Source organism: Leptonychotes weddellii, chromosome 5 (assembly GCF_054177405.1).
Source record: "Leptonychotes weddellii isolate Sample4059 chromosome 5, ASM5417740v2, whole genome shotgun sequence".
NCBI lineage: Eukaryota > Metazoa > Chordata > Mammalia > Carnivora > Phocidae > Leptonychotes > Leptonychotes weddellii.
Window position 1 is genome coordinate 96,884,527 of NC_138373.1, and position 72,089 is coordinate 96,956,615.

Sequence of the window (72,089 nt, forward strand, 5' to 3'; positions counted from 1 at the left end):
TTAAACATTTTAGTTCATTAAATTATATGTGCTCCCTAAACACAGTTTTAGACAATTTTGAAAGGAAAATTTCAGGTATAAATGGGAACTATATTACATGGCAAAAAGAAAATTAGACAAGACTAGGACTTTAAATAACTGATTATAGGATCTATATTTAATATAGCATGAAGTTCAGATTACACAATTTGAAGTATGACATGTCTGAATTCAGAGTCTGATTTTGCTATGCACTTGGTGTGTGACCTTCAACAAGACATTCACTTATCTCAGACTCAATCTTTCTCATCTAAAAAATACTATTTATAGTATTTAGTTCACAGGGTTATTGTGAGGGGAAATGAAATAACAGTATGATCTACTGGTACTTGGTTAGCATGTAGTTAAAAACTAATCAATTTCTATGGCTTAGTAATTTATTCAACAACAAGTACATAGTGCTTTCTTTTTGTGGAGGATGACTAGAATACACGCTTTTATTTTGAGGAATTCAGGACTGAAGGGGAGAAGATATAAATAAATAATTATAGCAAAATGTACAAAAACATGGACAAGATAAGGGGCCACATAGGACACCAACCAGCCTTGAGTCTTCAAAGCTGTTTGAGAAAGTGCCATTTATACCAGAGTCTTAAAAGAAATGAAGAGTTTGTCCAATACATAAGAAAAGATGAAGATAGTCATGGAGATCCAGGGGAGGTAGCAGGGGAAATTTCCAATCGGACAATACATGGAGGGCTTAAACTCAAGCTCTATGCAAAAGGTGAATGATTCAGAAAGATTAGAGCCTCCTGAGGTCAATCATTCCCAGGCCCTATTATTAAGTAGTATACTTCTTTTACAAAGAAGTAATGTAGGAGTCACTGTTTCATTTGTCAAGTCGGCATTTATCAAGCACCTACTATCTGGAGACTATGATCTCAGGATACAATGATGAGCAAACCGTACAATTCCTGCCCTTGGGAACCTTAAAATATAGTGGGGGAAACTGGTATTCATTTGATTCAAACAATTCTAACATCTCCAAAGAAGTGCTTGGTGCCAGAAGAATCTGACCTACATTGATTTGACCTAGTTGGAACGCTGTAGAAGGGGCCATGGACCTAAGACCTGAAGTGTGAGTCATGGTTAACTAAGAATGGAGGAGAGTCTATCTACACAGATAGACTGAGGTATAGAGGCCCTACCAAAGAAAGAGCAGGTGCTGTAGGAACTGGATGGAGTGGAAATTATGACAGAACATGTGGAAACAAACAAAGAACACCACATGAGAAAAGCAAAGGTTATTTATTCCAAGCTTGCCATAGCAAGAGAGTTAGCTACTATCATTGATGTCTTGGCAGAGGATCAAAGGCAGGCACAGGAGTGAGAAAACTTTATGGTGGAAAATCGGGAAGGCTTCAGGTGTGCCCTCATTGGGGTTTGATGACATGGGGAAGTGGAGGCAGGCTAATTAGAAATGAGGTATCCTATGTGATTGGCTAGGAATGTGTATTTGGCTTTCTCAGGTTGGTCCTAAGTTGGGAGTAGGGGAAAAATTAGGGAAATTAATTTAGTTATTTATCAAGTCTTGGCCACTTGGGGCCAATTGTTGCAGGCGTTATTGCTTGGCTTCCTGGACTAGTGGCTATAGATAGCAATCCAATATTCTATAAGTCTGACTTGTAGTTAGGCTGTTTACAGTAGATAATGGATCGGTTTCCTGGGCTGATTACTGAAGGTTGTGGGTCAGAGTTCTATTTTTATATGTGATTTGGCCATTATCTGTATATTAAGTCTCTTACATCTATGCTTTTTCACAACTATAAACAAATCAAAATGGATATCAGCTATGAACCAAATGAAGTAAATGAACATAATACAATTAATCTTGCTTGAGTATGTAACTTTACTGATATTGAGCAACTCAAAAACTCAGAACATCAGGAAATAAGGCAATCCTTTGAGTTCTACTAGTTCTATATTGACAAGGCAGATCAAAAATGTAAGAACATATGATACTTAAGACCCAGGAAGAACAAAAATGTTTAAAAAAAACAAACATTTTCTTTATTTCTTTTAATTACTCTGTTCCTCACAAATTAGTTATTAATAAAAAGTTGAGGAAAAATGTTTTTTAAATACAGTATATAAGGATTGGAGAAAAACATAATTACTGTCTCCTGCCCTAAATTTAATTCAATAATTTGTAAAGTTAATTCCCACAGAGTGATAATTTCTGAAATATTGTGTGCATATTCTAAAGCATACACCTTTGTTCCACACTCATTCTCCAGACCCAATAGCACAAAGATTTTCAGACTGTTGCTGAGTTCTAACACCTCAGGAATGAAAAAAATTAAACAGTAATTTTAGACATTTCTTTTGGGTGGATTTGTACTTTGAATTATCTCTTTTCCTGGGCGTAGGCTTTTGTAGAAATCTCTCCTTTAGCCTTCCTCTTACCTCTTCTCCTTAGGGCTTTTCCATACCTGTTTTCCAGGTTGGGGAGGGGCTCTCTAATCTCTCAGCCCCGAAGTACATTCATGAGGAACTATCTGTCCCATAAATGGCTTCTTTCAGAAACCTCTTTTCTAAAGAAAATTTGGGAGTTTCTACAAACTGAATCACTTACTTTTTAATTTTTTTTTAAAGAACTGAATGATTATGTTTGAAATTTTTAACAAGGACATTATTTGGATTTTAGCCAGCTAAAATCCAAATTCCATCTAAAAAAATTGAAATGATTAGCATGGAAATATCATTATGACGATAAAATCTTCAAATTTCAAAACTCATGCAAACATATCATTAAAGAGGAAAATAGATTTTCTAACATTCATTATGAGTTTTGTCTCTTTGGGTGGTAATTTAAGAATTCCAGAGTTTCTTGAGCATGAGCTATTTGAGGTACACATTTTCTAAAGATGTTCTTGCTGTTTCTGTGTGTGACACATCCTCACTACCATGGAAAGAATGAATTCCATGTTTGCTTTTTGGTTTCTGTGGTCACTGATTTCTAAATTGTACTAAGATTAGAAAATAAGGACTGTGTGATATTAATCTTTTAAAATTTGGTGATGCTGTCTTAATGGCTAAACATAATTTTCATAATTTCCATGTATATTTGAAAATAATGAGCACACTGGAATAAGTAAATAAATAAAGCAAATACTAATGGACATAAAGAAAGAAATTGAGGGGTGCCTGCATGGCTCCACAGTTAAGCATCCGCCTTCTGCTCAGGTCATGCTCCCAGCATCCTGGGATTGAGTCCTCCCTGCTCAGTGGGGCATCTGCTTCTCCCTCTGCTCCCCCCTACCCTGCTCATGCTCTCTCTCTCACTCACTCTCTCAAATAAATAAATAAAATCTTTTTTTTTTAAAGAAAGAAATTGAAAGTAATACAATAGTAAGGGATCAATGGATACATCAATGGATAGATCATCCAGACAGAAAATCATTAAGGAACCAATTTCTTTGAATGACACATTGGACCAGATGGATATAACAGATATATACAGAACATTCCATCGCAAAACAACAGAATACATATTTTTTTCAAGAGTGCATGGAATATTCTCTTTTTTAAAAAAGATTTTATTTATTTTTCAACAGAGAGAGAGTGAGAGAGGGAACACAAGCAGGGGGGAGTGGGAGAGGTAGAAGCAGTTTTCCCGAAGAGCAGGGAGCCCAATGTGGGACTCGATCCCAGGACCCTGGGATCATGACCTGAACCAAAGGCAGAAGCTTAATGACTGAGCCACCCAAGTGCCCTGCATGGAACATTCTTCAGAATAGATCACATATTCTGCCATTAAAAAAAGCTTCAATTAATTTAAGAAGACTGAAATCATACCATGCATCTTTTTTGATCACAACAATATGAAACTAGAAATAAGTCACAAGAAAAAAACTGGAAAAAAATACAGACATGTGGAGACTCAATAACATGACAATAACCAACCAATGGGTCAACAAAAACAATCAAAGAAGAATTTTTAAAAATATGGAGACAAATGAAAATGAAAACACAGTCGTCTAAAATCTTTGGGACACCGCAAGAACAATTCTAAGAAGGAAGGATAATGTGATACAGGCCTACTTCAAGAAATAAGAAAAAGCTTAAACAAATAATTTAACCTTACACCTAAAGGAACTAGAAAAAGAAGAACAAATAAAGCCCAAGGTGAGTAGAGGGAAGGAAATAATAAAGATCAGAACAGAAATAAATGACATGGAGACTTAAAAAAAATAGAGAAAAATCAATAAAACCAAGAGCTATTTTTTTAAATAAATAAAATTGACAAACCCTTAGACAGATTCATCAAAAGAGAGAGAGAGAGAAAGGCCCGAAATAAATAAAATAAAAAATGAAAGAGGAGTAACATTTGACACCACAGAAATACAAAGAACTATAAAAGAATACTATGAAAAATTATACGCCAACAAACTGGACAACCTAGAAAAAATGGATAAATTCCTAGAAACATACAATCTTCCAAAACTGAGCCAGGAAGAAATATAAAATCTGAACAGACTGATTACAAGTAAAGAAACTGAATCATTAATTTAAAAACTACCAAAAAATAAAAGTCCAGGACCAGATGGGTTTGCAAGGGAATTTTATCAGACATTTATAGAAGAGTTAATACCTATTCTCCTCAAAGTCTTCCAAAAAATAGGAGAAGAAAAGCTTCCAAATATATTCTACAATGCCAGTATTACCCTGATACCAAAACCAGACAAAGACACAACAACAAAAAAGAATACTACAGGCCAATATCCCTGATGAACATAGATACAAAAATCTTCAACAAGATATTAGCAAACCACAAACAACAATACATTAAAAAGATCATTTACCATAATCAAGTAGGATTTATTTCTGGGATGCAAGGATGGGTCAATATTTACAAATCAACCTTATACACCACATCAGCAAACAAAGGATAAAAATCATATGATCATCTCAGTAGATGCGAAAAGAGCATTTGACAAGATTCAACATCCATTCATGATGAAAACTCTCAACAAAATGGGGTTAGAGGGAACATACCTCAACATAATAAAGGCCATATATGAAAAACCCACAGCTAACATCATCCTCAATGGTGAAAAACAGAGCTTTCCAACTAAGTCAGGACTAAGACAAGGATGTCCACTCTTGCTACTCTTATTTAATATATTACTAGAAATCCTAGCCACAGCAATAAGAAAAACAAATAAGAGGCACCCATATTAGTACAGAAAAAGTGACACTGTCATTATTTGCAGATGACATGATACTATACACAGAAAATCCTAAAAACTCCACCAAAAAAACTACTGATAAACAAATTCAGTAAAGTGGCAAGATACAAAATTAATATCCAGAAATCAGTACCATTTCTATATACTTAATAAAAAGGTAACAGAGAAATTTAAAAACCCCACCATTTATAATTGCACCAAAAAGAATAAAATATCTAAGAATAAACCAAGCCAAAGAGGTGAAAGACCTGTACTCTGAAAACTATAAAATTCTAGTGAAATAAAGTGAAGATGACACTAACAAATGGAAAGGTATTCCATGCTCATGGATTGGAAAAATTAATATTGTCAAAATATCCATATTACCCAAAGCAATCTACAGATTCAATGCAATCCCTATCAAAATACCAACTACATTTTTTCACAGAACTAGAACAAATAATACTAAAATTTATATGAAACCACAGAAGACCCCAAATAACCAAAGCAATCCTGAGAAAGAAGAACAAAGCTAGAAGTATCACAATCCCAAATTTTAAGATATACTACAAAACTATAGTAATCAAAACAGTATGGTACTGGCACAAAAATAGACACATAGATCAAGAGAACAGAATAGAGACTCCAGAAATAATTATATGGTCAATTAATCTATGACAAAGGAGGCAAGAATATACAATGGGGAAAAGACAGACTTTTCAATAAATGGTGCCAGGAAAACTGGACCACTTTCTAACACCATGCACAAAAATAAACTCAAAATGGACTAAAGACCTAAATGTCTGAAAGACATTAAAGACCTGAGACCACAAGAATCCTAAAAGAAACGGAGGTAGTAATTTCTCTGACACTGGCCATAGGAACATTTTTCTAGATATGTTTCCTAAGGCAAGTGAAACAAAAGCAAAATTAAGTTGGGACTACATCAAAATAAAAAGCTTTTGCACAGAAAAGGAAACCATCAACAAAACAAAAAGACAACCTACTGAATGCAAGAAGATATATGCAAATGATAAGTCTGATAAGGGATTAATACCCAAAATATATAAAGAACTTATATAACTCAAATAAAAAAAAAGAACAATCTGATTTAAAAATGGACAGAGGACCTGAATAGACATTTTTCCAAAGAAGACATTCAGATGGCCTGCAGACACATGAAAAGATGCTCAATACCATCAAACATTAGAGAAATCAAAACCACAATAAGATATCATCTTACACAGTTAGAATGGTTAAAATCAAAATTACAAGAAATAACAAGTGTTGTTGAGGATGTGAAGAAGGAACCCTTGTGTACTGTTGGTGAGAAGGTAAATTTGTACAGCCACTGTGGAAAATAGTATCAAGAGTCCTCAAAAAGTTAAAAATAGAAGTACCATATGATCCAGTAAATCCACTATTGGGTATTTACCCAAAGAAAATGAAAACACAAATTCAAAAAGATATATGCACTCCTATGTTTATTGTAGTGTTATTTACGATAGCCGGGATAGAAGCAACTTAAGTGTCCATCAATAGACAAATGGATAAGGAAAATGTCACACACACACACACACACACACTACAATATTATGCAGCCATAAAAAAGGATGAGATCATGCCATTTGAGACAACATGATGGACCGAGAGGGTATTGTGCTATGTGAAATAAATCAGACTGAGAAAGATAAATACCATATGATTCCACTCATAGATAGAATCTACAAAAAAAAAAATGAACAAACAAACAAAATCCTGAATTAGACCTATAAGCACAGAGAATCAACTAATGGTTGCCAGATGGGAGGAAGTGGGTGACTGGGCAAAATGGGTGAAGAAAAGAAGGAGATACAGGCCTCCAGTTATGGAATGAATAAGTCACAGGAATGAAAGACACAGCATAGTCAATGATATTGTAATAGCGATGTAACAGGACAGAAAGTAGCTACACTTGTAGTGAACATAGCATAATGTATAAACTTGTCAAATCACTAATTCATACACCTGAAACTAATGTAACATACTGTGTCAAGTATACTCAAATAAAAAATAAAGTAGATTTAAAAAAGCAAAGAATGGGGGAATCCCAATTGTTAGCTTGTATCACCATCTTCCAAAGTTCTTCTTTCTATCCTGTTGCACGTCCATAAATTAAGCAGTAGTACTATTGTTTTATGATTTACCTACATATTTACCAATATCTTTAGATTCCTTTTTTTTTTTTTTTTGGCATTCCAATACACTAGCTGGAATTTTTTTTTTTTTATGCTTGAGCATCTCACAATTGCTTTAGTAAGAATCTGTTGGCTTTCATTGGTGTGATTAAGAAGTTGATCATCAGTATACTACCATTTTTTTAAGGATTTTATTTATCTGTTAGAGAGAGAGAGAGCACACGAGAGCACAAGCAGGGGGAGTGGCAGGCAGAGTGAAAAGCAGGCTCTCCACTGAGCAAGGAGCCCAATGCAGGACTTGATCCCAGGAGTCTGGGATCATGACCCAGGCCAAAGGCAGACACTTAACCAACTGAGCCACCCAGGCATCACATAACTACCATTCTTTTATGACCTTGCCTTTTTTGTTTCAGTTTTACTATAATTTTTTTAGGAATAAATTTATTTTTATTACCTAAGTTCCACTGGGCTTCCTGTGTCTAAGTGTTGATGACTTTCAAAATTCTGGAAAATCTTCAACCATTGTCTGTTCAAATATGGCTGCTTCTTCCTTTTATCTCATTCTGAATCTTCCATTAAATGTATGTTAGACCTTGTTATTTTATCATCTTCAACACTTAAGTTCTTTTAATTTTATATCATCATTTCTACTTGGTTTTATGAACAACTTCTTCAAGCATAACTTTTCTACATCTAAATTTAACTAGCTCTTCATTGGTTATTTTACTTTACCATTTATATTTTCTCAAATTTCTAGAATTTTTTTTCAAATTTTCTTTGCATTTTTGAGTCTTTCTGTCTTGCTTACATTTGCATACTTCTCTTTAATTTCTTTGAACAGATTAGGTAAATTTGTCTCTCATGATTTCAATATTTTATATTTGAGAGTTAGATATTCTTTGCTCTTTTTCATTCTTTCATTTAATGACTTATTTCCATGTGTTTTATGATTTTTGAGTGCAAATTGTTCATTTTCCTTAGACTTCTTAAACTTTAAAAACAGTGTTCCTCTAAATAGATTTCACCTTTGCTTTTAAAAATTGGCTTTAAACTAAACCAAAATGACTCTAAAGTGAATTTTAATCCTAACCTTTCACAGACCACATAGGTAGTATTAATTCAGGTTATAAATTCATTAGAAGGCTGCCTTCTGGGGATGAAATCTCAAGGAAACTTTTTGTTATCCTTTTTACAGAATTTAAATCTGAAAATTATTTTCCTCACTACATCTTCTGCACAATTGGTTTATTTCTGATACTGAGTGTATGGTCCTTTAAGGCCCTACTTTTATGATGAGGTCTCCAGGTAGAATCTTAATCCCAGAAGGGCCTTAATCTTTATCATTTGTCCTTTCTCCTTTTCAGCTATCAAGCTGATTTAAGATTCCTTGAACTGAAACGCTTAGGGCAAATTAATCTTTGGTATTTAGTTATCTTACTGAGTATTTGCTTTTGCTTTATTTTTGGCTTCTGAAGAATTTTCTGCATGCTAATTCAGCAACGCATTTAAAGTAAAACATTCTAAAAAATATTTTTATTCAGCATTTTTCCCATTGGGAAGTTTATTCAGATAACTTATTCTGTTATATGCTAAAAACTAAAGGTATTATTTTGATTTTTTTTCTTATTTTAGTTAGTCATAAATTTTTAAGGTCAATTCATGTTGCTATCTCTTTCTTAAATGTCTTCTTTTTTTTTTTTTTTTGTCTTCTGATTGGAATGCTTTCCACTGTGGGATGGAACATATGGGAAAAAAATTAATGTCTTTCATTATAATGTCTTTCACTATACACAAAAATTCACTAAAACATTGGTAATAGGTCTAGATGTAAAATCTAATAATATAAAACTTCAAGAAGAAAATATAGGGTATTATCTGTTACTTTGGGGTAAATAAAGATTTCTTAGGACATTAAACACAAACCATAAAATTGAAAAAAAAACCAGATGTAATCAAAAGCAAGAACTTCTGCTATTAGAAGATAGTAATAAGAAATATTAATGGCATTTTATCCTATTCTTATTCTTCCCTATGGAAATGAGCTGAGTTACTTGGGTGGTTGATGACAGCCATGGGTCAACATTTCTCCCCTAGTTGGGGCTAATTTAACTAAAGTTCTAGCACAGGGGATTTGGTCTTTTTTTCTTTCTTTCCATTATTCTCCCCAAGCAGGTCAGGTCAGAGAACTGAGCCCATTTGTCTGCTTTACAGATTCAAATTTGCCTTCAGGTGGTACAGAGAATTAGCAAGACCATTTGACCCTCACATTAGGCTTCATCTTATAACTCAGCCTTCATCAGTAATAAAGATGATATTTTGATCTTCCCTGTGCCTCATTAATTTGTTTTATTTCTTATTTGGTAGATTATTAGAGTGAGGCAGAAGGATGCTTTTTGAGGGGCTGCCTTTAAAAATGCATATAGTAGGTTCTTATACAGCAATTTAAAAACATGAACTTGAGATACACACTAAAATAAGTTTCAAAAATGCAATTTTGAAAAAAAAGGGAAAGTGTTACGAAGCATAGTATGGTACTACTTATATAAAGTTCTAAAGCATGAAAACTACTGCTATAAATTTTTAGTACATAATCATGTTGTAAAATTTTGAAATTATACATGATAATGATAAACACTTCATAGTAGTTGTTTCTTCTGGGAGAGGAAAATAGGAGTACTCAGGAACTTCCATTTCATCAACAGTGGTTTATTTTATTTTTTTTTTAAGTTCTGATATATCAAGATTTGACAAAAAGGTTGCTGCATACATAAGTGTTTGTTATATAATTTCATTTTCTTGTGTGTTTGAAATATTTCAGAGTAAAGTATGAACTAGAACAAAACATAAATAGTATCAACTAATTCCCTTGTTCAGAACTTTACAATACCTTCTCATTCTACTTCAGATGAAATCTAACACCAATGCTCAACTAGGTAGAAGTTATAATTAGACATGTCAAATAGGATGGAAATATAATATGCATTCTAGAATATTAAAGGTGAGTGACACCTTAGGAACCATCAGACTCAACATTTTCCCCATCTAAATAATTACCCAAATCAGAACCTCCAGACATAGAGCCCCAGGAAACTGTTTTTGGTTTTTGTTACTCCTAATGTTTTGTTTTGTTTGGTCTTTAATTTCTCCAGAAGTTTCTGATAACTTGCCAGGTTATAACTATTGATTTCTCCCATTTTACAGAAAAGAAAGCTGGAGCTGAGAGTAAAAAAACATGCAGAGAAGAGGAGCAAGGCAAATTCACATTTACTGAACACCTATCATGAACTGAGTGTTGTACTAGGGTCCAATATTTCATTAAACATAGAATTCCCTTAGCAACCATTAAAAGTAAAATGTTTTAGCTTTACTTTTGAAAATAATTATACAAAATTTTTAAAATATAGTGCATACTGTTTATAAAATTTTTAAAAAACTGTAGAAGAATATAAATTAGAATGGTTTGTATTGATTTTTTTATATTCCCCACCCTGGATAAACACTTAAAATTTTGAGCAAACACCTTTTGGCTATGTATTTATACATATGTTCATGTGTAAATAAACTACTTGGGATCAAACCATGAATCCAGTACTCTAACATTATTTTTATTCAAAAATGTGTCAAATATTTCAACAAATATATATCATGGAATTGAATATAAGTATCTTTACCAGTCCCTAGTGAATGGAAATTTGAAGTTTTGGTGATTTTTTTTGTTTGTTTTAATATACATGATCATCACCTTTGTGCATAATCTATAATTCAGAGGTCAACAGGTATCAAGTTTCATCTTAAGATCTAGCCATAATTGATTCAATTTATATTCCACAAATTATGGGAAGTTCAGTGCCTCTCCAAGGATTTCTATATATTCAGATGGGGTGTTACTTTCATCATTACTCGTAGGTTGAGTTCCTGCTTCCACTGACTTGGTTTACTGTTGTTTCATCACTCTGCTTATGTTCTTTCTCTTCTGTTCAAACTCATCTTCCTGAACATCCTCCCAAAATACCCTACTTACAAGTTACCATTTTTGTGAGGCATAGAAGGTTTGGGGAGATGAAAGGAACTGTATCATAACAAGGCAAACAAGTCCACATTTTATATCATGTGTTCATATTGTTAAAAATGGCTTGCCATTCTTAAACTCAGGTTTCAACTTCCCATCATGCCACTCCTTCAATTCTTCTGAGTTTTATCCCTCTCCCCCACATTACTGTTGATTCCCATTGTTGACAAATGGCTTTCTCTTTGTAACCTTGCCTCCAACCCCAACTTGAACAAATTATGGTATTTTCTATCTGACAGTTCTTCTTAAAGGATAGATTACTTTCAAAATTGGTAGGATTATGTCCTTTGGGTTACTTTCCAACCTGATATCCATTTGTTTGGCTCTTGTATGCTTAACTTCTTAGACATTTCTTACATAAATGGTATTCATCTTCTACATTTTGATACACCTTACCAAACTACCATGCTAAATTTGAACCAATCTTTATAATATTTTTCAGGTGAGCTTCAAAGAAGTAGACTCTAGTTACAAAGCTAGCGACTTAGTAGATGGGATATTCAAAATCAGCCTCTTCTTGGGGTGCCTGGGTGACTCAAATGGTGAAATGACTGCCTTCAGCTCAGGTCATGATCCCAGGGTTCTGGGATTGAGCCCCACATTGGGCTCCTGGCTCAGCGGAGATCCTGCTTCTCCCTCTCCCTCTGCCTCTCCCCCTGCTTATGCTCTCTCTCTGTATCTCTGTGTCTCAAATGAATAAATAAAATATTTTTAAAAAAAAATCAGCCTCTTCTCTTACTGTTATATCCATAAACATTATTGAAATTTATGATCATCTTAGATGTTGTAAGGATTAATTAGGATAACATGTGAATGTAGAAGATCCTCAATGTATCTAAATACTAAATAAAAAATTCTACATTTTCCACATCACTACTACAAATTGTGTGACAGCACTAGAGTATTCCTATTTCTCCACTTTGATCTTGTAAGGCCAGCGTAACTTTGGCATTCTTATACTACCTATCACATTGGAACAAAACCATTCTAGACACATGGATAAAATCTACCACATACCCTATGAGCTTGTTTTGGTCCTTTCCTAAAATCCTATACATCTTTCCTTAACATCTTGAAGATGATTCTGCAAGCAACTTACTTCAGTTCTCTACACACTGGTTCTGTATCAGTTCCTGCACAAATTTTCCTTTAGGTCAAGTTATTAGTCTCTAACGTATTAGCTGTATAATATTGTGAAAGTAACTAACTCTGAACCTGCTTCTTCATCTATAAAATAAGGTAAGGGTATCTGTAGGATTTTTGTGATGATTAGACAGGCAACAATAGGTTAAAACCAACGTGAATAACCTTGCCATTCAAAACACATCAATTTCCTCTTTTACCTTATCCTTTATGTTGACTATTAACTGCTTCTTTTTAACAATGATTAAGTCCATTAAACATGGAGGAAAAATACTTTTTTGAGAGTTGATAGAATGATAGAGTATAAATAACAAAGGATTGAAGTCAAATACGTCTAGGTTTGAATATTGACTCTGCCACTTCTTAGCTCTGTAACTTTGAATAAATTACTTAACCTTTTAGAAGTCTGCTTCTGACAGAGCTAATAAAACCTCACTCCTAGGGTTGTCATCAGACTTTAACTTAAAAATGGCCCAGAGAAGGTTATACATAGTTTCCTACTTATTCCAACTGAAAGGGTGATGTGGATTCACCTCTGTTGTGTTTAAAGTGGTTGTCAACTCAGACCTAAAAATATCAAATTAGTCTGGTCCATTAAAGCATCAAGTCTATAAAATATCTACTTTCAATCTTCATCTGATTATATATGTATCTCAGGAACAGAAAACAAAATCCCATAAATGTTCTGTTTCACAGCAAAGACATTCTTATGCAGTTACAGATGAGCCAATAAATGAGGAACTAAGCAGTGACATCAGCATTTTATTTGGGGGACCGGTCCTCTGACATATTGGTCAAAATACTATGCAGTCACTTACCTAAGATACTAAAGTAGTCAAGACAACTGATTTGCAACCTGATTAAAAACAGGAAAGAATACAGTAAAATATTTGAAAAGGAAATTGGTAATGTAAACAGTCTTCTGCTTTTTGTTGAAATAAAGCAAATTATTTCTAGTGGTGCCACATATGGAGTTCTCGTCACCATCTGCTCACTTGGGAGTCACCTTCTTATGGGACCAACAGAACTTTGCTTTTTGTTTTTGTCAAGAGAGGCATAATCTATTAAATGAGTAAGGCTAAAAATGATTAGTATATAGATAACATTCCTTCATTGCTGAGCTGTTTTAAGAGGGGATGTGTGTGTATGTGTTTCATCTTTCCCTTGAAACTATCAAACTCCACTATCAAACACCATTCACTATGAAAAACAATGTCTTCATCTCTGTCTTAGCCTTTGGGACTCTGTCCTGAATCCCCAAAGAGCCTATAAAGAGTGCCCGTTGTCTAGATGGATGGAGAACAGGTGTGCAAGTGTTATTCTCATGGGCACTTTATTCTCCAGCTGAAAAGTGCTCAATCTGTTCTTGTGTCACTGGTGCAAACCCATAAAATCTGAGACTGGGGGTCCTATATGTTCATGGAAAATGATTTAAGCCAAGAAATTAGGTCTGGAATGATGACAATAGCCTGGATCTCAAAATTGGTATGCTATCAGCTTTGAGGTCCTCACAAAGTTGATAGTCATTAATATCAACGATAGGTTTATGTTGACTACTTCCTCCCTTGCAGTGACAACAAACTAGTTCGGGCCTCAATGAAAACAACAAAGTGACCCTGAAAATAAGAGCATTAAAGCAGATGACAGGAAGAGCTACTATTTATTTCTATCTAAGCAGTAGTCAAAGAAAAATTGCCAGGAATTTTCAGAAATGAGTAGCTTGTTTTGCTTAATCTCAGACCACCTACTAAAACATTGAATGCATTTTAATTGCTAAATTGTAGAATTTATTCTTACCTTTTGTTTCTTTTTTAATGAGGACTCCAAGACTTCCAGAAACCAGAAAAAATGACTGATGATACAATATTTGTGAAATATAATTTAATAATTTTACTTTGAGTGGATTTATGTCTTATCAGATATACTAAGTAGATTCTTTGACTCCAAAATTTACATCCCTTTTTTGTGACACAGAAAAGATAAGTTGAACTATATAAAGCCCTCCCTCTCTGAAGAATTTTTACTGGGAAGTACATCAGTACAGCAAGGCAGAAAGTAAATGTTTTTGCTAGAAAACTGGAAAACAACTCAAATACATTCTCTTGTGATTTAATTTTTAGGACATAACATGTACGAAAGGATCTTTTGAGTAAAGAGTTGTTATGCTTATTAGGGTCCTAAGACAACTATCAAAAATTGATTTAGGCCTGTTAAAGCAGTAAAAACAATTTATGTAGAAAATTTTGAAAGATACTCAGAATCATGTGGAAGGTTAGAGAATGGAGCCCTCAAATCAAAGGGAGGCTGGGTGGCTAGAACTCAAGGCAAATAAGGCCACACCACTATGCCAGCAGGGTTACGAATCTGCACCACTGAGTACTGGAGGCTCAACTTGCTTCACTAGCACAACTGATGCTGAGCCTTGGACATCACTCCTGCAACTCACACTCCTGTCACTTCCTTCCTAGAAACTGAACACTGCTGTCAACACTACTGCCCCCAAAGGAATTTGCCATTGTCTCCGTACAGGGGCCTGAGAAAGTAAGTATGGAGTGGTGGGGTTTTATTTTTTATTTTTTATTTTTTTTTTTGATTCTATGGTAGGAGACAATGAACCCTTCTTTCCCCATAAAAACCAACAAATAGCCCCTTCAATTCATCTTGGCACAATATTAAGATCCCTGGTTTCTTCCTACTTTAAACCTTAAGAATGACAACTTCATAACAAAATGCAACCATTGTTCATATAAATCCAAGCACCCTTGCCCTCTCAACAAATGAAACACCTCAGTTTCTCATTAGGGGGAGCTCAATTCCATGTTCAGAATTTTGAGGGTGAGATCTATTCCTCCTCTAGTTCCATCAAGATACTGATTCAATATCATACCAGCTATGGACAAAATTCTAAAGTTGATAACTATCCCAATACGTACACTATAAACAATGACATAGGAAAAAATTATGACGGTGTATGTATGCACACACACATACATGTTGTGTATAAACTTAAGTGCTCACACAAGCACATAATATATAGATACATCTGCGCGTATATGAATGCATGTAAACATACACACACACGTATATATAAACACTTAAGGAGTAACTATAATTCTTATTTCTACAGTTTGTTGTAGGTCTTAGCTGTCTATTTGAGTTCCCTTTTCTACTTTATATTCCAAGTTCCTTTAACTCTGATATACATTTCAGTTCGTTGGGATCTAATCCTTTTGTAGTATTCTTCAACATTTTGTACCAGACATGGCAATAAAAGGAAGTATCCCCAGAGATTACCTGTGTCCCACCCACAGTCCTCTTCATCCTCACCAACTAGTAGCTATCCCATCTCTCCCTGATAGTAAGGATCAATTACCCAACCAACATCTTAAATCTGCTTTTACCTATTCAGCCAATGGTGTGAAAAATCCCCAAATGGTAGCTGGCAGTTTTATCTTCCAATAGAGACACTGTGTGTCATTTGGTTAAATATAAAACAACAGAGCCAAGAATCTTGGGAATACAAAAAAACATTTTGTGAGTGGGTTATTTGATATGAGAAATTTCCCATGTCCACCTTTTTATTCTCTGACTCCTATATCATGTCTACAGAAGAAATAGTATAATTATATTGGTCACTGGTTCAGAACCTATACCCTTGCCTGCAGGACAGCATCCCAACCTCACAAAGCATTGTTCCCAGATGGTGGAATACATGAGTCTTTTACAAAGCACTCAGCCATTTCATAAGGCCAGCTGCTTGTAGGAAATGGAGTCTTCTTAAGTATGAATGATGAATTTATGGGTTCAGCCCTAGGCTTTGAATCTTTAATTGTAAAATGGGGAGAATACATGTGGTATGAAATATGATAATGGCATATAAAGCATTAGTAAGTCCACTGATAATGGTGCTGGAAGCAAACTCATATTTACAGTAACTATCTTCCAAGGAGGACAGATTCGAATAAGTGCTTCCACCCATGAGGAAAGCATTCCATTATAATCAACCAGCCATCAGGTAACTAACTAGTTGCCCTGAGACTATGAAAACTCCTGGTAGTTGGCTATTGCTTGTAAAGTGAGAAATCAGTGATGGCTGAGTCAGCCTTAGTGAAAGCAAGTCATTTTGTGGAGTCTGTGCAAATCATTTATCCCTGAGAATATGACCCTTTCCATCAAGGCCCTCTTCTACTATGAGGCAATGATAGAGGAGTTTCTTTACATTTCGAGGCAATGGCTATTACACAGAGGTATAAATATAATACTTTATCTTTGACCTGAAAGCCTATCACTTTTGACTAGGTCCAGAGCAAGAGAAGGAGTTCTACTTAGCCCAGAGTGCAATGCATGAAGTTATTACACTCAGAACTTCTGCTACTCTGCCATGAACCCACTGGCAATGATTGAGAAACGAGGCTAAAGGACATCTACAGAACTTGTCGACAAGTGTGGGCTTTTTGGTGGGCACTCATATGGGACACATTCTACGATCATTCTAGGAATTTTATCTCCATATCTCTTCCTAAAAATTCGCAAGTCACAAACTTAAGATTTGTATGTATGCTTGATTTAGACCATCATCTCTCCTTCCACTGAAAAAGAAAAAATGATGATGGTTACCAGAGGTAGGGTGAGTGGGGGAATGAGTTAAATAGATGATGGGGAGGGGAACCCTCCTACACTGTTGGTGAGAATGCAAGCTGGTGCAGTCACTCTGGAAAACAGTATGGAGGTTCCTCAAAAAGTCGAAAATAGAGCTATCCTATGACCCAGCAATTGCACTACTGAGTATTTACCCCTAAGATACAAATGTAGTGATCCAAAGGGGCATGTGCACCCCAATGTTTATAGCGGCAATATCCAAAATAGCCAAACTGGGAAAGAGCTGAGATGTCCATCAACAGATGAATGAATAAAGAAGATGTGGTGTACACAACACACACACACGCACGCACGCACACACACAATGGAATATTATTCAGCCATCAAAAAAAAAAAAGGAAATCTTGCCATTTGCAACAATGTGGATGGAACTAGAGGGTATTATGCTAAGTGGAATAAGTCAATCAGAGAAAGACAAGTATCATATGATCTCACTGATATTGGAATTTGAGAAACAAGACAGAGGATCATAGGGGAAGGGAGGGAAAAATGAAACAAGATGAAACCAGAGAGGGAGACAAACCATGAGACTCTTAATCTCGAAAACAAACTGAGGGTTGCTGGAGTGGAGGGAGGTGGGAGGGATGGGGTGGTTGGGTGATGGACGTTGGGAAGGGTATGTGCTATGGTGAGCGCTGTGAATTGTGTAAGACTGATGAATCACAGACCTGTACCTCTGAAACAAATAATACATTTTTTGTTAATAAAAATAAATAAAATAAATAGGTGATGGGGATTAAGGAGTACACTTGTGATGAGCGCTGGGTGCTGTATGAAAGTGCTGAATCACTAAATTGTACACCTGAAACTAATATTACACTGTATTTTAACTGGATTTTAAATAAAAACTTTAAAAAAAGAAAGAAGAGAAAAATGAAATATTTTACTTAATTTTTTTTTACACTGGCCGAATATCCCTTCTTCATCATCTACTATTGTCACACTTTACTGGCCATCCACAGGCCATTTCCAGCTGGTGTCAAAATATCATAAAAATATACTTATAAAATAAGTTAAATTAATTATTCCTTCTCAGTCATCTCATCATGGGGAATACCTCCATGAAACCACAAGTGGAATAAGGACTGACAAAGCAGTAGATATGGGAAGGCAAGAAATATAAGCAGCTGGTTTATACAAGTTATTTGTTTCCACAGTACCAAGTCAGATCCAGTCCCTTTTCTCCCCCACTTCTACTTGTTGATGAAGTACTGCTTAGAATGTCTGAGTTTATGTCTATGTAGATTATAGAGCATTCATTTCATGGTAGGAACGTTAGGTTGCATGGTCACTTAGTTGTTAAATGCTTACCGGATCAACACTGTTCAAAAGTAAATAGTTGCCACAGAATTTAAGGCTGTGCTCTGAAATCCTAGGGCCCTCCACTACAATTTTGCTACTAGTTCATGCCATGTGCTTCACATGGTCTTTTAATCTGTGAGAAACACCCTGAGAACCACTGAAATTACTATGTCAGGTGAGTGGCAGAACTCCATTCATTGTTGCCTGAACCAACTGGAGCACTTTTTCCATGGGCCCAATCAAACTGGCCTTTTGGGCCAAAGATAAAAATGTTATATTTATACCTCAGTGCAATATACCTTGCTTCCAAAATGCAAAGAAACCCACTGATTTCTATTTCTTTCTTAGGAGCAACCTCTTAATTTTAAAGGGGACATCTTTACATGCTCTAGTCATATAAATTAGTGATTGGCAAATTACAGCCTACAGGTCAAATCTAGCATGCCCTTTTTTTTTCTTTTTTTTCTTTTTTTAGTATCCTGTGAGAACTGCTTGAAGGGCTAGTACTGTGAGCCACTGGAACCTACATAACACTTGGCTCTCTAGTGAATCTCTTGCAGACAGCATATAGTTGGATCGTGTGTTTTTATCCATTCTGCCAATCTCCGTGTTTTGATTGGAGAGGTTAATCCATTTACATTTAAATTAATTATGGATATGGAAAGACTTACTCCTGTTATTGTGCTTTTTATATGCTTTATAGTTTTGTCCATTTATCACATTGTTTTTTATGTTCAGTTGATTTTTTTTATAGTAAATGTTTAAATTCTTTTCTCATTTCCTTTTGTGTATATTCTAAAGCTATATTCTTTGTGGTTACCATGGGGATTTCATTGAACTTCCTAAAGGTAGGACACTCTAATTTGAATTTATACCAGCTTAACTTCAATAACATACAAGAAGTCTGCTTCTCTAGCTCCACCCCCACCTCTTTGGTTGTTGATATCACAAAATTACATCTTTATACACTGTGTGGCCCATTACATAAATAATTTTTTAAAAATGTATTGGGCTCTTAAACTAATAAAAAAAACAAGCTTTGGAGAGGCAAACCAAAGTTACAATAATGCTAGCTTTTATAATCACCAATGTATTTACCTTTATTAAGATCTTTATTTTTCCATACAGCTTTGAGTCACTGTCTCATGTCCCTTCATTTCACTTTACAGGACTCCCTTCAGTATTTCTTGCAGGGCAGGTCTAGGGATTTTGAACTCCCTCAGCTTTTGTTTACCTGGGAATGTTTTAATTTCACTTTCACTTTTGAAGGACAGTTTTACTAGATATAGGATTCTTGACTGACAACCTGTTTTGTTTTTTTTTTTAGCATTTTGAATATATTGTCCCACTATCAGTTGTTCTCCAAAGTTTCTGATGAGAAATCTGCTATTATTGAAGCTAGTTTGTATGCGATGATTCACATATCCTGATGCTTTTAAGGTTCTTTGTATTTGGCTTTTGAAAATGTGATTATGTGTCTTGATATGGGTCTCTTAGCTCCTCTTGGAGTTCATTGAACTTCTTTGATGTTTATATTCATATTTTTCATCAAATTTGGGGAGTTTTCATCCATTATTTTTTCAAATATTCTCTCTGCCCTTCTCTTTCTCTTGTCCTTCTGGGACTCCCACAATGCATATGTTGGACTATTTGATGGTGTTTCACAGGTCCCTTAGGCTCTGTTGACTTTTCTCAATCTTTTTTCTGTTTCTCAGCCTTGATAATTTCCATTGTTCTATTTTCAAGTTGATGGATTCTTTTGCCTGCTCAAATTTATCTTTGAGTCTCTTTAGTGAATTTTTTATTTCAGTTATTGTACTTTTCAGCTTTTCAGAATTTTTTTAGGTTTTCTGCCTCTTTGATATTTTTATTTTGTTCACACATTGTTTTGATTTTCTCTACATCTTTCTTTAGTTCTTTGAACATCTTTTTAAAAAATTTTAATAGTCTTTTTCTAGTATATCTGCCATTAGGTCTTTTTCAGGGACAGTTTCTGTTGATTTTTTTTCTTCTGAATGAGCCTTTGTTCCTGTTTTTTGTATGCCTTGTGATTTTTTGTTAACCATTGGATATTTGAATGTAATAACGTGATAACCCTGGAAATCAGATTCTCCCCTTCCCCTAGAGTTTGCTGGTTATTGTTTTTGTTTGTTTTTATTGTTCCTGCAGGGTGTCTGCCTGCCAAGGATCAGCCTGAAGTATAAACATAAGGTCTTTTCAAGTCTTTTCTGAGCCTTCTCCTGAGCATATATGGTCACTTTCAAATTTTCCTTATATAAGCAGTTATTTTTGAAAGTTCTAATCTTTAATGTCTGGCTCTTCAAAGGGAAAAAAATGTGAAAACTAAAGAGAGGGAAAAGGTGCTGGCCCTTTAAATTCCCTGGAAGACACTTCAGTTGGAGGGGGAGGAAGGAAGGGACTTACAAGGGGGGGGGGAGAGGGTATAACAACAATGGATGCTTCTTTGTCTATACCTCTGTGACCAGAAGCAGCAAATAGCAGTCAGAGCACAGATTCCTGCTATTTGGAGGATAGGGTCCTTTTTACCCTTCTTGGATCCCAAATGCTATGTGCTAGCTACTCTAGGACATGTGCACAGCTGCCTGCCAAGTAGCTGATGGGTAGCTGCTACTGTGCTCAGAGCGAAAATTGACCAAAATGAACTACAACTTACCATCCACATCTTCCTTTGGAAGTTGTAAGCCTTCAATAGTCTGCAAAGTTCCAAAATACTTACATTAGATAGATTCTGCCAGTGAGATTTTTGTCTAGGTGGGGGGACCAATTCCTGGTGCTTCCTATTGTCATCTTCTTCTTGTAACAGTTTTGAATTCAGGTTTTAGTCAACCAACTAAGTGAATTAGAACTACTTTTACATGTTTAAAATAGTACATGGAATTTCTGATAAGTGCTCACAATGTGTAAACTCACCCTGAACTAAATAATGCTTTGCTCTCATTTGTCTAGCACCCTTTTAATTCATTTTCACAAATATGCTCCAGATATTTACTGATACAAATTAGCATTCTTTGCCGTTCTTTTTCAGCTTGATTTGTCATTTTCCTCCTTTATTAATTGCCTCTTTTGGACAAGAGCTGTACTAGGAAGTCATGATAAAAAGTCCACACGCTCAAGGAGTCTATAGTTTGGTGGTATTGTCATTATTTAATCCACTCAAATAAAATCCACACCTAAGGACTGAAATCCATTGGTTTAAAGCTGTGGTTTTTAATTTAGGAAGATTTTGTACTAGGAGATATTTGCTAAAGCCTGGAGCTATTTTTGGTTGTCCCAATTGGAGGATGCTAATAGCATCTAGTGGGAAGAAACCAGGGATGCTGCTAAATATCCAAAAATACACAGGGTCATTATACTCGTCCCAACAACAAACACTTATCCAGCTCCCAAATCAACACTGCTGAGTGAGAGACCTTGATACTAAGATTGCAATTGGCTATCTTCACTCCCCTTATCAAGAATATTTTACTGATTGCTTTTTAATTATCATTCAAAATATATCTGAGGAAATCTGATTTATCTGACTCTTAATGACAAAGTACAAATAAAGACACTTTCTTAAACTATACTTTATGTAAGTCCCTCAGCAAATTTCCTGTTTTAGATTCTATTGGATAGGTGTTAGTTTAAACATAATCTGTTCCACTACAACAATATGCTTGACTTCAGGTGAGACAAATGTATTTTAAACTCATAAGGGCAGATCGCTAACTAACCTAACAATTAGCCTTTTGTTGAAGCAAAACTTCCCTTGAAAAGTTAATAGTATTCACTTATTACTTTTAACGCTTAGAATTTTGCATTCTGTATTTTCTTACAGTCATATAGAACCCCTACCTAGTGTGTTATTTTACTCATCTAAGTGAAGGAAAAGAATTATATTGTTGTTACTATTCTTCCATCTTCATCTAAGGTGTTTATTAACACTATAAGTTAATTACCCTTGCACTTAAACTAATACTCTTCATCCCTACCTTCAGATGCTGACTTTCAAGCTAATAACCTGTTTAATATTTTTCTAGATATGCACGAATCAGATATATAGTTTCATCAAACTGTTGGATACAAGTTATATATTTCAAACTCTATTTTAAACCAGGCTTTAAGTCCTCATTTCTTCATAAGATCTGTTAAGTCTTATAATAAAAAAGATGATACTATATCAACCTAAGGAATTTTCAAGATTAACTTCTCGTCAAATCCTTCTTAAAAGATTTATTTCCTCAAACAAATAAAGACAGAGCTTAAAAATACGACGCTTTTTCGGAAAGTTTAGTGGTGAAAATGTGTTAATGGATTAATCTTTGCTCCAGGGGAAGGTGTAATTCACATTCTGAGAGGAGCAGCTGTTCCATGATAAATGTACTGGGGGTTATGCTTCTGATTTTTGAGATGGCAGAACACCGGATCAACAGCTAGCAAGAGTTGATCAGATCAAGTTTTGGTGTTTTTATTGTTTCTTTCTATCCCCTACAATATGGCTAGTTGCATTAGACTAAAGAGCCTGATCATTATGCCTTTCACGTAGCAGTGGTATTTCAGCTGGTATTAATTTTGTTGTCAGAGATACAGTTGTTGTAGGAAATATTTTGAATTTTTAGTACCATCTGGTGTGCTGAAGGAAGAAGTAGTGCTCTGAGCATTGGCATCAATCCACTTTCTAAGTGGGAAATATTAGTGCTTTGAAAAGGGGGCTATCAAAATGGGAGATGAGAGAGTCCTTAATTTAAACTGTTTTCATCCTTGTATTACACTACAAATATCGCAGTGCACCAATTAAAAATTTTTGCATGTGTGCATGTTAAAAATCCTTCAGAATAGAATGTCATTTATATGTATTATTAGTAGTAGTTCATGTCCAGAAACTTAGATATCACAATAAAATACAACTAAAATGGTAGGCACCAGTGAGAAAAGGAGGATGTGTGAAGGTTGGTCCTTACTTCGTTAAGAGAGGCAATAATTTGGTAATCAGAGTTAAATTGGTTTTCCCTTCCGGCATTCTTTATCATCGGATAGCTTATTGAGAGGTTCACTGAACTCATATTTTCCCCCAAAATAGATATTGAGTCAATATAAACTAAAAACATGCAATTACTTATGACATAATTTCTTTTGCCTCAAAGAGTTGGGGCTCTTTTTTGCAATTATGTCAAAGATGCCCAGAGATCAAAATATAGTATAAATAAGATAGGCACTTGCTTAGAACACAAGCCTACACAGAGTGCTAAAATGTCATTGGGGAATCATACATGTAATAAAATAAAGAAAATGTGTATACCAGAATCCTTATACAAAGAAGTATAGGTGGTCAGGGCACTTTGGGTATGGGATGAGGAACACTCTCAAGGGGCATACTTAAATAAGTTTCCTATTAAAGTGATTTTTATGATAAGTGTATCGGCTTTGTTTATGGAGTAAGATATGATTCGAGGGATCCATGGCTAAATTTTTAGAGAGAACAGTTTGAATGATGGTGGTTTACTTCTGTCCATTCTCCATGCAACACTCATGCTGTTCTCCAAATAAATGAAAACTTACCTGAAGAGTATCTTTTTGAACAAATACAAAATGAGTAGCTTCGCAGGGCACTTACAGGTTTTATGATAACCCTGAGTCAGAGTGATATTATATGAATTGTAAAGTCCTCATGCAAACCCTTATGGGCTAAGGGGTACATCTGAGGCTTAAAGTGCTATGAAGTTTCAGAGGAAAGTAGACTTTTTATTCAATTGGTCAAATGGGCTGAATTAAGGAAAAAATATCATAGAAGAATAGACACTTTAGCTAAATCTTCAGAAAGAAATAGTATTCAATCATGAGAAAAGATGTCTAAGCAGAAAGAAAATATGAGCTAAGACTCAGAAGAAAATTCAGAGTGTTTTTGAAGCAGCTGGTAGTCTAATGTTGAGATATGAAGTCTTTGTAGGAAAATAACGGGAAATAAAATCATAAGAGTTGGATATAAATAGGACATGGAAGAGCTTAAGGGGTGGATGTGACTATTTATTGGGACTATATTGACTATCTCTAAAATTTTTGAGACAGTATACAGCAACATGGCCACAAGTAGGAAGATGCTGGGAGGGGATAAGGAAAGAGTAAAAGTGGGTTACTCATTAAGTGGCTATTGCAATGATTTAAAGTTGATGATGGTTAAAGACTTGATAACTTGAATAAAAATAAATGAAAATGGAAATGCAGAGACAAATACAAGCAATACTTTGGAGATGGTGGCAGTAAGACTTAGCAACAGAGCAGATGTTGGACTTCTAGTGGGTTGGGGGAAATTGAAGAATGATGGAAAGTCTACAGTGGTAAATGGAATAAAGCAATCAGGAAATGAAGTGGTCATGGAAAACATGTTGAGGTAGTGATATGATGAGTAGAGTTTGGTATAGATTAAGTTGGTTTTCATATGACTTAACATCATTCCTCCTTTGTAGCATATTATGATAGAGGGGCATCTTGGTGAAATAATAACTACATTATTAAGCAGCTATAGTTCATCAGTTATAATGTAAGATGTTTTACAAATGCATCCCTTCTAAACACCAAAACAACTCCAGAATATTAATGTTCACACATCCTCATTTTAAGATTATGGAACTAAACCTCTGATAGGTTAAATTATCTGATCAAGGTGATGTTAATAAAAAGGAAATGTGGAATTTTAATCTATGTCTACCTGACCTTATTTTTTTTTAACATATAATGTATTATTTGTTTCAGGGGTCCAGGTCTGTGATTCATCAGTCTTACACAATTCACAGCGCTCACCATAGCACATACCCTCCCCAGTGTCCATCACCCAGCCACCCCATCCCTCCCACCCCCCTCCACTCCAGCAACCCTCAGTTTGTTTCCTGAGATTAAGAGTCTCTTATGGTTTATCTCCCTCTCTGGTTTCATCTTGTTTCATTTTTCCCTCCCTTCCCCTATGATCCTCTACCTTGTTTCTCAAATTCCACATATCAGTGAGATCATATGATAATTATCTTTCTCTGATTGACTTATTTTGCTTAGCATAATACCCTCTAGTTCATCCATGTTGTTGCAAATGGCAAGATTTCATTTTTTGATGGCTGCATAATATTCCATTGTGTGTATGTATGTGTGTGTGTGTGTGTATATATACATATACATACATATATATATATATCACATCTCTTTATCCATTCATCTGTTGATGGACATCTAGGCTCTTCCCATAGTTTGGCTATTGCTGCTATAAACACTGGGGTGCACATGCCCCTTTGGATCACTACATTTGTATCTTTAGTCTACCTGACCTTATTAAACAGAAGAACTAAAATACGATGAGAAGAAGATAGTCATAGGAGACTATCAGAGGAGCATTTAACTTTAGACAGGGGGTTTTATCTCTAAACTGGAAAGAAAATAATTAAGAGGGACTGAGAAATTCTCCTGAAAGACAGACTTGTTCTACACAGTTAAGATAGCACATGACAGTCTTCTGATTGATGGCCAGTAAGTTATTGAAGTCTTCCAGTACTTTCAGGACACACCTGACTTTAGCTAAATCTTCAGAAAGAAATAGTATTCAATCATGAGAAAAGATGTCTAAACATTAAATCCTGAAATAGGCATTTTAAAATGGAAACTATATTGTTGTATTGTATTGTATCCAACTTGTATATTGTATCCAACTACGTTTTATGAAACTATATTATGTTATATCCAACTATGTTTTGTGAAACTATATTATGAGGTTGGCTATTGTTTTAAGATTAATACTCTCACTAGGAGGAAGAGTCCTTCTATTCCTAGCTTTATAAATTTTATCTATTTTGTTGTTTTTAAATAAGAGATGTTGGATTAAATAATTTTATTACAGCTTTTAGATAAGCATATATTTATTATTTTCTTCTTTTAATTCCCCTTTTTTGCCACCACTTACAGTTAGTCAATCTACACGGGTTCCCCATTTTACTCCCTAGATTATCTCCTAAGGCTCTCCATTTGTCCCAGTCCCCAATACTATTGTCCTCCCCCATCTACTATTGGTCTTGAACACATTCTTGCTGTTTTACAAGCCGCTCTCTCCACTGCAGTCCTTGTGATTATTTAAAAGTGTAAATCCCTCTCTTGCTTAAAACCCTTCAATAGATTCTCACAGCATTTTAGATAAAGATCAAAATCCATAAAATGACCCGAATTGAAGTTTGTGGGACTTGGGATCTACCAGGCACAGTCAGTGGATATGTCAAAGAGAAATACTGCCTTCTGGGACTGTCTTTCCTATTCAGTATCATGAAGGTTAGGCATATTCATGGACTGCAAAAAGGATACAATTAGTGTCAATATCACCTGGATTTTTGACACATTGGTTTTTCTTTACTTCTTGGGATTGATGCCAGTTTTGGTCTTTATGTATACATCCATGGACATTTTAACTAGAATTCAAGGGAAAGAGGTTGACAGTTGGAGTTAGGAACCAACATTTTAGATTTTCCATATTAAGCTAACAATCCTCCTTGCTGTTTCAAAGGCCTGTAGCAGGTTTAAATCTTTGGTGAGCATGTGTTAAGTCAGAATCAAAGACAAATAGTTGAGATAATGGTTCCAGTGGAGCTAACTAACTTCCTTCTCTTACCATATTTTTCTCTTCAGAGTTTCAGAGTCAGGTTCAGCCCCCCAGGGTACACAGATTGAAGGGAATCTTAGAAACAAGCCAACATAAAGGCTTTGCTCAGCTAAGATCTGTGTTTCTGTAAACATCAAACTTTAGAGCTCGATTGTATAAGCAAGGATGTTATACGTTCAAGTTATATTTTATTATACAGCTTATATCTAACTTAAACTCAAAACATGAAAGCATCTCATTTTTTTTTATTGGAAATATTTACAGTCTGTACAACCAAAGACCTTTACTTTGTTCCATGTTCAAACTATTTTCTGAGGGTTAAAATCACCAGAACATAAAAATAAACTATGTTACGGGAACATACAGAGAAATGAAAAGGAAGGTGGCAAGAGAATGGAACTGGAACAACCTGACCAAACTCTTATTTTGGAGATAAACACAACATCGAATGGAATTTACCAGAACAAAGCTAACAAAACACTGAATTAATTAAGTAGGCACCGTTCTCTCAAGAAAGAGTGGGCAGGGCTCATGTTTTCTGTGTTGAGCAGGGCTTCTCTTGACAACACTCCTTCTTTGATCAAAACCCTTGCCATATACCAGGTATGTGCCCTTGAGTGGTGTTGTGATATATCGAGTAGTGTTCCAGAGGGTCCTCTAGCAAAATATTTCCCTGCCCAGGTCCAAAAAATTGGCTACTAATGATGTTGCATGATTTCAGGAAAACTATGGAAATTGCCCCTCCTGCTGACCCCAAATATATCAACACCACCTTAATCTCCTTTCCCAACTTGTGACTGAATCTCAAATTCTAGAACTGAAATTTCACTAAATATACCTTCTTTGCAATGAAAATTCAAATTCAAATTTTAAGTTTGTAAACACCTAGGAAAAATAACAAATTAGACTGCTAACAACAGAGTAGTATTGTGAGGAAATTAGGTATCTAGAAAAGGGTTTGGGATATGTGGGATAGATATTTGTTTTCCTCTCTGAAGTATTTCTCCTCAGCCTAAACTTTGAGCCCAATAGTAAATGAAATGTCTTTAGATCCTTGGATTCATCAGAGATCTTTAGAGAACAAAGAAGATATAGGTGTGGCAGGGCGGGGAGGGGTGTGAGGACATATACAAGGAGGAAGAGGAGGAATGTTAGAGCCTACACATTTGAATTTCTGCTATACACTAAGCCAAATCACTTTGCCTTTTAATATCACAGAAATAAGAGAAACCTCTAGATAGTCCACATAGAAGATCCTTGTAACAATATCTTAATAAGCCTCAGACAGGGCTCAGGGACAGAAAAATAAATACAGGAGTTTAAGCGCATTTAGTTTCATGCAGGAACATCAACTCAGCAGGGACGAGACATGAAAGAGACCTATGGTTCAAACATACCACTGAGTATCTAGACTATTTCCTGAAATGAGCTTCTTGGATATAAATAGCATGGTAATACAAATATACATACTTTTTACTAACCTAACTTTACAGCTTCTGGACTCTGCTTTGTAAAGAATCTGAAAATGCAATGCACTAGGTTAAGGAGAATTGCTTTTTGAACCTTAATGAACATTATGGCTAATGGAACCATGCTTTAAAATTCTACTTAGAGACAAGACAGTGAAAAATAATGTTTTTTACTGATAATCCCTTCTGTTTTTATTTGTATGTTACATGTAGACAAATTCTTCACAAATTAATGTAGTAGGAAAAACAGACAGCAACAGTTAATAATTTGGTTACCATTATTAACTGATCAGACAGATTTCATTGAACAGATGCATCATTATTTATAATCATGAATGACTGCAGTGGTCCCTTGGATATTAGAAAATTTAGAAAATTTTTAGATGGCATAAAGAGACAATTTTAAAAGCTTTTATTTTGTCACATGGAAATAAATATTTTAGCATTTTGATGTATTTCCTTCTAGAATTTTTCCTAGGAGATTGAGTATATAGTTGGTTTTCTGATTGCAAATCTAAATGAAAATAACAGCTACAATCATCCTGATTTGAACAAATAAACTTTTTGGTTCATAATCACTGAAAAGATATTTGATCACATTTAGTAATAATTGTTGTTTTAAATGTAATAATGTTATTAAAATTATGTTTTAAAGATAAAAAGTAAATTTTAATAGTTGAAATGGTAGGAGGGCTGGGATTTGCTTTAAAATATTCCAGAGTGGGATGAAATGAAGAGGATAATTGAAGATGAATAATGGGTACATGGAGGTTCACACACTATTTTTTAATAAAAGGTTTAAAATATTTTGTTACAGTCTATGATTTGTGGTATGTTACATATACATTTATCAACACCTTTAACCTCACTAATTATAACTTAATTTCTATACTCATTTATTTCTATGCCAGTTTGAGTTGTTAAAGCTGAAATAGGTGTGTAATGTCACTCAAAACATTGTGTTTGGTTAAATTTTTTTCCAAGGTGTTTTTTGTTTGTTTGCTTGCTTTATCCTGAAATTAGGTTATTTATTCTAATGAAATAGGTCATTGTTCTTTCTTCATTTATGCGTATACAATATTTTGTTGACAGGTCTCTAGTCCCACTTAATTTTTTGCCTTATGTTTTAACTTCCACACTTATTTTTTCTTTTGGTTTTTGCTGGATAATTCTTGAGTATCCTTTTGTTGTTCTGGTTGTTGTTTAATTTCTCTGACATTTTGTCTTTAGATTTTCTGCTTAAAAAAGTATTTTTTTTAAATAAATGTGATTGTATTAAATTGAGTAAAACTGATTATTGTTTTCTTTCATAAATTCTATGTTAAAATTATAGTTTTTATCTTGAGTTGTGTATTTTTCATTCACTAATACTCCACATGGATGGATACACGTACACATACGTATATGTATAAACATATGGACCATTTTTATTTTCTTTTAAACTCTGCAGAAATTTGGTAGTTATATAAACTGCTTTTAGCTCTCCTAGTAATAAAATTTAAGTACTGTAAAACATTCCTTAACCTTGTTTCTATAAATTTGAAATCCAGGAATGAAAAAGTTTAGCTTAACTTTGAAGATGAGAAATTCAACATATTTTTATTTCCCTCTCCACACCCTGCCCATTTACTATTATTTGTTGATGTAATATAGGGTGTGGTTTCAAAATATTGTTATTAAATTGTTTATACAAGAAATCTTCCCTTTCATGCTGTTTTGATTCATAATTCATTTCTGTAGAATGTATAACAGAAGTATCTAGATAACATATTTTATTGAACTTTGATGCTTATCTGTGATTTTACATTATGACATATCTTTTATATGAAACATCACAGTGTGTATATTATAATGCATTATGAGACACAGAACTCAAATCTCACTTTGTAGCTTTAATTTCTAAACCTATAGTATTAATAGAATTTATTTTCTTCAGAGGAACTGTAAGAGGAGGGTACACTTCCCTACTCATTCTGTGAGGCCAGAAATACTCAGATATCAAAACCACTCAAAGAAATTACAAGAAAAGAAAGCTACAGACCAATATACTTTGTAAACTTAAGAATTTTGCATTTAAGGAAATTTAGCAAATGGAATCCAGAAATAAGTTTTAGCAGATAACATAGCATCACTAAGTAGGGTTCATTTCAGAGATACAAGGTAGTTGTATCATTTGATAATAAATCAAAGAAGTTTACCATATTAACAAACAAGAGGGGAAAACCATATTTTGTCAGTAGATACAGAAAAACCATTTGGAAAAACTTAACACTCATTCATGATAAAAATAGCAAACTACTAATACACTGGAACTTCCTCAACCTGATAAAGGCCATCTAACATAAACCTACAGCAACATATTTAATGATTTTTTACTATAAAACAATGAAGTTGGTGCTCATCCCTAGATGAATTGGGAAGGTAGAAGTAAAACAATTTTTATTCAGAGGCAATATAATCATCTATGTATAAAATCCTAAACAATTCACAAAAAAAAACTAGAAATGAGAGTCTAGCAAGTTCACAGAATGTAATATCAATACCTTTTTCATTTCTAGGTACCAGCAAAAATGAGAAATTAAAATTTTTAAATACTATTTATAGCAGCACCAATAATATGAAATATGTAGGAATAATCTGACAAAATATATGGAAGACCTATTTACAAAACTCTAGAAAATATCACTGAGACAAATTAAAGATCTAAATAAGTGGAGAGTTCCATCACGTATATTGATTGGAAGACTCAATATTGTTACAATGTCAATTATCTCTCTTTTGATCTATAGATTCAATGCAATTCCAACCATAAAGCTATATTTTAGAACTTGAAAGTTGCATCTAAAATACATGAGGGAAATGTGAAGAATATAGAATAGTCCAAAGAATTTTTAAAATGAAAAACAAAGTTGGAGAATGTACCCTTCCTGAGTTCAATATTTACTGTAAAGTTGGTAATTGGGACGATATGTGATTGGCATAAGAATAGACTTATGAATGGAACAGAGATATCACAAATAGATCCACAAGTATTTGATAATAGGATTTTCAACACATGTTCTAAGGTAATGAGGAAAGGATAGTCCTTTCATCAAATGATGCTGAGACAATAGATATCAACATGGAGAAAGGAAGATAGGTAGAGAGAAAGAGACAGAGACAAGGGGAGGAGGAAACTCTGATCTTTACTTAACAACATACCTAAAAATTAACCAAAGTGGATCATAAATTTAAATGTAAAAGCTAAAACTATTAACTTTCTAGAAGAAATCAGGAGGAAGGCTTTTAACTTTAGAGTACACAAAGATTTCTTAGATAGCTCATAAAAAGTACAAACCATAAACAAGAGACTGAATAGATTGAACTGCATCGAAATTAAAAACTTTTGGGGCGCCTGGGTGGCTCAGTCGTTAAGCGTCTGCCTTCGGCTCAGGTCATGATCCCAGGGTCCTGGGATCGAGTCCCACATCGGGCTCCCTGCCCCATGGGAGGCCTGCTTCTCCCTCTCCCACTCCCCCTGCTTGTGTTCCTGCTCTCGCTCTCTCTCTCTCTGTCAAATAAATAAATAAAATCTTTAAAAAAAAAAGAAATTAAAAACTTTTGTTCTTCAAATGGCACTTAAAGACAATCCACCAATTGAGTGAAAATGTTTTCAAAATATATGATAAAAGACCTATTCCAGAATGTATACAGAATCTCAAAACTCAGTAATAAGACAAACAACTCAATTTGAAAACTGGGTTGGAACACTTTTCCAAAGAGATATGAATGGCAAATTAACATACGAAATGATGCTTAATATCCTTAGTTATTAGGAAAATGCAAATTAAACACAATGTGAGATACCATTTCACGTTCACTAGAATGGCTGAAATGAAAAAGACCGACACTACCAAACGCTGACAAGGATGGGGAGCACCTGGAACCCTCATACATTGCTGATGGAGATGCAAAATGGTACAGTCACTTTGGAAAACAGATTGGCAGTTTCTTATAGCATTGAATATTTACCTATAAGATGACCTAGTAATCCAACTCCTAGGTATTGGTCAAAGAGAAATAGAAACCCACGCTTGCACAAAGATATGTTCCAACGTTCATAACAGCTTATTCAGAGGAGCCAAACTAACAAATTGTCTATCAGCTGTGGAATAAACAAATCATGGCATATCCATAAAAGGAAATACTCAGCAATAAAAAAGAACTACTGGTACAAGAAACAAGAACAAATCTCAAAAGGATTGTGCTAAATGAAAGGACATGCTGTATGATCTTACTTATGCCACAATCTAGTGACAAAAGTAGAGGAGTAGTTTCCAGAGGCCAGAACTGGGGGGAAGGAATTAACTATAAAGGGGCATAAGGGAACTTTGCAGTGCTGGAAATGCTTCATAGCATAATTGTGGCACTGGTAACATATCTGTATATATTTGTCAAAATGTACTAAAATGTAGATTTGGATTTTATTGTATGTAAGTTACAGCTCAATGAAGTTGTTTTTTTTTTTTTTTAAGAAGAAAGAAGTCTTCTAAAATGAAGACATTTCAGACCAAAAAAAAAAAAATCCTGCACGTCACTCTTATTTTAAATACATCAATACTCTGGTTTCTCTTCAGATCGCATAAATCTTTCGCCTTTTAAATACATCAAATTTGAGTCACTTTACATTATCCCACAGCAATGAAGGCAGATGAGATGAGAATAAACTAATGCATTTATTAATATCTTAATATATTCAAGTATTTACCGAGTAGCTATTATGTATATATAACATTGTACAAGATAATGGAGATACAATAATTAATCATAGCATTGATTTCCTGTGCCTCAAATTTTAGTTGAAAGATGGACCCATAAACAAGTAATTGCTTTACCATGAAGGCAAATGTTGAAGATATTTTGGGAGTGCACCACAGGTATAGTGGACAGAGTGACCTTAGCCCATTCCTCATTTTATTAGGTAACTCAATACATAGTGATCTGTTGATTCAGTTCAAATGCTCTTGACAGAGTCTATGCCCTGTGCTTAGGACTGTCACTGTTGCTAAGAGGGATATGCCCCAGTAAGCACTCAGTTTCTGTAACTATTTCATCTTCCCTGAAATTTCTTGGAACTCGTTATTGGACACATCACCCTTAGCTCTCCTTTAGGAGGACAGAATAGGAGAATGAAAATAGAAACTAGTCACATGACTGTCCTACTCTGGGATGTAAACATCTCAGTTTGCCTTGCCATTGTGATAATGTTCTGTTTTGTTGACAGTATCACCCAGTTCCCTCCCTTGGGGTGAGCACTGTGGCCATTGGCTGCCACTGTACTGCCTAAGACTCTTCCCTCCAGGCTTCCGGGCTCTGGCAGTGACCTGAGTGCTCCCCTGGGACCATTGCTCCCAATTCTCTCCACTTGCTCCTACTTCCTGCGCAGGTGTATTTCATCTACAGAACATTTACTGTTGAGCATGACTTTTTTTTCTCTTCAAAGTATTAGTGTTTTTCCTTTTATGAAAAAGCTTTCATAGATTAATTGCTTCCTCTTTTGTTATAAAATTTCTTGGAATGTCAAACGTATTGAGGAGCACAAGCTCTTTAACTCCCTTCTGTCTCAGGGAATTAAGATTCCCAGCAGACTGCAGACTTCCTCCCTAGTATGCTCTCTGCTTTGGCAAAAAATTAACAAGTAGTTGAGTGATGAGTTAGTAATACTCAAAGTAAGACTCCAATGTTTTAAAAATCCATATTTTAGCCATATAATGTTTTCCATCTTCTTTACAAATATCATAGAGTTTCAGAACTAACTATCCTTCTCTTCAAGTAAAATTATGAATCATGCAATAGAGTTTATCTGTATATTTCTCACTATTGGTAGCTAAATGCACATACCCTTATCCCCCATATGAATAGCTTCATACTTTTAGTTACAAACATAATCACAGATCTTTTATTTTTTAAATTTCCTTGATCCTTACATGCTATATTAGCAGAAAGTCTAATTTCCTACTCACTTCTTGTCTAAAAACTCTAAGGGCTATTGAAAGGGCTCACTACATCTTATCTTTTCTTACTAGCATGTACTTGTTTTATTTTCCCAAATATCCTGACAGATAATACTTGTCCACTACTGTGAAGGATGATTCCATTTCCTTGGTAATTCAGTAAAGGGTGCCCTGTGCATGCATGAGCTCCTATGGGCGCAGCTTTAGTCACTCATCTCTTTTAGTTCAAATTTCCCAGCAGCTCCCACCACATAAGCCTAGAATCCTCATCCTCCATTTCTTTCTGGCAACCACATGCATTCCACTGGGGCCATTCCTCATACCCAGAACTATTAGAACTCCCCTTCAAAGGGACACTGTCTTCAGCAATCCCAAAGTGATTTCCTGTTCTCTGCACCTTGATATTGCTGGCCATTTTTCTTGTTAAAAAAGAAACACACATATTTCTGGTGGGACAATGCCTTCAATGGGATATCTTCTCATTTGTGAATGGAATGGTATTATATACATATGTATATACTTATACATACACTTATATATACATATGTATTTAAATGTGTGTGTGTTGATTTGAGCTCATTAATTGACTAAAAAAATACCTGCTAATTGAGTACCTATTATATACCAGCTACTAGATATAAAGATTGTAAGGAACAATCTCAAGAAATGTAGGAAATCATATAAGCAATTTTGATCCTGTCTGATAAGTACTGTTTCAGAGTTATGCATGGCATACAAATACCTGGAACAACATGCAAGGATAAATTTTACAACGAAGGAGCAAATTCAGTAGAATCATGCTGTTATTGGCAGATTTTACTCCATAATTAGGCCATGAATATGTCACTTCCGTCTTGGGTTCCTGAATACAGAGAATTGTTCTGTGTGTTTTGGTTTTTTGTTATTGTTAAGTTTTATTTCTAACAGCATACAGATTCTAGTTTAGTACTTGCATCTTTATTTCTGGTTAAAGCATACAGTATAATCTAAATAACTATATTTTATAAGGCTTGAATGAATGGACACATTGCATTTTGGGTAGTGATGGTATAGGGGACCTGTATATTGTCTGTAGAGGTTTGTGATCTAACTGTATTCAATTTAACTAAAACTTCTGGCACAATCCATTTGTTACATTCAATGAGATTATTTGTCAAAACATGAGCTGACCACCACTTAAAAAATACAGTGTCTTATAGCTTTGTAATAACAAGCACCAAGAAGAAGTAAGCTTATTCTACTCTTTTTCGTATTGGCATCCATAATTCTATATGAACACTGACAGTGGCAATCATAGCAAAAGATCCAAATGGTGTCAACCCCATGCACATACGGACATGCAAGTTATTTAACAAAGTTTCATTACTATTGCTCTATTTTGACACAAAATCTTGATAAAAGTTAGAAATCTTGGGGTTTTTTTTAGTGATAAAGGAATTATTGTTTTTAAATGTTTTATTCTATTTTGGATTTTTATTATGAACATTTACATGAAAAGGGGAGAAGAGAGAAAGAAAAAACACTTCATAATTAGAGTATAAGGATTTTGAAGATTTATTTGAGAGAGAGAGAGTGCGAGAGAGCGAGAGCATATGTGGGAGTTGGGGGAAGGGCAGAGGGAGAGGGTGAGAGAGAGAGAATCCCACGCTGTGCGTGGAGCCTGACTTGGGGCTGGATCCAGGACCCCGAGATCATGACCAGAGCCAAAACCAAGAGTCCGACACTCAACTGACTGAACTACCCAGGGACCCCAGTATATAAGGATTATAATCTATTTTTTGTAACCAAAAATGACTGGCCTGTTTATTAAGTACTTCTGGGAACTTCATCAAACGCTGAGCAACACCAGAAATACCATGAAAGTGGTTTAGCCCCATTTTACTTGTGTGCGATTGTGTGTGAGTAGGTCTGAAACACTCCATAAACAGGTCTTTACATAAAACTTCAATGACTACATGTTCATTTAGCAAACTGTGAATAATTTTGAGTGGAATAAATACCTTAATGATTTCAGCGATTGCATGATGTCATCTGGGGTGGGGTCAGAGAAGGGTTTGGAAAGAGATCAGGCTAATATTCACCTCAGTCATGCTTAACCCAATGTCTGCGTTTAACAACGATTTTCAAAATATGAGAATATGATGCCGGTTTTCGCCTATTGTGATTCCACTTGAAAACTTCAGTTCGATGGGTACCTCTTTTGCAAGCCGGAACATTGCTGGGGAAACAAGCAGTGCTCCAGTCACAAGCACTAATAACACGATTAGGTCAGAACGGACGTGTGTAGGCAGTCTTGGGGTCATGTGTATGCACCCTGTTGGAGGATAGGTTTTGGCAAGATGTTGGCAAGATGAGCAAGTGTTGGGCAACATGTTTACAGAATTCGCAACAGAGCCTCCAGGAGAGCACCGACAGCAATATTTACTCAACACTACTTTTCATTCTTTTAATGTTCTTTCTCCTAAGAAGAGGTAAAGACAAGGCGTTTGGCATTTGTTTTGTTTGGTTTTAAAGTAACAGCTACCTTGTTAAACCTCAAGTTTGACAGTGTGCGCTTGTAGGTCAGGTTATACTAGTTCAGCTTTGTCGACTTGTAAGTGGGAGGAATTCAAAGAAACTCCCTGAAGTAAAGCTCAAAGTGAAAGCAACTTCCCAAAGTACGGGGAAAAATTATTCCAAAAATAAATAAATAAAACTGCAACATTTGGTAAAACTTATTTCTCCCAACTTCTTGAACCGTATTTGCTTTATTAGTATCCAAAATTATGGTTGTGTCAGTTCCGCAACTGATAGTGGTTTGCTTCAAACCAGAGTCAGCGGCAGCTGCAAAAATAAGGAAACATCTCGTCTGCCACCCCGAGAGGATTAGAGTGTAACTCCCAGCAAGCCAGCTTTATGCAGCCAATCTCGGGTTTATCATGTAAGAATCAAAGTCACATGTCTCTGCATGAGCCATGTTAGCTGAAAACCTTCCAGCCTATTAAGCAGAGAAACGTAACCACAAAAACCATGAGGCTTTCTACATTTCAAGGACAAATGAGCGAGGGAGACATTTTCTTCTTACAGAGCAGTTTCTACCCCAGAAGCCTGTCCCGTCCCATTCCGGCAGCCCATAATTGCCCCCTTACCTCTCTTCAAAAGTTCTCCAACGAGAAATTGGTTAGGTAGTTGCTTCCAGTAATACGGGGCTCTCCTCCGAGAGAAATGCAGTCTGCTCTTTAGCCTCTACTGCTAATTCATAACCCCTAGACTAGTGTTCAAATGCTTTTGTGCATAAGCACAGCAAGAAATCCATTTTCATCCAGATCCAGTATACATATAAAACTGTAGTGAGAGCTTCATGAAAAATATTTACCTTTACTGCATGTGATGCACTCTGATAGTTTCCATTATATTGTTTAATTTTTATATGGTTTTTGCAGACCACCAAATTGACTTCACTACATACAAATACATCATGACCCACAGTTTATAAAATACTGCCAAAGTTCATTACTTTTCATGTCCAGCTGTGCATCAAAATCACCTGGGGAGTGTTCTCAAAACAAGAAGCCAGGGCTGGGGAGGGGAGAGTGGGGAGTGACTGAACTAAAAGAAGGCAGACCGTTTCTCCCAATTATTTGCTGTGTGACCTTGGATAAGTTACTTAAGCTCTCTGAGTTTCAATCTCCTCACTTGCCAAATGATAATAGAATCTCCCATACAGATTTGTTCTGTGTCTGTAATGAAGCAAAATGCTTTGGTAAGAAGGCATTAATACTATCTTTAATAGTTAGGTTGCATTACTGATGTCTAACGGGGGTTTTTCATAACATGCCCTAATCTGCCTTACACACTGTGCCTTTCCTAGAGCCAAAAGTGGATTAGAACTCAGCCACCTCATTAATACCTTGCTGGGCTACTAAATTGGAGGTGCCTAAATAAGGTAATAATGAGTTGACCAAGTCTTAACCTGATTTTGGCCCCCACTAGAGGTATTAATGAGGTGACCAGGTTTTAACCTGTTCTTGGCCTCATGTATATGTTGGTTTTCAAAGCAGGTGAGAACCTGTTTTTAAAAGGCTATTAAAACATCAAATCATGAGCCTAGTTTTTTTTTTAAGGGAACATGAATGAGAGATATAAAGGAAAGAACTAGAAAGAGTTCATCACAAACTCCTAATATTAATCATTCACTTTGCCTTGTACCCATTTTCCTAAAGAACTAATGTAGATAGCAATTCACATTAAGTAAATATTGGGCTTCTCCCGTGAATAATTTTCAATCTTGCACAATATTCAAAATCCATAGGTCCTAAATTGAACCAAGTAGCAAGTATTTATTGGAAAAACCAACACTGACCACACTAAATTAAGTACTATGAGGATACCAAGAAAATTTGAAACGTAGTCCCTTCCCTCAAGGTGCTTACAATCCACTTGACAGAAACTGCTTTAAAAGGGTATTAATAGAGGGCGCCTGGGTGGCTCAGTTGGTTAAGTGACTGCCTTCGGCTCAGGTCATGATCCTGGAGTCCCTGGATCGAGTCCCGCATCGGGCTCCCTGCTCGGCAGGGAGGCTGCTTCTCCCTCTGACCCTCCCCCCTCTCATGTGCTCTCTCTCTCTCATTCTCTCTGTCTCAAATAAATAAATAAAATCTTAAAAAAAAAAAAAGGGTAGGGGCGCCTGGGTGGCTCAGTTGGTTAAGCGACTGCCTTCGGCTCAGGTCATGATCCTGGAGTCCCGGGATCGAGTCCCGCATCGGGCTCCCTGCTCGGCAGGGAGTCTGCTTCTCCCTCTGACCCTTCTGTCTCTCATTCTCTCTCTCTCAAATAAATAAATAAAAAATCTTTTAAAAAAAAGGGTATTAATAGAAACCTTGCAGCACAGTAAGACCGCCAGATCAGGAGACCATTGCCATTGAAAAGAGAGTCTGTTACTCACAGTTCCCAAGCAGAGGAGGACACACACACAGCATGAAGGGCCACTCCAGGAAGCATCTGTGGGGAGGCAGGGAGATGGAGGGACTGCGGGGCAAGAGGCTTTGGTGCAGTTCCTACGGGAAGAAACAGGTGAGGCTGGGTAAGCCGCTGTATGATTGTCTAGTTTGAATCATTTGAGCATATTTAAGACATAGGAGCTCTCTCTCCCTAGTTGTCTGATACCTGACTCGGGGGTATAGGTAGATAGTGCAGTCGGAGTGTAAAAGCCCAGTGAAGGAAGTGGTTGGAGGGGTGGGCTCTGAATTGCTTGGTTTGTATTTGAAAAACCCTCTTGCGGGCAGAGTTGTTTACCACTTCTAGGAATTGACTAAACCTAGGGAGGAGGTCTCTCCGGGGTCAGCAAAGCCCCAGATGACAAAGCACCAGGATACAGAAAATAAAAGACATGGTGAATACAGAAACAACCCAAAACTTGGATTAACAACACAGTTTACCACTAATACGTGTATCATATACCAAAAGAATAGAGGAATTTAGAGAGAGAGAGTTCTTAACCTTGGCAATACATTGGAATCACCCAGAGAATTGTAAAAGTACTACTCAAATCTCTATCCCGGATTCTGACTTAATTTGTCTTGGGTGCAGCTGGGCGTCAGGAGTTTTAAGAGCTCTCCAGGTGACTTTAAGGTACAATCTAAGTTAAAAACCACTAAGTTAGAGCAAATGTGAACAGGACAGGTGGAGACAAGTGTATTTGGACCTTTAATACCCTAAAACTGGCCAGTTTATGCCTTATCTTTTGCAGTAGACAGGAGGGACAATAGAGAAGGAAGATAATAGAGAATAATGGATTTAACATGTATTGAGTAACTGTTACGTGGCAGGTCCATTTCAGTACTTCAAATACATTATCTAATTTTCTCCTTAAAAGCGTAAAAGAAAAATAAAAATTCTTCCATTTTCCTGAAAGGAAACTGAAACCCAGAAAGGGTAAAGGATTTGCCTATAATCCACAGCTAATGTGTTGATAAGTACCTATTTCTTCTCTTCCAAATTTGAATCAGTTATTTTTTTTTTAAAGAGGAAAGACTGTTTTCTCCCCAAGTAACCAATATTTTTCCTATCTGATAAACCGAACATAATGTTTTCCTTTGTATCCAATTTTAAATACTTCTTGCCTTGACCAAATAGCCCAGAGAAATCTGTGAACCTTGACACGGTCAATATTTATCATCTTTTTTCTGTCTAGCATCTCAATTTCTGTTAGGCTTTACCCCACCCTTGTCCTGCCTGGTTATGGCTGGCCCGGGAATGACGGCAGCGGGCATGGGACTGGGGCTTATCTAACCACGGGACTCCGATATTTTATCACTAATGATTGGGCTAAGGCATGGTCACGTGACACAAGCTGAGCCAATCAGAGTGCTTCCACAGAGACTCCGAATGTAGGTGCTGGAGAGTGTGTTTATTCCTTGCGGACTGTAGGCTGTAAGCACAGAGACCAGACCTTCCTTGATATCCTGTCTCAGGCATGAAAGAATGAGGCCAACAGGAAGAGAGACGAAAAAACAAATAGATGTTTGGATAGATCCAAGAGATGGATAAGCTGCTATTATTGTTTGAGCTTCTGGATTTAATCAGGCTTAAATGCAAACATCTCCACCCATGGACTTAACAATTGTACGAGCCAATAAATTTCCCTTTTACTTAAGATGTTCTGAATTGCTTTTCTGCCATTTGCAACTGTTACTTACAGAAAAGTACACATTATTTGGGGCACAGGCCTATTCAATTTAATGGAAGGTACTCAGTGAATGAACTCAAGAAGAGTGTGAACTAGAGTGTGCTTTTCTTATATGGACAACTATTGCCTTGCAGTTTGCAGGTACTCCAGATGAAAGTGTAGTATAAGACTGTAGGGCAAGTTCAAAACCAATGATACATTATTTTGGAATGAGGCTTTAGACAAGAAGACCTGAGATCCCAATGACAAATCAGCAAGTTAAATTCAACTACTAATCATCTGCTATGTGTCAAGGAGTATGAATTGTACAAGGAGGCTCTAAAGCTGAAGAGGACATGGCCACTATTCTCACTGGGGCACCTGGGTGGCTCAGTTCGTTGGACGTCTGCCTTCCACTCGGGTCATGATTCCCAGGGTTCTGGGATTGAGCCCCATGTCAGGCTCCCTGCTCAGCGGGGATCCTGCTTCTCCCTCTCCCTCTGCCTGCCGTTCCCCCTGCTTGTGCTCTCCTGCTCTCTCTCTCTGTCAAATAAAATCTTTAAAAGAAAAAAAAAAGCTCACTGCTTGTGGGAAAAAATATGGACCCAAAATAACCAGTGTTGTAAGGTAATGAATACATGATATGTTGCCAAATAAGCAGTATGAAAATATTTTAGAGCTACGTATGTTCAAAGGAATGAGCAATAGCCAGGATGGAGGCGGTCAGGAACACGCCTTTTTTTTTTTTTTTTTTTTTAAGAGGCCCTGTAAGCCAACCTGTGCCTCGCAGAATGGGAAGATTTGGGAGAGAGATTATCTTTGCCTACAAAGAGAAAATTCCATACAACATACTTGGGCTCTATCTGAAGAATGTAATACTAGATTTTATTAGTTCAAGAATCTAATACTAGACCAAAGGAAGTAGAATATAATGTAGCATAAAAAACATCTCTCTACCTCTACCCCATACTATTATTTCTTGGTTTTTATTCTTCAAAGTGGGAAAAAAGTCCCAGCCTTACTTTAAAAATATAAGTTACATAATGATCCAGACAGTCATGATTCTTGCCTGTTAGGGGTTTTAATCTATTTGGAAATTTCGGGAAAGTAGAAAAGTCATGTTTTGAGCAATACCCAGAGGACAGGGCACCTCATTCAGGTTAAGGAAAGTCAGAGTAGGATGTTTAGAGAAAGTAGCATCTAAACTAAAATTTTCCTGAAGGCCAAGTAGGAGTTAGCAAAGATTCTGAAATGAGAAAAAAGTGTGACATAGTTGAAGGAAGTTCAAAGTGGTGATAGCAAGGTACCTGTGAGAGCAGAAGGGGTAATGAATGAGTTTAAACTCTGTAGAGGAAATAAAAGGCATAAGGCTGCTGTTGTCCATGAGCATGGGCCTTTTGGGCTCCCTGACACACTTGCAGGGAATCTGTGAAGTCAAGTAATTGTTATAATAATGCCAGTACATTATTTGCCTATAAAAGCTCATTTTCTTATGAGTGTATAGTGGAATTTTCTACTGTACATTTGGCAGATCTACATAAAAGAATGAACCAATATGTTCCAAATAACAAGTCATGATGTTAGAAAGAGCATGCATGGATAAAAAAAATATATTCAAGGTGCAAGATAGGCCAATGTAACAGACTACAAAAAAAAATTATGAATATGGCTTCAGAATCTAGATGACAACTGACCTTTAAGAAACTCCCACTTTTTGAATTTTGAAAGGATTGTATGAAAGGATAGTCATAATTATCTAAAATGGCTATTAAAATACTCCTTCCTTTTCCAACTCTTTATGTGTGAGACCAGATTTTCCTCATATACTTCAACCAAAATAACAGATCATAACAGATTGAATGAAGAAGCAGATATGACAATCTAGCTAATTTTGTTAAACCAGACCTTTAAAAGAGGTTCAAAGTATAAAACAATTCTACTCTTACAAGTAATTTTTTGGGGGGGGGGGCGGGGAGGGATGTAGTTGTTTTGCATAAGAAAATGTTTATTACTGTTATTATTTTTTTAAGTAAATTAAATATTCAAATTTTTTGTTTTAATTTTTTTTTTTAAAGATTTTATTTATTTGACAGAGAGAGAGAGAGGGAGAGAGAGCACAAGCAGGGGGAGCAGCAGAGGGAGAGGGAGAAGCAGGCTTCCCGCTGAGCGGGGAGCCTGATGCGGGGCTCGATCCCAGGACCCTGGGATCATGACCTGAGCTGAAGGCAGACGCTTAACGACTGAGCCACCCAGGTGCCCCTCAGTTTTAATTTCTAAGCTAGTTAATATAGATAGATATAACCCACATAAGCTTTTTAGGGTCCTCATCATTTTTAAGAGTAGAGATTCTGAGACTAAAAGTTTGAGAATGAGGGCCACAGAGAGTGTCACAGGGATTCTGTTTCATGTCTCTTTGAGATCTCTTCTCTTCTTGACCCTGTGTGATTGATGCGCACTCAGTAAGCCCATCAATAAATGTTGAGTCACTTCACTTCCATTCACTCACTCCCTGTGTCTAACTGCCCATTGTTGTAAGCCTGAATAAATAAATGGATCTTGCTTTCACATCACTACCAGCTTCTATTTGTCCTGAATCCTCATTTCCCATTGATAATGCGTCAGAAGTAATAGCCGCTATTAGGACAATTTAAGAGAATCATGTAAGGATCAATAAACAAGATCAAATTCACAAATGCATCCATATCTCTGTCATGATAAAAGCTGAAATTAACTGGGGAGACAGTGCTGTTTCCCTGTGGTTTTGAGCGCTTACATTATAAGAGGCAAGACTAAGAACATAAAAACATTAGAATATTTAAAGGTAGCAAAAGTTATGACTTGTTCTCCAACTCTGAACCAAATACTTGTGGAATAGATTATAATGAATAATCCCTTATCTTTAGGGGGGAAAATGTCTGATTTCTTTCTCTTCTTTGAAGCCTCTGATGAGTTCTGGCTGTTTGCCCCACATTTTGATCTTTGGATAAAGATGTTGTCCTCCGGGCTCCTTTCCTTCTGAGGTCCACCAGGAATGTCTGTCTGAAGGCTTTTACTGGGATTTTATATTTAACACTTGGCAGGTAAATGATTTCAGGAGAAGTGTAAGCCTCCGCTCACATGCAAGCTCTGTGAGCCTCTGCAGAAAGTTGGACTGGACATGGACTCGAGCGGCACCAGGGGCGACAAATGACATGTACAGCAAGCGCTCAGCAACGGCTCTGCCCCTCACCGCCCTCCTGGCCTGGGCCGGGAGGTTCCAGATGCCCCTCAGTGGGCTGGTTCAAAGGCAGCATTAGGCTGCCCTTTGGAAAGGGTAAGGTCCTCTCTTTGCAACTGAGTTGAGATGACCTCATTCTTTTCAGTTACAAATTTTGGCGATTTTGATTCCATGTTATCAGTCAGAGGCCATCGTTCCTTTCAAGTCCAAATCTAGCTTCTGCCAAATTTTGATGAAACAGAAGTCTTTCTCGTTCTTTTCAAGTAGTATTTTTTTTAAGGCATGCTCATTTCAGATCGAATTAAAATCAAGTTTAGTAGCAAAAAATGTTTGTTCTTCTTTGAATTTGTTTGTCAAAATCCCTTTAAAGTGACATATACAGTAATCTTCCAAAAATTCTCCTTTCCTGCTCGCTTTTATTTATAAAAAATAGTATGTTTGTATCACTGTCATATATTAAGTTTTCATTTTTTCCCAAGCCTTTTTAAAATGTATTTTTAAAAATGCAATAAGGATGGTTAGTCAATCCTTTAACAGCTGAAAAAAAAAATTATGCACAATTATATATGAAATACATGAGTGCCCTCTCTTGTCCACTTCAAAGTAGAACAGTTTTAGTAATCAGAGAACTTTCTCTCTGTGGTGGCAGGAAACAAAATCAGCCCCCTCTAATATAAGCGAAGTTATTTGTCTTCCTTCTTTGAAAATCTGATCTATAAATGCATGACATAGTCCATGGAGAGGAGTGAAACTTATTGGAAGAAAATGAATTTTAAAGTAAACACAACATTTTTTCTGAGAAGTTAAAATGCTAGCCTCTTTTAAACAACGCTGGTACCACTTTTCATTTTTCTTTCTTAAGTCTCAGGGGGTATTTCTGAATTCAAGTTAACCTGGCTTTTAAAATGAGTTTAGTTTTCATTTTGACTGAAATGATTGCACTGTAAGCAAGTTCTAATTTCCCAGGATGTGAAACCTATAAACAGTCATATTCTGATTTTTACTTTTTTATTTTTTAACAACTGAAGGAAAAGCAACAAATAAGCCGGTTGTTTGGAGCCAGTTATTTTTTATATTGCTGCTCAGTCACGAAGCTGCACAAGAGGACATGCTATGGTGCTATTACTTTTAAAGTTTACTTCCCATTTCTATAGCCCTCCAGTCTTCCCAAGAAGTTAGTGAAGTGGACAAAATGTACATAGGTCTTCGTGCCTGGTATGGAAGGCCGACTTGGGGTAGAGGTTTCAGGATAAAAGGATCTTAGATCCGAAGAAATTGACTGACCAGGACTAACATTCATTCTACAGTCAGTGAGGGTAATGAGGAATGTTCTGCTGCAGTTTCAAGAATCAAGCCATCTCAATAGCAGTGCCTTGAACGTTTTGAGTAAGCAAAAAGAACATTTGGCCCTGCTTTGTTGCCTCCTAGAGCCTCAGATGAAATAATTTTCATCATAAATTCTTCACATCCTATGAAACACGTTTCCTGAAGGCATGAAGGGAAGTTGTATTTAATGGAGAGGTTTCTCGAAAGAGCAGTGCAGGTTTCTAAATCTAAGAATCTAGACCCCTCTCAGCTCCCATCCCCCCTCCACCCCATAGTTTTACACTCCTGTCGAGTGCGCCATTTGCCAAATGAGGTATCATAGTGCTACTGTGACTGCGAATGTTGTGTTGACGTCCATCAGGTTGTAGACAATCCTGCTGGGGATTAGATCTCTCCACACTGCATTGGAGAGGAGAGTCCCTCAGTAGCTGGCCTGTAGTAACCATTGGCAGAGTCCAGGATTACATGCTCAAAGATGATGGGACGTTCATTTCCTTCTAGAATATGCTGCTGGTGGTGTTACCTGAGTCATTTCAATATTCCACTTCATAAAGAAAGCCTACCAACTATGGTAAAAGTGAGATCACCAGTAGGAGAGGTGAGCCAGCTATTGTGCCGTTATCAGGAAAATCCACATAGTGACCAGAGTTACCTTTACAACTACCCTGGAAAGCAGAACTAATTATCGCCATTTTACCCAGAGTAGTTAAGTAACTTCACCAGTGCACGTGGCGAACTCCACTGGATGGAGCTAGAGTTTGACCTCAGCGGTCTAGCTCCAGCGCCTATGTCATACCTTAGCTCTTCTCACCCCACTGAGCTACTCTTTAGGGCTCTGCCCGAACACCACATCCTCTCAGAAGCTTTCTCGAGTCTCTTAGCTGAGCATCATCTCTCTCTTCTGAACTCTCATAACACTATCTTTGGTCTTCCTCTAATGCCAACTTGGGTCTGGTGGGTTTATTGTTTATCCATTTATGTCTTCGCTCGCCACCTAAATTGTAAGGTCATCAGGGCAGTACCCAAATGTAATTCATTTTTGTAGGAAAGGACACTTACAAATCGGGTAGGTAATTCACCAAACAGCATTTTAAATAAAGTTATTGGACCGATAAGCTCTCATCAATCTATTCCTTCATTCTACTAATATTTATTAAGATCCAATGATATGGCAGACCTCTTTCTGGGGGTTACAGTGATAAGTCAAACTGCAGATGAGCTATTATGATATAACTAATAGATTACTGTTCCAAGATTTTGAGTCACAGGTCTTCCATTAATGTACCTTTTTAACTAATGGTTAGTTATTAATAGAAAAGTAGTTTGCTGATTGAACTTACGCCATTCTCAACAGAGTAACTCAGAGATTGTTCATTATATGTAAGGAATTTCGTTTTAGTTTTAATTTTAGTATAAAATTTAGAGGCAATATAGACAGAAAAAGGAAACAAATCATTTATACAATAGCAATGGACCAACAGTGCAAATAATATACAATTTTCTGATGTTAAGATATGGATAACCACTTGGAAATGAGCTTCAGATGATATTGTAAAAAACTGGCAGAAAGCATGCAGAGACCTGGAGCTCTTAAGAAAAAATGAACCAGGATCCAGTTCTGTTTCATTCATCCAGTAGATCAAATATCCTCCTTTATGGGTTCAATTTGACTGGGAATTTAACATTATTCCTTTCTGGGTGAAGCTCCACCCCCCGCCAAAAGAACTCTCTTTAAGGTGCTGTCCAGACCCAATCCTGTTTATCAGATAAAATTAAACCGAGTAGTCTCAAGTTGTTTTGACTGCCGATGGATGAGATTTGGAAAATGACAGTCTGGGGTCCATGAGAAATTGGTTATGTTGACTTGATTATGACTGTGTGTGGTACACATGTTGATTTCTTCTGCTTGGTCCATCTCAATGGATAAATTCTAGCAAATTCAAATTTGCAAAACAAAATAATCTGACAACTTGTAAGGGTGGGAAAGGATGTTGGTTCATTTCCCTAAAGACTTATCTCATAGAGAAGCCATATATTATATGAAAAAGAAATATAATTCAACATTTCTCTGCCAGAAAAGGCAGCCACATTTTTTATATTGTTCCAGGAAGAAAATGATCTTTCTGCAATTTCCATTTACTCCTTCCTTACCAAGCCTAGAACTTTACTCTTTTGGAGATGGTGATGGTATTGCAACATTTTCAGGAAGTGAAACTTTAAAGTACAAAGAAGTTTTATTGCACAATCCCCCAGCCACCATCCTTTTTCTCAGTGGAGACCCACTGTTGTCTTTAGTTTCTCCGCTCTGGGTTTTGGCTTCCTAGTTACCTACATTCTGTTTCTGTCATGTCTGACCCTTCACTGAAACACTGTGGTGTTCACTGTAATAACAGGTGGGCCAAAATGAGCTCACGCTGATTAACATAGAGCATGTAATTTCATAGGAATTTTATTATAATTGAGCAATAATTCTTGGATACCCATTTTTAAAATTTATCTGGAAAGCAAATTAGAGTAGAGTATTTCCCCAAGGCTTCCAATAACATTATCTGTTTTTAGGAATTCTTATTCATGTTGGTACTCTAAGCTAATGAGCTCAATAGTCTTGATAAGAAAAAAGATGAAAGAGGTAGAATTGTTTAAAAGTTATTTTTAGTCCAACTCTGGGTTTATTACTATAGCAATGTGTCTCTATTGTGCTACCCTAGGGCATCCAAAATAACCAGAGTGGAATGGGTAGGAAACTAAATTAAGAACCAATAATCTGCTAAATACCTCCATTATTTTACCCCTATCCTCTTTCTATATTTCTTTCTTTATTACAGGAAGGGTAAGCAATTAGTTCTCCCATTCAGTAGCTTGCTGTAGGTTATTTTCTTGTTTGTTTTGTCCTGGGTAGGTTGCAAAAGGGGATGGCTATCGGGAAAGGGCTCAGGGTGGAAAGGTGAAAAAGAAATATTTATTTGTTCCTGTATAGATATTAAAGTATGCTTTACACACATCCTCTCATTCAAGCCATGAGTCAGTTAATACTGCCTCTTATAAATGAGCACACTGAGTTTTTAAGAGGACAATGCATTCCAATCTATTGTTAATAGTTTTTATGTGTTTAAATGCTACAATTCCAAGCAGAGATTTATGCAATAGAAACAGTTTTCTTCCCCATTCTTCTCTCTCCTCAGTTGCTCTCCCAGACGCATGCAAAGACACACTTGTGTGCGTGCACATGCTTGGAAAATTATAGACCTATACCCACAAGGCTCAGGAAAGCCTACCATCCTGAAGTGGAAATGCAGTTAAGCATCTCAATTTGTAACCCCTAATAAAGCAGTTGAACTCTCAATATGATTAACAATTAACTGCCCCAAATGGTACTTCTTCACCCCCTCACGCTAGGCCTTGTCCTGTTGTTCCTCACGTTCCATGGAGCCATCCCTGCCCCTCTCACATCACCAGTTCTTCGAATGTGTTGTCCCAGCCAGGCTGGATGATTTTCCTACGGATTCTAATAAAAAGTCAAGTCGAGCAGGCCTGGCCTTGGGGAAATGACTGGTAACTCTCTCCACACAGTATAAGACCCGTTGATGACAGAACAGAACATTTGCTTTCTTTTCTTTGTTCATTTTGTTATTTCTCCAGCAATCCAATGAGCTCTTTCTTTCCTAATTCGCTTTCTGCTCAGCGGCTTATCAACGTTGTCTCTTTTAAATGGCATAGATCAAACAACGCGAGATTGTTGTCAAGAGAAAAAAGTTAAATCGTTTAGGGAGAAGGTAAAATAGTTCTAACTAAATCTCTGCTGGGCTTTGGAGAAAACTAAAATATGCTCATTTTTCTTTCAAATTGACTGGCTGGCTTCATTCTTCGTTTCTAGCATGACAGTAAAGTGCATTATTGTTATTATTATTATTATTATTATTATTATTATATATTTTTTTATCAACAGCATGGTGGTGCTTAGATAAAGCAGGGCAACCCTAGTCAAACTTTTCCCTTTCCGGACAAAGACAAACAAAACAGCATGCTTTGTCAGTATGGATTTTTCTCCACCAAGATAGTCCTCAGCTCAGTTCTATGTAAATGTTATTAAACTCCACATTAAACAGCATGTGTGTGTGGGTACTGAGCCCAGAAGTGCTTGACAGCTAATGAATAAACATATACTTTATTTCTAGCAAGTCTTTTTTAAGGATACAGTGCCTGAATACTTTTTGGCAAAAAGACCCATTTATTTTGTTTAAAAAACACATATGCTCACATGGAAACGCAAGTAAACCAGGCAGAGGGTATCATTCCAATTCTTGAGTCTTGAAGTAAGTCAGTGTCTGATGATTTTGCCTGAAGCATGTCGGGGACTAAGTCCCGTTCAGGTCGGAGAAAACACTGCTGCAGCACTTCCTGTACCAATCCCACCGCTCAAGAGCCTGGTGTCACTTACCCGTCTCAGGCACTCTCCGGAGTGCCTAGCTCTTTTTCAAAACACAAGCACTTGTGAATACAAAGTTCAAAGGGTTTTCCAAAGCAGAGCCATTTAGCCCTTATTTGGAAAACGAAACACGGTTAAAAAAAAAAAAAAAAAAAACTCTAACAAAGACAGCAGGTATGCTTAACATAGAGCTTAGAGCTAGAAGTTTCATCCCATCTCTGTGTGTAAGTATCTTTATTCGTATTCCTTGTTGGCTCACATTATTTTACGGCTTCATGAAACATATATGTGCCTAGATTAGAGTTTACCTTCTTTTAGCATCATGGTAAAATAAAGGATTACTTTTATTTTCTTCTATCTCACTATTACTGAATTTATTCTCCACATTTCCATAATTTATCTGGGGGATCTCAGGTGGTTGATAGCCGAAGATATTAGCACAGAAAGCTACTTACTCTAAATGTACAGCATGAAGTTTATGCATCCAAATGGTGTACGGGGAGCTAATAAAACTCGAACGGCAAGTGCAGTATAAATATTACATGTATGCGGAATTTTCAAAAACCAAGACTACTTCTAACCACACCATAGTCTCTCCTGGTTTACCAAAATAAGAGGAACTATTGTGGTAACAACTGCTTTTATGGATGGCTGAAACTTACATCACCCACCAAGTACAATGCAGCGTTTGGGAGCCGAATCCCTGAACCGATGAGGACCTGCTCTGAAGGAAATCCAGGGCAGTCACGGCTGGTGACCGTTCCGCGGACAGTGTCCTGGGCTCATCTTTTCATCATCACCTTGGCACTGGACCTGTGATTAACAACCGGTCAGCCTGGGTCTGTGAGCCTCTTAATGAACTCTGAGCTTTAGAACAAAGCTATCATTCTAAGGAGTAGTTTAGTGTGTTATAATGAACTGAAGGAAGGCAGAAAGTAAAGGCAGGGAGACACGGGCACTCTGCTGGAAAGCACGGTCATTAAAAATAATGAGCAGTCTTTCACTTCCTTCTTTTTATTAACTTTCTGCAAAGGACAACCCAACACTTTATTATTTAGCACAGTCTCCACTTTTACTAATATCCGTTAGCAGATGGCTAAGAAATTTTTCCACAACATGCTCCATAATACTTGGAACCACCCTGGAAAACACTCAGGGTCTTTTCCTTTCCCTTTTTTGTTCTGTACATCTTAGAATTGGCTTTTCCAATAACTGCCTCTAAGCTAAACAAAAATTTGCCATCCGTCTCTACTTCTAAAAAACCCCACAAAGGTAGCATTTTAGGTGGAGAGTTGAAAACAGAGGGCAAGGACAAAGAAAAGGACTTCACGTGCTCATCCTAAAGTACTATTCGTTCCAAATTTCTCCTTCCAATTGCCCATGCAGTGCTAATTTATGTCTAGGAAGCTCTAGGAATGGTGTTGACACTTAATTGCTGGCACCGTTTTGTATTCAAAATTCTGATAGGAGAGGATAAGGCTGAATGAACCGGATGGTTGGTAAAAGGCCAGAATTTTAGTCTGGAAGAGATTTCTAGAATGAATTATGAAGCTAACTGCTCTGAGTTAGTACTTTGTTCCCTTGGTGCCAAATAGCAGAGCTGAACTCTGATCTTTTTCCCTTGTAGTTAATAACTTAAGCCAAGCTTGTGATCAAAGGGAAGGAAGCACAACAGCTGAGACCCAGGGAAATTGTTGGCTTGACCAGAAGTCTCTGTGACTTGTGGATCCAAGTGACTGAAGGTTTCTATTAAGCAGAGAGTGAGAGAGGAAAGTAGTATTTGAACACCTATTATGTATTGGGCATGTGCCAGGTACTTTATTTACGCTATGTCATTTAGCTCTCACACTCACCCCAAGTAATTAGCTTTTTTAATCCATGAGTGATATATAGAAAAGTTAGGATTCATCCATCCATCCATCCATTCATTCATTCAACAAATATTTATTGTGCAATATAACCATGTTCTAGGTGCCATGCTGGATGCTGGGGATACAATGATAAATGAGACAGAGTGCTTTCCTTCACCGAACTCACAATTTAATGGAGATGATGGAGATTGCATAAATATTCAGAAGCCTGATGAACATTACAGAAGGGGCAGCAGGTGCTTGAGCAGGTAGGTATAGAGAATAGAGGATTTACTGAACTATTCAACACAGGATTATCGGAAGGCCACAGGAAGCACTGACTTTGAAGTTTACTGAAAATGTTTATCTTGCTCTTCTGGAAATGTTTTTGTATCTGTGTTAATACATAGACATGTGACTATTGAATTCCATGCAACTGAGGGACTGAATGTTTTATTTTATCTAGTTTTAATTAATTTAAAATTTAATTATAATAGTGATAGAGGGTTGGTAGCTACCCTATTTGACAGCATAGAATTCCCATGGGGCTGAGAGTATTTTGAAACTTGTCTTCTCTACCATTGCCTTTGGAGAGATTTTGGTATGAATCAGTCTAGGAAGCCTGGGGAATTTGTTTCTGTTGTAGTTATATTGAGACCCCCTCCAATTTACAGGAGACTTATATTTCTGGGGTGGCTCCAAGGAAGATATAAAGTAGCTCTAAGAAACCAACTCCAATATAGACTCCAATTAGAGTCAACCCCAAATAGACCTGGATGAGTTCTTATACCAAAGTATTCTGCTGGGTTAGTCAATCTAGAAATAATTCAGCATTGGGTCATTTCAAGCAAGAGCAGAGTCCCAGGTTACCCTGCAACCCATCAGATATGGTGGGTCCCAAGCTCTGCTTTAGTCCCAGTTAGAGGAAGAGATGAAAAGGCTGATTAACCTCTGGTATATCAGTGACATAAAAGGGAAGAGGAGTCAAGTCTTCCCTAAGGTCAGAGCAGTAATTGTAGGGAAATATCACACACGTGCACAAAAATGGAAACACGGGCACATATATACTCACAGGCGGGCACATACACACACTTGCCTTTGGGTGTGGTTGTCTCTATCAGAGTTGGTGATATATGCCAGATGTGCATTTTTCGCTGAGAGTTTTAATCAGGAGCTCAAGTAAAAGAGTGGTTTAATCCTAAATAGAAATGGAACTGAAAATGCTTTAGATCCTTTTGCCAAAGCACCTACTTATTATCTGAGCTTGGTTTAGGTTAAAAAGAGGCTATCTATCAAGCAATAAATAAAATTAGTCTTTCCAGATACTTAATAATCATTTATGACAAAATTTACTACTTCGCTGCTGACTGAAGCTCCCATATTTGATCCGTCATTTGGCTTCAGAGACATATTCTCTTAGCTCCAGACTACTTTTTAGAATAACATACAGTCAGATATACTTCATATTGCCTCTTGGATGGAAAGAACTGTTTGTCTTTCTCTACCAAACTTTATCTTCTCAGCCAGCCACTTGACCTTACAATCCCCCACCCCCACCGACTATAAGATGATGCATTGTGCTTCTGACATTACTGCACCTTATTACTCACTCAGGCCATGACTGACGGGCTACTGCCTCCAGGCTTGCCAGGCAATCTGGCAGCCACCTCAAGAAGCAACAGGAATCAGTCACAATTATCTCTTGCTCTATTCTTACAGAAAGGAAAGGAGTCAGACCATTAAAAATATGATACATATTGTATTTTCGTATGCTTGCTAGTTGCCAATTATATTCTCAGAAATTGGTCTTATGCAAGCACTATTCAGCAGTAAATTGGCTTGGTGCATGACTGACCTCAGATCATTTCATGAGATAGTAGCAATAAAAGCTCCCATTTACTGAAAGCCAATAATGTGCTAAGATACTTATTACACACATTCATCATTGTATTCAGTTTTTACAACAACCCATAAAATAGGAACTATTATTCCAGTTTTTCAGGTGAAAAACACAACATCCATGGGCCACCACAACTCGTGTAAGATCACACAGTTTGGAAGTCACAAACCCATTAACTCCTGTACAACTCCGTGCTCTTCCATTTCACCAGCCTCTCTTCCTGTGAGTCAGGTCCTTGGGAGGAGGGAGGTAGAAATGAAAGGGACAGAGGGGCAGGGCAGAATGCCGAGTTATCTCATTTCTTCAAGTTAGTGGAAAGTGGTAAAATGGCTGTCTTTCAACATATGTCCCTTACCTTTGCCTAGCACAATGAGGTATTTATTGAATGAGACACGTTTTTAAAAATCTGTTCTCAAATATTCATCTGAAATATATTTTTGAGTGTGTATTATATGCAAGCATTGTGTTAAGTACTAGAATACTGGAGAGAATAAGAAAGAAAAGGTCCTTGCCTTTGAGGGCTTATATTCTGGTAGAGAAAAGAGAAAAAAAAGAAAAAAAAAAAGCACGGCAATGAACAATATAATTCCAGGTGGTGCTGAAAGGTGTGAAGAAAGTAGAACAGAATGATGTGATCTGAGGCCCAGGAGTGACTCTGAGGGGCAGGAGTGCTAATTCAGACGGAGTGGTCAGGAATTGCTCACTGGGGAGATGGCCTTTGAGCTAAGAGCTGAATGCCAACAAAGAAGCATCAAGATCTACGAGGATCTTGATGTGCCAAGGAGAGGATGCCAAGCAAAGGGATCATCCTCCTGCATGGACAGTAGGGGAGGGGAGGAAGCAAAGATGCTGCTTGGAGTTTGGTTTCAGCAACTGGGTAGGACATTGGCCATTCGCAGAGACTGGAAAACTTGGAGGAAGTAAGCGGTATGAAGGAGAAACGAGTTCTATTTAATTTCCAGAAGACATTACTGTAATGCTTACTTTTACCGGGTAGACCGAAAAAAAATCTTCACTCTGGTGATTTTATATGAAGATTTTATACATTTAGTGAATCCGTCAGATATTTCCATTTGAAACAAACAAACAAAAAATACAAGAAATGTTTGTAATTACTCTTTTATCATTAGCTTGATTTTGAAGTTTGCCAAAAGGTACAAACTTCCAGTAATAAATAAATCAGTCACTGGGATGTAATGTCCACCACTATGTCTATAGTTAATAATACTGTATTGCATATTTAAAGTTGCTAAGAGGGATGCCTGGGTGGCTCAGTGGGTTAAGCGTCTGACTTTGGCTCAGGTCACGAGGATCCTGGGATCGAGCCCCATGTCGGGCTCCTTGCTCAGCCGGGAGCCTGCTTCTCCCTCTGCCTGTCCCTCTCCCTCTCTCTCTCTTTCTCCCTCTCTGACAAATAAATAAATAAAATCTTTTTTAAAAATAAAAAGTAAAAGTTGCTAAGAAGGTAAATTTTAAAAGTCTTTATCACAGGAAAAAGAATTTGCAACTTTGTAAAGTGACAGATGTTAACTAGACTTACTGTGGTGATCTTTCACAATATATACAAATATCAAATCATTCTGCTGTACACCTGAAACTAATAAATTGTTACATGTCAGTTATAAGTCAATTAAAAGATTAGCTCTATTTTACCAGTTTTAATATAGGAAAACAGAAATCTTTGGAAATGTCATTTGCACTTTTTCAGACTCTAGAGTATTTTTTAACTACTCAGTAGCATTCCTGAACATGCTTTTTTTTTTTTTTTAAAGATTTATTTATTTATTTATTTGAGAGAGAGCGTGTGTGCGCACTTGTGCAAGTGGCAAGGGGCAGTCAGGGTGGGGAGGGAGAGCAGGAGGAAGAGAATCTCAAGTAGACTCCCTGCTGAGCAGGGAACTCGACACAGGGCTCAATCTCAGGACCCTGACATCATGACCTGAGCCAAAATCGAGAGTTGGACACTTCACTGACTGAACCACCCAGGCGCCCCTGTGAACACGTTTTGAAAAGAAAGTCTGTGTTCAATCAAAATTCAGTTTTTTGTTGGATCCACTCAAAAAGGTACATAAAAGTTCATAAGAAAATTCCTTTTTTACATGCACCTATATTCCTTAAACTCGAAGATTACGAATTGGTAAAATCTTTCATTTAAAAATACAATGACTTGGGGCGCCTGGGTGGCTCAGTCGTTAAGCGTCTGCCTTCGGCTCAGGTCATGATCCCAGGGTCCTGGGATCGAGCCCCGCATCAGGCTCCCTGCTCAGTGGGAAACCTGCTTCTCCCTCTCCCACTCCCCCTGCTTGTGTTCTTGCTCTCGCTATCTCTCTCTGTCAAAAAAATAAAATAAAAATCTTTAAAAAAAAAATAAATAAATTTAAAAAAATAAAAAAAAATACAATGACTTATAAAGTCAGTTCTGGAAGACACAATGTCATAGCTACATTACTACAATGCACTAATTACAACAGATGTGGCAAGGAAGAGACTCATCCATCCTTCGTGGGGAAAGGAGTCAAACCTCTTAACCCAGTCTTGAAAGACAGTGTTTCCTTAGCAGCAAATTGTTGGTGTTGTGGGAAAGACATCCTGGGCCAACACAAGCACAAAAGCTTGAATTTGGGGGGGAGCACAATATGCCACATAATTTAACCTTCTCCAGGAATATGTACCTTAAAAGAAAAAAAAATCATTTGAAAGCCTTGGGCAAACAATGGGAATCATGGAAAAAAAAAAAAAGAAAATCAAAGTAATCACCACATTAACAAAATAAAGATTAAAAAGAAAAAAAAAAAAGAAAGCCTTGGGATCTGATTTTCTTGAAGTTTTGTTGAGTTTTATAAAGCTCCTTTTCTTTCCTATATTTAAAACTATTTCAGAACATCAGAAATGATAGCAGAATTTTAAAGGTAGATTGACTTTTCAAGTCATTACTTATTCCTTTAAAACTATTCCAGAGATATTATTTGATAATTATAAACTTAATTATCTACTTATTTGGAGAGATATTCATTTGTTGTCAGCGTTCTGACATTTTAATAGACAGAACAAATGACAATTGGCTGAAGTTTTTATTTTTTTATGTTTTTACTTTTTTTTAAGATTTTATTTATTTATTTGAGAGCACACGAGTGGGGGCAGGAGAGTGGCAGCCTCCCCACTGAGCAGGGAGCCCAGGAACCTGACATCAAGACCTGAGCCAAAGGCAGGCAGACACTTACCCAACTGAGCCACCCAGGCACCCCTGAAGTGTTTATTTTTTAATTAAGTATTTTGGATTTATGCAATACTATCCTCTCTAATTGTATCATTTTTTAATATAAATGCCTTGTCATTGTAACTTTTCATGTACTTGGGGATTCTGCAAGTAAAAAGACATTCAGATACAAACTTAATTTGAATATAAAGAGTATCTTAACTAGTTTCTTGGCCTAATGATTCAATCTCCCTAAGTTATTAGGAATACTGATTCTATTTAAAGATAATTATAAAATCTAAATAATTTAAAGCCTGTATGACTTGGTCAATTTCTGCTGGCTAGTAATTATAAAAATTAAAAATATAGATTTGCTAATGATAGTAGTCTAGATAAATTCTAATTTCCCTTCTATACTTAGATTTAGCTGGTAGTCATTGTTTATAGAGTTTGATGATTCCTCGTTATTCTAATTGTGAATGCAGTAGAGTATGCAAATTACCAGAAAAATCTCCTACTGACAATGCAAATGAAACATCAGGTGAGTGGATATATTCTTTTGTGTCATTAATCAGTTGATTAAACTGTCCTAAAATGCAAACTGACAGGGCTGACCCCACCTTCCAAGCCTCCAAAGAATCATTTATGTTGCCAATAATGTAGCCAAGACAATAAAGCATATTCTGTGTGTTTCCTTTTAAAAGCCTGAAGGCTTTCAGTTATCCTTGCGAAGAGCCCATACTATAGATCATCTAGAATAGTATTTATAATAATAGCATTAGAATCCCAAAGCAAAACCTGGAGTGAGTGAGCTGCTCAACATGCAGCGCGATAGTAGATGAGTTTTCCAGACAACAGCTCTGAGGAAGAAGACCTGTAGGAAAAGAGAGGGAAGGATTTCAAGCATTGTTTGTTTTCTTTTTTAACTTGGCTTTTCTACACTCCTTCTACTAAGATGCCATTTGTACATACAAATCACTTCAGTTTATTTTCAAAACCCACAGAGAGAGATATTGTTTTGTTGGGGTTACATCCTAGTCAGTAGAGGCCCAAAGCCTCCCATTGTGAGAGGAAATGAAGCCTGGCTGAGTCTTTAAGAGGCCTCGGTATACATGTGGCTCCTTTCATCTCAGGCTTGTAATTGCTGTGATTCAGCCCCAGACTATTTCCAAAGGTAGCCTACTGAGAAAATCCTCAGTATCTAACCCAAGATACATTAAAGAAGTTTGGTCCCACAAATGAAGCAAAGATGGCATTTAGGTTAACAAGCGAAAGGGCAAAGTCACTTCCCTCCCTCATCTGAAGCCGTCAGTTGTCCCAGTAAACTGCATTGCTGAAGTCATCCCCCTACCTGGAGAACCAAGGCACGTTGATAAAACACAACAAGACATCAAGACAGATCAGATCCCAAAGCTTCCAAATGAATTTTTTTTTTGAAGGTGCATGTCCTGGAGAAGGTTGTGTTGTAGATTACGTTCTCTCGGTAGTTCATGTATGCGTGCCTGTGTTGGCCCAGAATGCCCTTCCCACAATCCCAGCACTTGCCTGCTAAGGAAATGCTTTTCTTCCAACATCGGACTGAGAGTATCCTCAAATCAGATTCCCTTCTCCTCAAGGGTAGAGGATTGCCTTCCCTCTCACTACCATTGTAGCAAGCGATTGTTATGGGTGTGTTACTGTTTTGCAACCTGGCCTTCAGATCAGATGCCACCATAAATTCCCTGAGGACGGTGGCATTCTTGCCCCGTTTGCATCCCTTGCACACAGCACGGGCTAGACCTAAGTAGGTATGTCATGAACTGAGAAAGCATGGTCTGACCAAGTATTGAAATTTAGATTCGGAAAACTGGATCCCTCCAATGCTGATTCTAATGTCTTTGGGTGATGATGCATTTTCTGACAACACTATCAAGTGAGTACAAACGTGTCTCCCCTGAATGGGGCATTTAACCACTTCAGAACTGCAGATGTTCCTTAGAAACAGAAGAGGAAACAAACAGCTAAGGAAAATGAACTGAAGAAGGAGGGAATGATATTATTAAACAAAAAAGAGTAATGTGAAAAATCTTTTTTTTATTTTAAGATTTTATTTATTTGTTTTTGAGAGAGAGCACAAGCAGGTGGGAGGGGCAGACAGAGAGGGAGAAGCAGACTCCCGCTGAGCAGGGAGCCTGACCCAGGGCTTGATCCCAGACCCCGGGATCATGACCTGAGCTAAAGGCGGACATTTAACTGACTGAGCCACCCAGGCGCCCCTAATGTGAAAAATCTTTATAAACTGTCAGCTCTTACACTGTCATTTTTAGAATATCTGACAAGGCTAGCAGATTTCCCCACCTTCCTTTATTCCTTTTTGGGCACTGCAACTGCAGATTGCCTAGAAAACAACATTTTGGGTTATTTGGGAGAAATTATTCCATCCTTCTTTGTAGAAATATATTTTAAGAACCTATGTGGGACATTGCTACCCTCGTACCATGGTCTCTCTAATGCCTATCCTTGCTTGTAATTAAACATATTTAACAACTGGAAATAAGAATGTAATATAGAAGTAATTGCTAAATCAAAAACATTTGAAATCTTTCTTATTTTTGGAATAAACCAAGGTACAGATAATATAGAATTCCTTGCTAAGTGATATGAGTCATTGTGCCCATAGATCATCAAAGCATTCTAATAATTCAAATCATTTGTTGAATTTTAGAAATTATTGGTGGGCTCTTTTGTTTGATGTCATTGTTACTAGTTCAAAGATGCTGCTATCTGGGGGCGCCTGGGTGGCTCAGTTGGTTGGGCAACTGCCTTCGGCTCAGGTCATGATCCTGGAGTCCCGGGATCGAGTCCCGCATCAGGCTCCCTGCTCGGCAGGGAGTCTGCTTCTCCCTCTGACCCTCCCCCCTCTCATGCTCTCTGTCTCTCATTCTCTCTCTCTCAAATAAATAAATAAAATCTTAAAAAAAAAAGATGCTGCTATCTGAACTACAACTGGACAGAGGGAGCCTGATTTCTCCCCATTAAATTGGTAGTATTCGGTTCCTGCTGGTACTGTGTTGCTGCTGGTGAGGGGCTGGGCACTCTGAGTCTGCATCCAGACACCTGACCCAACCAGTGTCACTCACACCTGTCTGCTCGGTTATGTGCCTTGCCACCCTCATCAACTCTGGGCCACTCCAGAGCAGCAGATACGGGACATGGATGTTTCTGTTATTGGCCATCTCAGTCCACTCTGCAGCTGCTGAGAGTCGCCCTCACCTGCAGGCACTAAACACCTGGGCTCAGTATCCTACATCATTTACCATCTGGTACGGAAGCCCTGTATTTCACTACTCGTGTGGCCAGGATGTTTGTAGAGGTGCTTACCAGCTGAATAGCAGCACTGCCCAGCAGGCTCGGGTCTTCATAGGTAACTCCATGGTGAAAGTCTAATTTTCTTAAATTAGCCAAGTAATCATCTAGAGCCTGCATCATAATTTCTAGAAACTTGGCTTTGACACTCGTGAACTGAAATGAGAAGGCAAAATAGACAACTACTTACACTGTCCAATTTCCATGAATCAAATAAGAATAAGTGCTTAGTACAAAGCAAGAACTAGCTATCTTTTATCGCATTTAATCCTTCTATCATCTCTGTTTTGAGATATCATTATGATCATTTTATAGGTGGGAAAACTGAAGCACAGAAGAGTTGATGAAATTGCCCAAGGACCAGTACCCTGGAGGGAGAAAAGACAGAATTAAAATTCTCATGACGTGTCTTCCGAGTCTGTGCTTTTAACCACTGGGCTCTACTGTCTTCCTAGTAAGTAAAGTCATTTTCTCTAAAGGACCAGCTCTGTGTGGTGAAATGCACAGAACTCTGGTCTCATCACTTACTGGTTGAACCATTAGCAACACTACTGCATCACTGTAAACTTCCATTTTCTCACCTCTAAACTGAAAAGCATAAAACTTTCCTTGAAACAGTTGTTATAAGAGTTAGATAATATAATTCATATCATAATTCTATTGTACCTGGAACATAAAAAGTCTTTGATGAATATCAGTTCTACAGTCTAAATACAATGCCTCTCAGTGCTGTGAAGGCAATTGCCCAGATCTGGTTCCTTGCCATAATTATAATGACAATCATTCTCTAACTACTTCATGCAAGCTTCATAAGGTGGCAGGCACTGTTCTTAATCTTTCACTTACATTGATTTGTTTGATCTCAATTACCTTCAATATGCATGAGATGTTATTATTATTACCATCCCCATTGTACAGGTGAGGAAATAGGAGCAAGAAAATGAAGAAACTTGCCCCAGGTCACACACAGAGAGTGAGTGGTAGGGCCTGGATTTTCACACAGACAGTCTGGCTCCAGAGTCTGCACTCTTAGCCATTCTGTTCATTCTTAGCATTTACTAGGGTTTCAATAAATATTTGTAGAAAGAATGTATAATTCCTAAAATTGCACAATGATTATTTCTCTCATTAGCTTTATGCCTTCCAATCCCGAAGTAATATGAATCCTAACGGTAGACTGCTATGATTTTTGACTCGAACTCATGAATTTGTTTATTGGTCCCATAAGGATAGCAGATTTTGATAGAATAAGAGAGAGAAAATCACAAACAACAACAAATACGACTAACAGAGACCCATTTAAGAAGCTATATTAAAACATGAGATTCCAAATTTGGGTTCCAAATTTTCAGCAAATGGGTAAAATAAATTACAAATCAGAAAATAATTGAATTGCCATTCATCTTTTGGTCTGGATTGTCTCCGGAATGAATCAAATTATTGTAAATAATGGTGCATTTTACAAAAGGAAAATCTTCTTTGATAAAAATATATTTTTGATTACTTCACCTAGATTGTCCTTCAACTGACTGGCAATTTAGAACTTGTTTATACATCATTGTCCAAGTTAGCCATCTGAGAACTGTTAGATACAAATACTAATAAGCCTAGTTCTTCCTAAACATAAAAACCCATTCTTTGCCATGGTTCTTTAATCTCTGTTGGTACTTTTGAGGACTTAACACAAAAAAGTGTAAGTCCAAAACAAACTTCTAAATATCTTCAATGATTTTTAAAAGATAAAGCTTCCCTGATTAGATCTATTTTCTCCCCTTTATTGATATTATCAGTGAAATCATTCCATGTGTTGAATTTGCCACTAAATTTTCTCACATTTACTGTGTTGAGGACCCATAAACCTGACAAATGGGAATTGATTTTAACTATACTATCCTTTATGGTGGTAAGAATTCCTTTTAGACCTGAGAGGTTGTCTAATTGACCAAAGTCACATAACTAGTAATTTCTGAAGCTAAGCATCATCCCAAGGCCATCTCAACCCAATGCTGCAGTACTAAGTACTCCACATGTGTCCAAATGTCCGACTATCCAAAAAGTGTTCCATGGGAAAGGAAAGGATCTAAAGACTGTCAGGCCTTAACAAACTAATAACCCAGAATTTTGGCACACATCAATTTTTGAAGCCAAAGTTCTTCAGGAGAGATGTAAACAATGCTCATTTCTTTAGGTCCAATTTTGAACTCTTGGGTGAAAAATAACAAATGAGAAATCAAATACAACCTATTTTGAGCTTCAGACATGCTTTCAAGCAGAAAATTCAGAAGTCGTTTAGAAAGACAAACTACACACTGGTACGATCATGGGTTCTGGAGTCAGGCCATCCTAGGATAAGTCTTGCCTCTCTCTTTATTGAATCTCCTCTTGGGTCTCATCATCTTTAAAGGACTGCTGTAAAAATTAAAAAGAAGGAACACATGTAAAGTGCTGAATACAGTGCCTGGCCGAAAACTCTCCAACCCTCCCCCAGACCACCCATCTGCCAGCTATTTGAAGGTGGGCAATTCACATACTTCACATACTGTCTCAATTTCAATTCTTATGTAAAAATAGGAAATACAATACAAATTTTAAGGGTTTGTTTTAAGAGTTAGGAAACATACAAAATTTCTGACATTTAGGAGGGACTTAATAAATAGTAATTGTGATTAGTATTAAGCAAGTCTCAATTCTGCAACATATACCATGTATGTATATAGTGTATCATGTTTAAATTTTACTCTACAATTTTTAAAAGAGCTGTTGCAAAGCTAAAATGCAGCAGGGAAAGTGAACTTGTACCTCTGCAATGTTGATGTGTATTTGAATGAGGAAAATAGTTAAATAAATCCCGTTATTTTAGCTTAAATATTTTCAGAAGCAGTCAAAGTACAGTCCTAGAGGAGAAGCTGTTTTCAAAGGTCAGGCATCCAAATGATTTCTTTAAAGGTATCTTCAAAAGCTCCACATTATACAAAAGGCACAAACTCCTCCTTTTGGGTTCTGAGTTAGTCAAGCAGAATTCTTTATAATTTAAAAAGCAATTTTCGGGTGCCTGGGTGGCTCAGTTGGTTAAGCGACTGCCTTCGGCTCAGGTCATGATCCTGGAGTCCCTGGATCGAGTCCCGCATCGGGCTCCCTGCTCAGCAGGGAGTCTGCTTCTCCCTCTGACCCTCCCCCCTCTCATGCTCTCTCTATCTCATTCTCTCTCTCAAATAAATAAATAAAATCTTTAAAAAATAATAAAAAATAAATAAATAAATAAATAAATAAAAAGCAATTTTCATATCTGTGTGTTCTGGATGTTCCTTTTGATTCTTTTGAATTCCTCTTCTTGATTTTTGGCCCTTTGAACTATGGTCAGTGTTGAAATGATTCATGATTTTGTCCCAATAAGGGAGGACTTCTTGAAGTCTTTCTTGTCTTTTCTTGGTTTTACTTCTACTCAACACAATACTCTTTGGTGAGAAGCACCACCTGAGCATGAGAAACTATTTTTTTAAAGCTTGTTACTTTGTTGAACACTATAGAAAAATAATAAAAATTTGACTTATAAAAATAAAAGTACTAGCTATATTCTCCCCAAACTTAAGCAAACAAAACATGCAAATTACAAGCTAATGTGGTTTCATTGTCAGCCCTTATGTAGGCACAAGATGGCTACGGCATATCCAGATCCTTCATCTTCATCGCAGAATGACACCAATGTACGAAGTCCCCGGATCCATTTGGATTGGAGCTTCATGGATGGGTTTGAGTCACAAGCTCATCCCCAAATTTGTCCTAGAAGGATGGCCTTTGTTGATTGGCTTAGGCCTAGGTTACAATCCCTCCCTTAACTGGTCAGTGGGGTCCATCAAACCACCTAGTCAGAGAGGGGGAAAGAGTTGGATCCCTAAACGAAAATCAGGGGTGACTGCCATACAAGTCAACAATCAATGTCTATCATTAGACATTCATACTATTTACAGAATCAGTTCAAGTTTCTCTCTCATGACGAGAAGGTTAGTTCCTGAGGGCAGGGTTACCATCCCAGCCCCTGACATGCAATAGGCATCAAAATAGTATATTTCTGCAAGCTTTCTTCCCTTTAGGTTTCTTCTCAGCACAGTAGGCAAAGTGATCTTGTAAGGGTACAAATTAGATCTTGTTGCTCCTAGTGTCTTTCCAGTTCACGCCAAGTAAAAGCCAAACTGACTGCAAATGACCCAAAGGGCACCACATCCCACCACTGCCCTCATCTCCTATTTCTTTATCTGTGCTCTGCTCCAGCCAGTCTGGCCCCACCACTGCTCCTCCAAAATGGCAGGCCAGCTTCCAGTGTCCCTCTGCCTGGATGGCTCTTCCTTCAGATAGGAAGGAGGCTCACGCCTTCTCCTCAAATTCCCTTCAGTTAACCCCTTCCCAGCCATCCTAGCTCTGTTCTATCTACTCCATAAACTCCCATTCCTTCTTCCCTGCTGCCTTTATCACCACTGAAAACACCTATGTTATTTATTATTTTTGTTGTTGTTCCCATCACTAGAATGTAAGTGCCATGAGGTCAACGGCTTCAGACGTTGTACTTCATGACTCTATCCATTGAGTAAATATCCACTGAATGACTGGACAATGTTCATTCATTCCCTCAGGCCTTAGTGTGGGAAATGTCCCTGGCACTCCATGTCCTGGGAAAAGTGAGGAACTCCTATCCTGTATTTCAATAGCACTTTCTCCATCACTCTTGTCTCCACAACATGGATGCTTTTACCCTCACTCACTTGTATTTCCCTAATGCCTAGCACAGAGGACATGCTCAGTAGATATGTAAATAAAGTTGCGTGAATAACGGATGTTTTGAGTGTGGCATTAACAGTGAATACTCAGAGAGATTTCAGGAAATCTTATATTGTACTGAATTGTCAGTTATCCCAGAGAGAATAGTAAATTCACATGAAAGCAAATTTTGTCATGTGACTATTTGGGCTATTATATCATCCCACTCACAAGAAGTTAGGTATAGGCCCTGATGAGCTTACTCTAAATCAAACCAAAGACTCAAACTTTTTCTAGCCACTTCTGTTTCCTATTTTTCCTTCAATGCCCTTGCCCCAACATATACACGCACACACACACACACACACACACACACAACCTGAGAGTTAATCATCTAATACAGCATATTGCAGCAATACATTCATTAACATGAGTATAGTGACAGGAACTATAAAAACTGCTAAGTCTCTGTTGCTTTCACAAAGTATTCTGAATAGTGGAATAAGAGGTAGAAGTCTGATCTAACATGAGAGAGGGTGGGAGGGAGGAGGGAAAGGCCCAGAGGGGATGCAGCTACGTAGACTCCCACTTTGGTCCAGTAAACCAGGCTGGCCTCCAGCATGACTCAATTTGAAACCCCCTCAGAAGACTTGGCTGACATTACTTCCTGCCCCAGTCAGACTTGGCTCAAGAACTGGAACAGGCCAAAACCTGCTAAAGAGCCCATTAGTAGATCCAACAGGAACTGGGGGCAGGGAAAGAGGAATAAGGCAAGAACTGAAACTTTCTGTTAAAACAATATTAATTCCCCATAAATGTCATCTTTTATCAACAGAGCTCACATTGAAGACTTGTGAAAGGTCTGAAGTTCTAAAAAGGATGTTTTGTGCTGGACACTCTTCCATACCTAATATATCCAATATAAGACCCAGGATAATGTTAAATTTCTAACAATTATAAACTTGAAAGTTTTAGAACATCAAAAGTTCCCCAAAACACAGGGTCCACAATAATCTGACCCAGTTATTCTAGTCCACCAAGACTATATATGAGTAGTTTGAAGATATCTTGTTTAGACATTTGACTACATCTTTAGAGAAACAAATACATCTATAAATGTCCAGTGAATTGGGACAGAAGCCAGTTACATATGCAATTGCACTGAGAAACAAATGTAGGTCACTCAGAACATCAGCTTCCAATACTGCTTTTAAGACCTTCTAGGTAAACACTGACTTTTTAAAAATTGCAGTGCTATCTACCTAGAGTATTGGGAAACTTCTTGATTTTCTTGGATGATAATACTATTACAACATGTCAGAAAAGACATCCTGAGATAGTGGAGATAATTCATTTAATCCTCGTGACAGCTCTATAATGGAGGCATGTTAACGTTATCCCCCCATGTATAGAACTGAACAAACAGAGGCACAGGGAATGTAAGTAGCTGTCCTCAAACAGCGAGCCCCCTGCAGAGCCAGGACTTAAACCCACACTGCTGGCTCCTAAGATCACGACGTCAACCATCTCACTGTCCATCTTCTCAGTGAGTAATAGCCATTTTTAGTCATCACTGAATCCTTCCAGCATGCAGATTAAGAGATTCTTAAATTGAAAAGCCAAAGATGCTGCTTAGGCATTCAAGGCTATCCTCCACCCTTTGAAAAGAGCTAAATCTCAGTAAATTACTGCCTTGCTGGAAGCATGTTGGGCCATCTGTATGTCCTTCCCAAATTCCCATTCTGTGATGATGTGCTACTTTTTGGTTGTTCTTGGCCTTGGCTCTTATTCATATGTCACACTATTATATTTGTTCTATTTGGCTCTTGGATCTTCCTCTCGTATCAGAAAAATGACTTTGCTTCACATGTCTAATGTGACTTATCTCTCAGAACACACTTAGGATCTGCTTCTCTCTGTTCTGCAGCTGAGATAAAACAATCTGGAGACCTAGAATCAATTTGAATATTGACAGTTCCATAAACCAATATACAATATGCTGGAGTGTCTTATAGACACATTTTTCCCCATGGGCCATGAGTATTTATGTTTAGGGACATTCTAAATGATTTTATAACAATTTCTCAAAATGACTGAGCTCATCCTTAGGCTCTTCTCAAATCTTCTGAAAAGTGACAATTCTGTGCCAGGCATTTGCAACTTACAAATTAGCTCTCTTTTGGCTATTTAAGCTTCGTTGAATTGTAGAATGGAGATTTATGCAGATGTCACTGTCCTATATCATTCTAAACCAGTCAGTGGCTTACTGGGAGAGGTTTAATAGCCACCATTGTCAGCTTTCTTTATGTCCCAGCTATGATTTTTATGAGCAACGGCGCCAAGAGTTACAAAAAGGGAGCCTGGACATCTCACTCACTGGTCTCTAACCAGATTTAGCTAAAACTTAACAGACAATTATTATTTTGACTTTGGAATTAATTCAACAAATATCTGTTAAATATAAATTATACACAAAGTGAGGTGGTAGGGTGTGGAGATACAAGAACAAACAATAATAGTAATAGTAATGGTAATAGTTACTATTTTTACATCTTTCTATGCTGAGCACTAAAAATTTATTTATTTCCTTTGATCCTCATAACATTATAATTATATTATGATGATCCTATTACCTCATTCCATAATGAGGAAACTGAGGCACAGTGAAATAAGTTATCCAAAATCATACAGCTAATATGTGAAGGAGCTAGATTCTAATTCTGACTTCAGTCTGAATCCAGGGTCCTCACTTTGACCACTCCATGTACACACTTATTTATAGACTAGAGATGAAATAGATGTGCATTTAAATAATTTTATTTATTTAGGACTGTTTCTGCTTGTTCTTGGCCCACGAATTTAAAAATCCCTCTCTGGGGGCGCTTAGGTGGCTCAGTCCGTTCAGCGGTCTACACTGAGAAGTATGGGAGCCATTACTCTCCAGTTATTTTAAGGCAGCAGAACAAATAGAAGCATCTTATCCATGACTATGTGACCTTGGGTCTTGTATTATAAGTTGTGTTGACTAAGGCCTCAGAGTGAAGGAAACAACGGCTGTTGTTTGTTGTTCGTTTACCACTGTAGATCCCTCCGTGTAGGGTCACATACTACTTCCCCTCCCACCAATGTGTTACCATTGGAGCTTCTCACTGGACTGTCATCAACCCGACTGAAAAAGGTTTCCCTGAGAGACAGGTGGCTATGGACTACTGGGCAATTCTGTCCATGATTGGTAATGTTTTTATTTCTTTTTGGTTATTGGAGCTGTTGACTAGAGAGTTAAAGCCTAGAATCATGGCCAGATACCAAAGAGCTTTGCAGGCCATGCTGAAGAGTTTAGGATTTATATCTTATATCATTTTATTCCAAATGCTTGACACTCTAACATGGTTTCTTCCCAAGGGCTAGCCACACATTTATACTAACATTTGATAAAGTCTCTCTCTCCTTGGCCAAACCTGAGTCAGATTCCTCAGAGACCCTTTTTGATTAGGTCCCAACCTTAGGCTCTGTCCTTGGCGGACTTAGGCCAGTCTTAGCAAGAATCCTACTGGGTCAGTTTAATGATATCTAATCACTCTGGCTTACCTTCCGCAAGAATCCTGTCCTGACAAACCCCCTTAGCTTTGGTATTCCCTCTTAGTAATTTTCCATCCACTGTCCCCCATCCTGTACTTTGGTTATAAATCTCTACTTATCCTTGTCCTATTTAGAGATAAACCCAATCTCTCTTCCTAATGCAAAACTCCCTTGACAAAAATATTTCCTACCATCTTTAGCAAGTATCATGAAAAATTTTTCGTTAACACTTTTTAATGCTTTTCTTCTGTTTCATTAAAAATATCTTTTGGAATCAACCACTTTTTGTGAATTTTTGATTCATTGTGACAGCTGTGCCATGTGTTCCTGCAGAATTTTAAACTTCATACCATTACCTTTCCAAATGTTCACAGAACCAAAAGAAATTGATTTTTAAAAATACAGACTCAGTAGAATTTTATCTAGTAAAGCTGCTTGGAATATTTTATAAATAATGGTCTGAAATCTGTCAAGTCCCATAATTAAGCTTGCAAATAAACTCATAATGATTGTCAGTTTTCTTTGATAAAGAAGTAATACTCAACAGTGTAAAAAAAATTTGGTCTGTAAGTAAACTCAAAGTCAAGTAAAAGAGCTGAGCATCTTTAATTTGGAAAAGAAACATTAGGGCTCCAATCAACTTGTAAACTTATGCCGTTTTTCCTCAACATGATATTGTAGTTAAAGTAGTTTTAAAATCTTTTTAATTTAAGAAATTTTCACATAATAAAGATGTTGTTTTGAAAACTGTATTTCAATCCAGAAAGTGAGACTTATTATAATCATACCAAAAAATAATATTTCCTTTCACTAGAATAGATTTTCATGTTTTCTTCTTACTTTCTGAAAATATGCGTTGGTAGGTTATAACCCGATGGACCAAACCCAGAGAATGGAGAAGACCAGTGGAATAGTTAACATTCCACTTTCCTGCCTTAATCTCCTTAATCTGATTGTTCAGATCACTCATACAAGGGTCCTAAACCACATTTAAATTACTACCCGGGGGGCATTTCTAACTACTAATGAGATAAACAGGATGTGTTGGTTGTAATTCTAAGAGGCTTGCATAACTCAGCTAGGGCCTCTGGCAGTTAGCTTACCAAGCTGTTTTTAGACTTCAGGATCTTCTCTTCTTTTTCTTCAAGAACTTCAAGCATAGGAGCAGACTCATTCCATATAAACTCTACCTAAAGCCTACTTTTAAAGCTGGCATGAGGTTGACAGACCCCTCTCGCAAGGATATTATTTTATGGGTCATTCCAACTTTTACTATAGGGAGCTGTGAGTAGACTTTCTCCAGAGGATGAAGAAGGATTCCAAAAGATTTTGTTGTGTAAGTTCCTGAAACTATGATTTGATTTTGTAGAATTATGAAAAAAATCAAGCATCAAATATAAATAATAAATAACCACTCATGCACCCACAACTGAAATTTATCAAATGTTGGCATTTTTGCCTTAATTTTTTAAAATCTTTTTTTAAATAAAGTATTTCAGATTGTTGAAGCTTACAGTGTACCCTTTCCCCAGTTTACTTTCTTTCCTTCCCAGATGTAACCACTATCTTAAATTTGTAGCCGATTATGCCCATAAATATTTTATAATTTCATCACAAATATATATATTCATTAACAATATGTTGTATCTTTTGTATGTTTTAAAGAATTCTATTCTACATATATAATCTTTGTATACTTAAAATTATATGCCATATATATAATTTCGGTTGGTATGTTTTTAATGTTCCATATTGTTTTATACCCATTTTCCCCTGCTGATGGACATTTAGGTAGTTTCCAACTTTTTCCCATTATAATAATTCGATTTAGGTAGTTTCCAACTTTTTCCTATTATAATAATTTGACTTTGATGCTTTCAAGTTGAATGCAAACAATTTCGCAGAATGTCTACATCAAACATGGCCATTCCATGGTGGTGATGGATCAGACCACAATTAGCAGTGCTTACTACACAGTTAAGTAACTCATGCCTGAATATAGACAAAAACATGAACACTGGTCAACAAAAATGACCAAACATCCCTCTCCAGCTAATATGACTGACAGCTTCTTCTGTATCAATTATATCTTTAGACTCATTCTAGACTTCTCTCCTTCTAAATAAGACTTAATAAAATACATGATCATTCATTTGTCCCACTCCTATACAACTCAGAGTGAAGCCACCCTTCTTAAGCCCTCTCCCAAACCACCTAACACAAGGCTAAATCCACAAGGTCTTTCTAGCCCCTCTTACTTGAGTACCTCCCGGTTCTCCAAAGTGAGCATCGTCCTTTGTGCAACAAGTAAGAAACCCAAATTGTTCAACCCTGGGTATGTTCCTGGTGGCCTGTGACTGGAGAGCATGGACACTAATGAGGCTGAACATCTTTTCACACTTACACTGGTCAGAATAACCATCAGAGGTGCAAGTTGATTTTGTCTCCAAGATAATCAGAGAGGCCAAAGCTCTCTAGGGTCTACTTTTGTTTTGTTTTGATTTTTTCTGAATTGTCTGTTTAGCCCTTTGACCATTTTTCTATTGCCTTATTTTTTCATTTTGTTATATATTTATAGTCCTTCATATTTTCTAGAGATAAAACCTTCATCGATTATACTGAAAATGTATATTTTTATTTAGTCATCCTTATAGATTTTTTTAATGGTATACGATCCTTGTGACCCAAGAAATTCTTCCTTATATAAAGGTCAGGAATATATTCTATTTTTCTTCTATTTCTAATACTGAAGTTTTTCTTTTTTTACAGTTTCATTACTAATCTCCTGCAATTTATATTTGTGTATGGTGAAAGGTAATAATATGATTTCATTTTTTCTCAATCTGAGTAACAAACTATTCTTTTCTTTTCTTTTTTTTTTTTAAGTAGGCTCCACACCCAGCGTGGAGCTCAATGCATGGCCCGAACTCACCACCCTGAGATCAAGAGCTGAGCTGATATCAAGAGTCAGATGAGTAACCAACTGAGCCATCTATGTGCCCTGAATGACAAACTATTCTGATAAAATATATTGGATAGTCTTTCCTTTCTCCATCCCTTTACCTGACATTTATCAAGTTTCTAAAGTTGTGTGAATCTGGTTCTTGATTCTATCCTGTCTTATCCTAATATACATTAATTTACACTGTTTTCATCATCATTGTGCCCTATTCCTTTCCTTCAAAACACCTATAATTTGTAATT